The sequence below is a fragment of the Nuphar pumila genome, chromosome 1 (assembly GCF_984573655.1).
Source record: "Nuphar pumila chromosome 1, dmNupPumi1.hap1.1, whole genome shotgun sequence".
NCBI classification, from domain to species: domain Eukaryota; kingdom Viridiplantae; phylum Streptophyta; class Magnoliopsida; order Nymphaeales; family Nymphaeaceae; genus Nuphar; species Nuphar pumila.
In genome coordinates, this window is record NC_143249.1 from 7,024,522 (window position 1) to 7,096,610 (window position 72,089).

Sequence of the window (72,089 nt, forward strand, 5' to 3'; positions counted from 1 at the left end):
TCAAGCCCAGGGCATCTTGACACGAACCACCTTGAATACTCTATTCTAAGAGGGAGAGATTACTATATTAAACTTTACTTAACATGTTTGATTTGTGTGGATTTTTACTCATGTATTCTATATGGGTGTGCACATATACACGACCCTTTCATAGGATGGACTCTTTAATAACTACTTATTACTCTCTATCTCTCTCTTATAAACAGAGTTATTCTCAGGATCATTTTTACCCTTTCGCAAGGTCACACTGTATTTGCAAATGTCCTCTTGCCTGGGTGTTGGTGATATTCACAACCATGAGTTGCGAAGATCGTATTGTATTTATGAATGTCCTACCTATACCATTTTTTTAGTAAAAGAAGGATCACACATTTTGGAGATATTTGCAAGCATGAGTTACGAAGGTCGTGCTATATTTAAGGAGGGTAAAAATGTTTTAAAAAAGCCAGGAATCAAAATTTTGGATATGAGGTGGATTTCAACAAATTGTGAGGTTTTTTCGGAAACATGCTATTTTACAAGAACAATACAATCATTTTCCATTATATATACTTACTTAAAATGTCAAGGTAACCTTGTTTTTTTGTGAAGAAATAATAACATTTTTTGGCAAGTTTCATAATTACATACCCAGAAAACATGACATGACAATCATTTAAAAAAAATTATAAGGAACAAAAAATTATCATGAAATACCCCTGCTTCTGCTTATATATATATATATATATATATATATATATATATATATATATATATATATATATATATATATATATATATATAGGAAAGGGAAAGTATCTATAGAAAATGATCGTATTGTATGAAAAAAATATTGTGTTTCTTAAAATGCCCCATAATTTACCAAATCCATCGAATGAACAATATCGTAGATTCTTAATTTTTTTGTCACTTTTATCCCTCGCAGGTGCGAATTTTTAATTTTCGCACGTCATTACACTAAAATAATACACCCATGAAACTCATCAACAAAATCACATTAGAGGTTACGATATTTCAAAAAGATTGCAAAATTCCAAATAATTTATGAAACTGGTGACGAGTATCTCAAATTCACCATGAAAAATTATAAAATTTGTGAAAGTTTGATAATTGTGAAATTGTTGATGAGTATCACATGAAGTATTATGAAATTACAAAATAGTTGAGAAAGTCTGATATTGCAAAATCTCTTATTTGAATCACACTCGTATTGCAAAATTAATTTTCTTGTAAAATTACTAATTTTGTACATGTTTATTTACTTGGTATATAAATGTTATAGGTATGATTGCAAAATATATGTCATTTTTTATATGTGATGCTTAGGATTAGGTGAACAATTAAATTTCACACAAGTACACCATAGTACATGTTCATGTTTTATTTTTTTTTCTATAATATTTGTCGCATGTTTAATAAGTGACCTTTTTTTGTGCTAATGTAACTACATTTAGGTATCAATTGATTAAGTCTTATAAACATGAAAGGAAGATTGTCTATGAAGAGTGAAAGAAAATGACAGCTAAGCTTGCGACAATAAAAACTGATGAAAAATTGAAGACAGAGGATGTTTTTACCTTTGAGGATGCAGAGATGACATCAAATGATTAGATGTCGGATGGCAATGAGAGGTTACAAGAGCTCTAGGCAGTCATGGGTGACATAACGAAGCAATGAACCAATAAACCTATTTTTTATGTTTTTGTTATGTACATTAATTGATTAATTGAAACTTTATATATTATTGAAGTTGTTTGAATTTTGTTATGTACATTAATTAATGAATGTGTATGTTATCTATATTAATTAATTAAAGTTGTTTATGAATGAAGTTGTTTGAGTCTTATTTTTGGAGGATGATGAATTGTGTATATAACAGAAAATGAAGTTGTTTAAGTGTTGTTTTTGGAGGGAATGCAGTTGTTTGAATGTTGTTTTTGGAGGAGGATGAAGTTGTTTGAGTGTCATTTTTTGTTATGTGTTATTTTTGTATAATGTTTGCAAAAAAACACAGAATGAACTTGTGGTTGTAACTGGCAAATTTTTGCACTAAAAAGGAATTTCGCAAGATGAGCACGAATTTCCTTTTGGTGTTGTTTAAATGAAAAAGAATGAACTAAAATTTGCAAGTACCTTGCGAATTTACTTTCACCAGTTACAAACATATGTTCATTTCATGTTTTTTGCAAATTTGTTTTCTCATTTTAAAATAATGAATGAAAATTCACACGCAACTTGTGAAATTGCTTTCTCATGCAAAAATTCGCTAGTTATAAACACATATTCATTATGTATCTTTTGCAATTTTATTTTATTTTATTTTAAAAAATTGAACAAAAATTTGCACGCACCTTGCAAAATTATTTTATGGTGTAAAAATTCAATAGTTATAAACAAATATTCGTTCTATATTTTTTATGAATTTACTTTCTCATTTTAAAAAAAATGAATGAATTTTTACACGCACCTTGCGAAATTCATTTCTAGTGCAAAAATTGGCCAATTATATGAAATTCATTCTGTATTTTTTCATACATTATACACAAAAAATACATATAAAAAAACAACACTTAAACAACTTCATTCATAAACAACTTCAATAAATTAAAGTACATAACAAAATTCAAACAACTTCATTTATAAATAAGTTCAAAAACAATACTCAAACAACTTCATTCCTTCCAAAAAGAATACTCCCACAACTTCAATTAATTAAAGTATATAACAAAATTTAAACAACTTCATTAAGTTAAAAAATAACACTCAAACAACTTCATTCCCTCCAAAAACAACACTCAAACAACTTTAAGTAATTAATGTATATAACAAATATACAAAAAATTATAAATAAGTTTAATTAATCAATTAATGTACATAAATTTTTTTAATAATATATAAAGTTTAATTAATGTACATAAAATTCATCATTTTAGATGCTCGTTGATGTAAGTTTACAAATTAGCGATAAGAGCATCTTGAGAGATATGCATATGAACATTTTATTCTCTTAAACGAGTATTTTCTACATCCTCCCCAATATAATAGCACTTGTTGTAGCCTGAACTTCTTATTAGATGTAGACCTTATTTCCTTCTTCATCCCTTTGTACATTTACTATAGATTCTCTGTTGATGTCTTTTCCACCGTCGTACCAGTCTTCCAGTTCATATTCAAACAGACTAGGCTAATCCTTCTTCTTATCCTTCATTGTGTCATGGATTGTTTTATTAACTACTCTAGGGTGAGTGGGTGTTTTTTGAATAAATCTAAATTGCCAGACCACTCGGTTAGCTAGTTGTCACTCAACTCTGTTTATGTTGTTTAACCAAATGTCACTTCTTGCATGGTCTTTCACATGCACATCCACATCCTCATGGTCCATATCTACCACATTTACGTAGGGGTACCATGTTACTTAAAACATAACATACATCATGAATGACCCCAACAACAGAATGAACACTTTCAACAAATTATTTGAAGATAACTTATGCATTTCGGTGATATTATGTAATTATGCTATGCAAGATGCCCTATTGATATTAGGACCCAACCTTCTTCAATCATTTTTATGCTCATTATCACGTGTTTGTCTCCACATTACATCATGTGAAAATTTAGAGAAAGGGTTATGTCTCAAGAGCTTTTTAATGGATATGTACTCTCATATCCAAACTTGTAAGAATCAATATAAGGATTAGTACCACATCAACAATTTATATATAATGAATGCAAAGAAATATTAAATAGAAAACATGAAAGAATGAATACCTATAACAAAATCAAAATGCCTACATTATTTTTTCTGCCAGTTTTGCACTCAGACAAACCTGCCAGTTTTGCACTCAGACAAACCTGCATACATGTGTGCAAGAATGATAGCACTCCATGCATATTCATCGATGAAAGTCAATGGTTGCAACAATTTCAAGTATGATCCATAGATCATCTTCCCACCCAAGTCGATGAATAAATATGTACGTAAAAAGTAGAGCAATAATGCTCTAATGTCGTTCTGTAAATTCTTTCTGTCATTTCCTCCCAAAGTTGGCACCAACTTTTCACTAGAACTTTTTGTCAATGTGAGGTCATAGTGGTTTCTCAACCATGATAACTTGACTCCAACAACGTCCCATGCTTTATCATTCATGTCTATAAGTATATGACCCAAATCCTTGAATGACCCCTAGTGACATCCAGTCACTGACTTCCCATGGCACTTTACTCTGGTGATTTGTGCCATGTCCTTCAATGTAATTTCCATCTCAATGTCTTCGAAGATGAATGTATTTAAAGATGGACTCCAAAACTGCACAATAGAATCTACAAAACTGTAGCCGATGTTCCATGGGTAATCTCTAAAAATTTTCAGAAATGCATCTGATCCAACAAATCCTTATGAGACTCTGTCAGTGCTATAAACTACGAGTATGCTTTGTGTTAGAAGAATCAGTGCACAAGGGTTAGTGGAGGCTGATGTGATTGCAAGTACACATGCACATATTTAGTAGTTATAACATTTTCGTTGATTGAAACACAAATACACAAACACACAAATAAATACATGGTTGCATATATATATATATATATATATATATAAACATAAATACTTTTTTGTTTTTGTTTTTGAAAGACAACTCGAAGATGTTTTAAACCTTATGTTCATGAATTAAGTTTACACACACACAAACATCAAGTAATAGTTATATATAAAATAAATGTAGAAAAGTACTTGTCCCTCAGCACCAGATATTGTTTGCTTATGTGGCCTCCTACTCGAAGCATGTGTTGTCATCGAAGGAGGGGGAGAAGGAACCTCCTGTGCACTAGATAGTATCACATTGCTCTCCTTTCCTTGAGGACCCTCACTTTGTTCTACCTTTGAGCCCATAATCACATCTTCTGCCTGAGGACCCTCCATATTTGCCCTAACCCCAACCTTGCTCTCCTCCACATATGGGCGACTACTACCATTCAATTCAAAGATATCTAGAAGAACTATCTCCATCTCCATCTTTCCACTACCACTAAAAGTGGCAATGTCTTCATCTTGTTCAAGTCAAGTATCGAGGTTGGCAACAACCTCATCTTGAGCTAATGGCTTAAACTGCTTCACCAATGAGTCTCCCTCCCCCTCCTTCGATGCTTCCGGGATGAGAGACAAATATTTGGCCGTAATATCATCAATTGTTTTTGCAGATTCAACAACACTTTTAGGCCAATCTGAAAGTTTTAGCAGCTCATTTGTTGGAATTGCATACAATGAATTGGATGAGTGCAAATCGTTGAGGCTGTATTTTTTGTGGACAAGATCTGACAACTAGATTTCTGGTGTTGGAGCAGGATCCCTATCTATCAGAGTGACAAACTTATTGTACGTGTCAAAATATGTGTTTTGAAACACCATGTAACCATCAAATGCTAAAGGTCCTTCAAGCTCATTTTGTATGTTAGGCTGATTCTGCCTGTTATTTTTCTTCTCTGTGTTGGTAGGTGTAACTTGTATGTTTTTTCTCTTCTTTGGTGTCATCTCGTAATAAAAAACAAAATTCCTATGATAACATCAGCAAACTAGATAATATACATGCAAAAATAGAAACAACAGTAAATTACATATAGATGTAAAAATCGATAACACCTATACATGTAACAAACTTTGGTGCCATCTCGTAATAAAAAACGTTAACAACTGGATAATATACATGCAAAAACTAAAACAAAAAAAAATTGAGGAAACTAACATCCAAAAAAATAAAAAAAATAAAAATAAAAAATAAAAAATCAATAAATTAAACTGGTTAATATACATGCAAAAATAAACCGAAGGATGTCACTAACAAATACAACTAATTTAAAAAGAAATATGTTTTTACTGAAAAAACAACGTGAAAAGCTATTCACCAGAAAACCTAGCCGTTAGTAATTTTATAAAGAAAAAACTTGGTTGAGAGATGCCAATAAAGTCATTGCCGATAGTTTTATCGAAATATTCAAAGGAGAATCACCAGAAAACTTGCTGGAGGAAGGACAAAATTCAAGGTTTTCAACCACCAGTGAACCGCTGTTGATGAACCATCGTCGATAAGAGATTTTTGCAAAGTCGCCACCTACCGAAATATTTGCCAGAATGTCACCAGAATGTCGTCAAAAGATCGCCAGCAAGATTGGGGACCACTGGTTAAAAACTACAAGAACACTAGGTGTTTTAAAAATAGGCCATTCAGATGAAAAAAATGGGCTACGAAATGAAGCACCATTTATATGAGATAAAATTTTATAAGAAAAAATAAATTTGCAATACGAGTGCAATTCGAATAAGAGATTTCGCAATATCGGACTTTCGCAACTATTTTATAATTTCACAATACTGCATGTGATACTCATCAACAATTTTACAATTATCAGACTTTCACAACTTTTATGATTTTCACTGGTGATTGCATGAAACTCGTCACGAGTTTCGCAAATTGTTTAGAATTTTGCAATCTTTTTTGTAATATCGCAACCTCCAATAAGATTTTGTTGACGAGTTCCAATAAAAATAAAAAATTTGCACCTATGAGCGGTAAAAGCAACAAAAAAATTGGAAACTTGTGTTGTTGTCCTTTTGGCAAATTTGGTAAATTGTGGGGCATTTTAGAAAACACATCATTTTCACCATACAATATAGTCATTTTCCAAACTATCTAACTAAAGGATGGTCCAAAATCTACAACCAACCATATTGGCAAACATTTTTATCGGTAATTTCTCATTTTTCAAAAACTCACAAGAAATTGAAAAAATTCCATAAATCTTGCATTTTTTGGGTAAAATCTCGGCAATAAAAAATTTAATTAAAAAAATATAAAAATTACTCTTTTATAAGAAAATATTAATAAAAATTATTTAAAAATAAAAATACATGATTTGTTTTTGTGATAAATAGTCGTTTAAAATGTAAATATCGTGTTTAAATCACTATATTTATGTTTTTTTCATAAATATCACGATATTTTGAAAATCTTGCAAGAAATTGCTGTTTTAAACTTTCATGCGATATTATTGCGAGATTTTCATAAATCTCGCGATATTTGTCACTATGCAACCGACAACAATTGGATAGCTCCCCTTCTCTAGTGCTTGAGCAGCTCATATATTGGACACCATATATTTGACCTTTATAATTTATTTAGTAAAAAATATGCTTTGAAGACATATAGGCATGTTTTTTGAAACGTGAAAAATTGATGGCTCACAATGCATTTATAAAATTACAATACAAAGTATTGTGGGCCATTGATTTTTAGCACTTTCAAAAACTCATCTAAACATTAGAAATTCATAATCCAAAACATGTCGCTCACTAAATGAATGAAAAAAAATCCAATATGTAAAGTAGGATAGATGAAAAACTTGATTGTTAGATAAGGAACATCGTCGATTATCATCGGTTGTAGATTTTGGATCTTTCTTTTGTTGGACGGTCCCTTCTATATATACATATTATTTTCTTCATATTTTTCATAAAAACTACCTATCTTAATATCACAAGATTTTTCCTGGCCGAGATATTCCCATGAACAATATTTTTTGACATTGCTTCCAAACGCTTCCTTGCCGTAATGTGTCCCCTTTTTTAATCCTTTTATTTATGATTGAATTGCTACAGAACATATTACAAAGGTTTTTTATTTCGCCAGGGTATGACTTTCTTTAGATTTTTGCAACCGAAACCAATTTGCTATTTGATACAGCCGTGGAACATAAAAACTGAACGGTAAATTGAAGGGCAGGACGAGATTCATTAAATATCCCTTGAAAGTATTTTATTTTACTAATACGCTTCTCTATTCCATTACTTATTACTTGAAACGTGATCAAGTTTGTGAAATCTCTGGTTTAAAAATCAATTATGAGAAGTTCCGTGCCTATATTAAAAAATGTGGAGTTCAGTTTCCTAACCGTTGTTTGTAAGACCAGACTTGGAGACTGTTGTGCACTTGTTCTGTTCTTGTCCCTTCTTTCAATCAATTTTCATTTTGAGAGATTTTGAGCTTAAAGGTTTTTTCATGCTCAATTGGGCCCTCATTTTGTCAAGTTTTCCCAAAAATGTCCATCATTTTGTCAAGTTTTCCCAAAAATATCTGAGTTTTGGAAATGGTGGCTTGTTTCAGTTAGGTAGCAGATTTAGAAAGAGAAATGGCAGGATTTTTGAAGGAGTGAGTCATGTTGTGGGCTGTGTTATACTAACCATTCAATCGGAATTGGTGCACTCGGCCTAAGCAGCATAGCCGAACCAGGATTTTTCATGGATAGGGCCCGTCTTCTGGGACTTTTTACTGTTAAGAAGTCCCTCTACAACTTTCTTTTTGTAAATATATTGATATTTTCTTGATTTCTTCCGTGCCTGGCACGTGGTGTCAGATGCATGTCCATCATTTGTTGATTGGTTCTCGCTGGTGCATGGGGGCTGCTATTGCTTTATCATGGTTGGCGCATGTAAGGCTGGGTGGTTGTATCCTCAGCCCAGAGTTTTACCTCTCAGGGTGGTGGGCCCATCAAATGATCTGGTTCTCGGTGAGGGTTTTCCTTCATCATAATATATATATATATATATATATATATATATATATATATATATATATATATATATATATATATATATATATATGAAAGTATCAATGAAAATAGTGTCTTTATAAAATGAAATTGTTGTTTGTATACAGACATGTTAACGGACACCATGTTGATAGTCATTCGTAATGTAGCAGAAACGAGTTTCTAACCACCGGCGCTTGTCTGGTAGGAGCAGCTAGTGCACGTCACCTTGTGTTGGGACATTGCAGGTTCAAAACCCAACGGTATAGTTGTATAACTGGTAGGGGTCAGCTTGCCTTTCCAAAAAGAAAAGAAGAAGAAGCAAGTTTCTACATTTTATGTAGGCATTTCTCAAATCAACGAGGTAAAGAAGCCTTGGGGTTTTGCACGCTCATAATATGCAAGACCATTTACATTTAGCAGCCTAGGCAAATCAAACTAGCAAATTTTCACGTTTACATAGGAAATTCATCGATACTGGCTCGATATAGTGAATATGGAATTTGCAACATGGAACCAAATTCATGTCGAATTCATAAAAAAACATCTACAGTGAGGTCCAACTGATACTTTCTTGTTGACTCCAAAAACTCCAGTTTTCATCTTCTATGCCTTATTCTTCTTCCAAGGATTTCATTACCTTGCTTGTTATCGTGACAATTCAAAGCAGGTAATAAACATTTTTTTAGAGAGTACTTTCACTGCAAGCAACGTAGTTTTTTTTTTTATGAACAATTAACATACTTATACAGAACAATAAAGTCCACATAAAAGAACAAACTCTGTTTATAAGAACAGATTTTGAACAATCATTAACACCAAAAGAACACTCATGAGAAATGAGAACCATCTCTTTCCCTTTCTCCTCAAAAAATTGAAAGAAAAAGAGAGAGAGAGAGAGAGAGAGAGAGAGAGAGAGAGAGAGAGAGAGAGAGAGAGAGAGAGAGAGAGAGAGAGAGAGCACAAAACTTTAGCTGCACAAAAGCTTCCAAATCATGACCAAGAATCTACCTTTCCATCAACGGGCTTGGGGCATCATCACCACTGTACATAGATGCTTTCAGTGCCATTACTCTTCAATAAGTGGAAAAAATAACCCAACAAAATATCATCAAACAGTTTTTTCTCCATTAAGACATCCAACTTCTGTCAAAACCAGCCAATCCTGCAAGTCGAATGCCATTCATTAAACACGTGCCAGAACTTATATAAGATGAATGGAAGTTTTTTTTGCTAAGAAAAACCAAATAGTATGGTAGTGCATGTTGTATAAAAACAGCAAGCCAAAAGTCTAACAATGATCTTCAAAGCGAAGTAGCTACCCAAGAAACATAGAAAATTAGAACTTATTTTGATTACTAGTTTCAAACTTTTTGCATGTGTCAGGCAGATTAATTTATCTTTCATGGTTCTGGTAGGTAAGGAATTGAACAAAGGAAAATTCCTTACACTTTTATCTACACCGTGGCTGTATGTTGCAGATGTACGGTTGCAGGTTCAATGAAAAAACAGTACGGCATCATATCACATTGGTGAAAATTTGTGGTCGTGGTCTAGCTCTCATGATAGTCTCATCATTATGCCTGATCCACTCTGATAGTCGCCAAGGTTTCTGCCATTTCCACTTGAACTGAAGAAGCCACTGGTTGTGACTCCTCTTCCATCTCCATATCTTCCCTCCCTGTCCAGCCACTGCCAGCTTCTTCCCAACAGTTAATTGCCCGAACATGGTTGTCTGCAACACTAAATCCAAGTTAGCTAAAAATTCTTGTGACAAAATATTAAAAGAATTACAATGGGTTGACGTGCCTTCCTTGTCTGACTGGAAAGCAACACATTTCTTGAACTCGGGCTATTTGCTATTCCGGCTGTATATTTAAGTTGTTTTGGTGCTGGTACTCCCGTAGGAGAGGACGAACCATTGCTGTCATCTGCAGAGTGCTTTGTAGATCCATTTGGACTTGCCTGTGGTTCAGATTCTTACAATTTTCAGTCAAAGTTTTGGCCTTGGAGCAATTGTGCATGCACGTATGCATGTGCATGTTAATGCTAACAAAAACAAATTAACACACCATAAATTAAACCAGTGGACCAGTTGCAGTATAACAGACGAGTGACAACCACAGCTTACAATTAACACTTGAACCAACTCAAAAGATGGAGCAACATAATCTGCATGAGAGAACTGGATTCCAAAGAGTACTAGAATCAATATGACACTAAATAAGATGGTTGGCATCATAGCAAGCTCCAGCGGTTGCAAAAGTCATTTGGTATGGTTACCAAAGCTTTATTTCATTAAAGAAACTAAAAGCAAAGAAAACTTCAACTTGAGAGCTTCACTCTCCTTCCTGCACCATATCTAGGCTATTGAAAGATGCCTAAAACATAACAGCAAATTTGTGTAACCTAGTGCAAGGAGTCAGCCAAATCCTTGTCATACAATCTGGACCGTAAGTTAGGTAGGTGTTCCACTCTGCAACCTGTACCGTTTCTACAGAATCTTGAAAGAACTAAGAAGTCAAACTTGTGATGGTAATATTGTGTAGCCAACTTAGTAAATTGGGTTGATCAAGTCCCTCTGACCAAATTTGGACTCAATCGAGCAGGCCTGGGTAAGACAGTTCCAACTTTCAACTCGTGGCCACCAAACATATTTCCCCTTCATGGCAGAAACAAATGAAGGGCTGTAGTGGTACTTCAATCCTATGAATAGATAGATTCAAAACCAAAAGGCCAGAAGGGGATAGAAAGTATGCATTATCATAAAGATAGTCTCACCAATGATGATGGGATCAAAGAAGCTGCAATAGCATGCTCTCTCAACCTAAGCTGCTTCTCAGTTTCCTTTCTTCGTGCTTCACTCTGTCTTAGCAAACCAATAAGTTCGTTCATCTGCTCCTTGATCTCCTTGTTCTCAATTTCTTTATCTCGTAATCGGTATCTGTAAATAAATTTTGGTATATACTTAACAACATAGGCTATGCAAAATTGGTAAATCAGCCAGAGAAGTAATTGCACAAACAAATGTGAGAACAGAACAAGTTATTCAGGATCACAACTTGCTTCTAGTATCCCTTAAAAACTTGACATAAGATTTGCAAAATAGACCAAATAAAATGAGTTTCACATTCAAACTTGTTCAAGGTACCTGGCATCAGCAGCAGCGTCAAACATGTATTGAAGCAAGCTCTTTGCATTGCCCATTGTACGCAGTTGATTCCATCGACTGCGCCCTGTAAATGCACGTTCTTGTTCTTCTGCTTCAGAGAGTTGTGATGCCATTGATACAAGTGTATTTGAAGATATGTTTAACATATTTTCCAGTGATGTGATTCTTGACAACCTTGCATCTGGTGACATTGCAGATATCCTGATGGGAAAAGGAACCAAAATAGTAGCTTTTTTATTAAAAAATCAGTCTGTAACATGCTTGTCATCTTATATGCTGCAACTTTGTTCATTGCATCCCTATGCCCAGCATGCATGATCAACCATATTTCAAAAAGAAAATATGAATGGAAGGACATACCTAGCAGATGCTCCATTCTCTCCTTTACGTGGGCTAAAACCTTTAGATATGTTTTCATTCACTTGTTTCAATATAGATAATTCTTCTGCCATTGCAGCTCGTCTAGATCCAAAAACAGTGACATCATTTTTTTGAATATAATGATGATTCTCTTTTCTTAAGGAAAAAAAGGGAGAAAACTTTGAGCTGCATTATGAAGCCACCTTTCTTCCAATTCAAGCATTGAAGAGAGAGAGAGAGAGAGAGAGAGAGAGAGAGAGAGAGAGAGAGAGAGAGAGAGAGAGAGAGAGAGAGAGAGAGAGTACATACATTTGGCTTTGCTTCTCATATTCAGAACAGACCTCATGAACATTCACCATCACTTCCAACTCATGATCAAGCCACCGTTGCAGTGATTTTTCATTACTCTGAGGCTGCAGCAAATGAATCAGCATATTTTTTCAGGTAAATGAATGTAATTCTAAATGTTAACTTTCCCTCCAGAAAAAAGCGAATGTTAACTTCCAGACGGGAGTCCTCTGATGCATAGAGGCCCAATAATTTGTATTCCAATCAAGCAGCCTGAACAGTTTGGGTGACGGATTTTATCAGATCACATGAAGTACATGTGGCACCCATCCAACCCAAGCACTATTCAAGTTGCAAGTGAGGACCATGATTTCTAGATTTGGAATATTCTCCATGGGTCAAACTGTCAAAGTGTTCAATAAAATGCATGAAACATGTAGGTTCAAATCTTATTCCATACACTACCTGGGCAGCTGGAGTATTTCCACTTGTGCAGACTGGAAAAAAAGGAAGATATTAGAATATAACTGATGAACAAAATATGTATCTTTCATGGGCTAACAATCACCTGCATTATCACGTATTGAAGATTTGCGAGTTTCTAGCAACTCTTTCAGCCTCCTTGTCGCCATTGCAGATTCTTCTGTCTTCCTTTGCAGAACCTAGATAGAAGAGCTTTTTGTTATATTTAAGAAGGACGCCTCTTAATATGAAGAAAAGACTACAGTCCTAATTAACAAAAGAAATACAAAACATTATGAAAGTTTTTTCCTGTCAATTGCAGAAAAAATCTATAATTTTCTACAGAAAAGAATTTTATGCATGAATAACATATGTATATACATTCATAGTAACTAGGTGTGAAATTGTCTATGAAGAGACAATACGCATACAAGCATAAATACTTTATAAAAGAAGTGCATGAAGACACTCTCACAACACTTGAACAAAATACGCAAAAAGCGTAAAAGTAATAAACATGCAATAATGCATGTATTTCATAAAAAGGAGCAAATGCTTGAGACTCTCAAGCTTGAAGAATTACAAGGGGGAACACCCCTATTTATACAAAAGCAAAGAGGTGCAAAGGGAGGGCTCCCAAAGGAGTCGTTGGGGAGCCCCCAACGGTCATATTTGTGACTGTTGGGGGCCCCCCAACGACTCTATTGGGGGAACACCCCTATTTATACAAAAGCAAAGAGGTGCAAAGGGAGGGCTCCCAAAGGAGTCGTTGGGGATCCCCCAACGGTCATATTTGTGACCGTTGGGGGCCCCCCAATGACTCCTTTGGGGGACCCCCAATGCACTTTTATGAAAAACAAAAACAAAAAATAAAAAATAAAAAATAAAAAGAATACAAAATACAAAAAATAAATTACAACATATTCCCAATTGGAATATGCGCAAGATATGATTTACAAGAATACCCTTTTCGGGTAAGAAAATAAAAATATGCATAAATATATATATTTATATATGTAGAGATACATATACATATAATATAGCATGACTTCCTATATTATATGTATATGTATCTCTATGTATATAAGTATATATATTTATACTTACAACAAGGTTTTGGAGATACATTTTAACACTAGGATGATGTACACATCCGCTCTTAAGCATGATATAAAAATTAATCCACTTGAACAGTTGAGGGTTTTTTGTTCTTGTCGGAAAGTTATCAGTTAGAAACAATAGGCATTTGAGATCTAGAAAGTAGATAACTTACCTGGCTACCTACTTTAAGTCATACAGTGAGTTGATTCTTTGATATTCTTCAGCCCATTAATATATCTTAATGCCTAATTGGTTATATGAAATGCACGAATTAGAATCACTATCAAAGGCATAAATGCCTTAAATATTGTACATGAAAAGTGTTAAAACAGTCTTGCATTATCAACCCTCTTTAGCTCTTGCTAGCATATTCAACAGCCAGAACTTGCACAAGGTGATGAACAAACACATAAAGCATGAGTTTAATATTATGAATGCAGCTGAATCACACCCTTGTCATAGGTACAAGAGAAATGTTAAAAAGGACCCCTCGTGAACTGATTTGAGTTAATAAATTATGTACGAGTGCTGCATATTTTGATAGAGTAACGCATATCAGTATATTATTGTCATGAATAAAGGAAGTCATGCTAGTTAGGTAATTAAATTCATATGCCATTTAAAGCAATAAGAGGATGCATTGTAGGCAGTAGTTATGGATAAGCAATTCTTAAAGCCATACAAACTAATTGAATGAGATTAGACATTGTAGTTACTAAAATAAAAAGTTATCCTTATATCCCGTGAAAATTTCTCCCCTTCAACTTCTTTCCCTTTTGTTGATTTCTGCAGTGATTACTGTGACATAGCATCCAGTTGGAACAATCCATTCCTAAATTTTGAAATTATGGAACTGGAACCTCTCATGCAAGTTATTTCTACTTTCATATCTCTAAAGCAACATTATTTCAAGAATCAGTCTGAAATAGTACCATTTTCTGACGTTGATTCAGTGTTTGTAGTTTATGCCGCTCATACTCATTTCGCCGTCCCTCCTTCTTCAGCTAATCAAGACCATGGAGATCATTAAAATCATGAAGTCAGTAAAGAGACATCATCTAACTGCATACAATTCCACAATAATAAAGCCAATAAGAATTAGAGGCAAACATCCAATAACAATAGAGGTTGGCATCCAATTTTTCAAAATATATACCTTAAGCATATCTTTCTACATCAGTCAGTTACTGAAGTCATGAATTAAACAAATACAAAGATTATAATTTGAAAAAAGCTTTACGGCTTACAATAACATACACATTAGAATTATTGAAGGCATAATTGTAATTTAATTCATATCTAACGAGGCTTTCCTTATATAATATCAGTATAAATGAAAAACACATGCACTCACACACACTTGTGCACATATATGAGCGGGAGAGAGGGGTAAATGCAAACCCTGATTGTGGCTTGCTTTCTTGTGATCCAATAACCTCTCCAAGTAGGATTTTGTGTCAAGTTTGATGATCAGTTGATGACATACATATATAACCTTTTCGAGTGCTCCTATAATCAACATCAACCATTCTCTAGTAATAGTCCCAAAGGCTAATGCCTTAGCTGATAGTGGCCTGAATCAATAGGCTTTTCACAACATTCTATTTGGTCCATGGTGACTTAAGATGCTATAAAGCACTTTATCAGAGAAGACTGCCTCTTTGGTGGAGGCAAATGACCAAGACACTGCGACCAACATCCCACATATCAAAGGTGTGAAGTGTGTATAGAAGCCACAATGAATCTATGACTCCTGGAACTTCTCATGGACAGTATGCCAATCCAATGGAGTGGAATTTGATGGGCAATTTTTGCTAAATTTGACTTCAACATGATCCTTTATCCTTTATCATGCACATATTAAAAGGGAAGTGACAGAGAAATAGCTTACCTAGAAAAGTTCAAGCATGATAAACCTATGATACCATGAAAAGACCACCAGAAATTTACCTGCAACAGTTCCTTCTCACGAGAGGCCTTCCACATACGAAATTGTTCAGCCTCTTGCTTTATTTTGTTTTGCAGTTGGACCTATTTATTGAAAGAATAGATTAGCATTGTAGAAATTCTTCCATGGTGTAATAGATAAAAGCCTGAAAGGATAGATCCATCAGAACAAATATGATTGAATAATGAATATTAAAGGCCAAAAAGAATGCACAAAACCTTCTGAGCCTTTATAGATTGTGTTTCCTCTTGTAGCCGTCTTGCTGCTTCATCACTTCTTTGCTTCTGCTTTAAAAGATGAACATGGCTTTCTTGTTTCTTCTTCAGATCTGAAATCTGCACAAGGAGTGTAACCCACTCTAGTTGATAATAGGAACCAAGTCACATACTTTGTACCGACCAATACAGACAAAATGAGAAGACTAGAACCTGTGCCTCAAGAGATTTCAGATTTTGCAAATGAATATCCTGCAATTTTTGAGCTTGACCATCTGAATTAGCAGAAAGGTTTTCAACTTCAGCCAACAGTCGGTCCCTCTCTTGCTGTTGCAAACAAAGAATACACACGTAATTAGATCTGAAAAAACTTACAAGGAATCTTGTGTAGCTGAAGGTCTACAATCTACCTCTATGGCCCTTTTCTCATCCTCGAGCTCCATTAGTTTCTTTCCAAAGTGCTGCTTAAGCGACTCAGTGTCAAACTCACCAATCATTTTCATCTCTGACTGCATAAGGAAAATCAAATTTGAATAAATAGAATACCTGATGCCAAAATATCCAAAGGGAACAGTTCAAACATTTAGTTCCAGTGATATTCTATTTCTATGCATCAGAAATGCCAAAATATCTAAATGGAATAGTTCAAACATTTAGTTTCAGAGATATTCTATTGCTATGCATCAAAGATTTAGGTTATCAATATACTGGAACATTTCAAAGTGGATTTTCTCAAATTATAAATTCTAAAAAATAGCACAGCACAATCTTTGACATCAGCGTATAAAAAAGCTAACGTTATGGATAGAATACACCCGACTGGATACAGATAACTAGTACAATGGTCAATGAAAATATGGCATTTTCTAGTATAGAAGTAAATTTGTGCCAAGAAATGTTCATGTTACAATCAATTACTAACGTAAGCTCCTATAGCATGGAAAAGAATGATGGAATATGTGAGGCTTCTTTGATATATACTGCTAAATGATAAGGCCTGTAATGATTTAGAGGATAGAATGGATAGAGCAGGAAAGTACCAGAAGAATCTGAGAACACAAGCAGAAGTCTACAGAAGCTGGAATCATGTAAAAACTAGCCTTATCTAAAGAAACAGATATTTAGATAAGCCAGTGCTAACAGAAAAAATGGAATAGTAATAATGGGGAGACATCTGTATTACTCCAAAAAGGCTTTTAGAGTTGGTCCATGAGTAGACAAAGACCAATATATAAATTAGGATAAGGTACCAGAGATCCTAGAAAATGTGCGAAATCAGCTAAAAGAAAGGGAAAAGAACAAAAATCTTCCATCAAAATCATTGGAGAAAAGAAGTAAAGATAATTTAAGGATTTCTTTGAAGTGGTCATGCCTATACATTAGGACCCCTTTTTCCAAGTCTGGGGATGGAGAGCTAATATGAATTGTATGAAGTATGTGCATCCTGACTTGGAGAAGAGAGTTGTTCACCATAGTCTCAATGAATAAATTTCTAGGTTATTGGACATTTTAGCAGTGTCTGCATTAATAGAAAATGAACAATCTTTACAGGGTTTAAGTTGGAAACTTACAACTTTGCATTTACATGAGATTAAATAGTCAATGATTAGAAAAAGTATGGTGAAGAATATGCAAGACCCGACCTGCAACATTTGATGCAATATAATAGTACAGATCTCTTTGTCTCACGGCTCACAAGATTCTATTAACAGAATTTGATAGAGGTCAATTACTATAAATGTGTAATTTACTTGTTTCTGTTCCAAACGTTTGTTCAGTTCATTCAACTCTTTGTCCATGGTATGCTGCACAAGAGTATGCTCCCATTCTTTTTCGGCTTCTTCATCTACCTCTTTGGAATTATCACCTGCTGAAGGTATTATCACAGGCAAAAAACAACTACATTAATTAGGAACTTCAGGAGGCATTTTGATGAAAAATAGAATTTAACACAAGGGTGAGTAGATGAAATCACCAGGAGTAAGGGCTGTCCTTCGTATTTCCATTGGCATCAAATTGTTAGAATAAGTGGTGTTGGATGATTGAAATGTCTTTGAGGGTGTATCATGAAATGCATGATGAGACCCAATAGCAATAGGCTCTGCCATATAGCGATATGACTCCATTCCTTGCAATCCGCTCTTCAAACATTCTCCCATTTCAAAACAGCCACCAGTTTTCTGCACAGCAAGATAAAAGTGATGCAGATACAATGCCATGTGACACTAAAAAGAGGAAAAGAAAAGAGATCATTTAATCAAAAGCATGTTCAAATCACAGAAGGTGCATACTTTGCATGCATATTCTGCTGTAATTTACATTTTGAGGTGTCAAAATTCTTATCTATTGAATTTGCTTTGATACTCGGAGCCTCGAGTGATAAGAAAAACACATCATGAAGCCAAAGAAATGCGAACCTGCATATTTGTTGCACCCTGATCTATGGGCAGGTGTCTGCTCCGATATTCATTTAGTTTCTGACAAAGTTCCACATTGGTTGCCTCAAGCCAAGAAATCTTTGCTTTGAGAGCCTAATTAAAACAATTCATAATAAAAAAATATAGTAATTACATCAAGAATTTTCCATAAAAACATGCTAAGCTGAAAAAAAAGTGTTATAAGTACACATCATACTTGCACTTCATCTAATGAAGCACCTGCACGAGCAGAAAGTAGCTCTGCCTGCAAATATTCCAGCTGCTGGCGCATCCTTAGCATTTCATTTGATATTGGGTCTCTATTTACCTGCATAATTAAAAAATTCACATGACTCAAGATTTAAAGATCCAAAAGAAGAAGGCAGTCTATGATCACAACGTTTAAATGGGTCTTGGTCTATAAATGTAGAGAAAATCCCACGAAAAAGATAGAATTCAAGTCTTACAATGGGCTTATTTTGAATGTTCCGAGCACGATTTGCATATTTGAGAGTGTTCAGACTTTCCTCTGCGTTAATATCAGCAGGACTAATACAAGCTGCGAAGGCATGCAATTCAATGTAAAAAGCACAAGAGAAAAGTATGTGAAACACTACAGAAAAAGTGCATGGTAAACAAAATAATGAACTATATCCATGGGCTTGACAGATTACACAACTAAGAAAAGGTCAAAGTCTCAAGACTTCCATAAAACAGATCATGGCCATATAACATGCCACAGATTGAAGTGCCTCTTGCACACATGCAAATGTCAAAGCAGCGATAGACAGATAATACAAATGAATTTTACGAAAGCTTTTTGAAGTGGACAATGTAGATTTCATTACATCGGATCAGCATTTATTGTCATTTCTTCAGTTCTCTCTCTCTCTCTCTCATTTTGTCATGGCAAGCATGACTTGAGGCAATCTCCCATGGCTACAAAAAGCATAAGAAGGTTGAAACAAAAATAACTAGTACACTTTGAGCAATTGCATGGAACTTCAACATACTACAATGGAATTTAATATGCATCATTACTTCACTTTTTATCTAATAGTTATCTACATGCAGCATGATAGGCAAGCTGAATGAAGCTCAGGCTGTAGAAGAGCAGGAGACCAGACACCATTTCTTTCAAGGTTCGGCACAGGAAAAAATTTAAATCATTCTTAAAAAAGGCTAGGTTTGCCAGGCTTTACCTATCATAACAGTTCTGCTGTTTCCACCAAGGGAATCCTGCGAGGACGTCAAAAATGAATATGAGGTTGAGAAAGAAAAAGAAAATGATGTTTTCTTTTGTGCCAGTACAACTATAAACAACTGCAGCAAGATAACCTTAATCCATATAAAACATGGTATGAAAATTGAATAACTTGAATTTGTTGATGCTGGACTACAGTTAAGCAAAACTTATCTACTAAGTGAAATCCGATCAAACCTGCAAGAGACGAGTAAGTTTGCTGTCCCTGTAAGGAACATGTGCACCTTCTTTCCGCTTTTTCTCATCTCCAAGTGCACTTATGACATTTCCAAGTGCAAGAAGCCCTCTATTGATGTGAACACCTGAAATAAAAAAAAGTAAAAAAAAGGAAAAAGGAACTTTGTGAAGCTTCTGATCCTACAAGGCTGCATGAGTCCTTGCATGCCTAAGTTTTAATTGAGCAGAGGTTTACCCTCCTTGAAACGAAGGCCATCAGACCCTGTCCTTTTAGCACGTTCTGAGCCAGCAAGATCCACCAAGTGAAACTTTGCGCAAAGATAATCTTCACAACTATGATCTCCTGGCTGGTTTTCCCCAGAAATAGGAAGATTTACTCTAGAAAACAGCTCCATTGTGATTGTGAAAATGGCATGTGAACGACTGTACAAGCAGGACAGCAAAATAACAGAAAAAAACATAAACATAGGCAAAAAATTGAAAGGACAGAATAGCACTTCTCCGACTTAAAATTCAAGCATTGCTGCCTTATGAGAATTAGGAAACTCAGACATCAGTGGCATCATTGAAGATAAGTGCAAAGATGTCCATCTCTGCGCTTATTGCCATTACAGCATGTTTATATCTCCAGCATTTGGGTAACTAAGCCTACTGGAAACAAAAGACCAAAATATGCAGCAAATTAAGTGTATACATAGACAAAAATTATAAAAAATAAATAAAATATTATATTTGAGGAGAGGAGTCTGTTAAAATATGTATATATAAACATATATATTTCTCTTTTCTTTATTGTACATCCCAAAACCTGATAGGGGTATTATGATAATTTTCCTGTACCATTTTATTTTTAGGATTTTCTTTTGTTTCTTTTTTGTTTCTTTTTTTTTCCTTTTTATTTAATATGTAATAGGACCACATGGGGCCCCACCCATCTAGTCGTTGGGGCCCCAACGGTCATTAATGTGACCGTTGGGGCTCCCAACGACTAGAAGGGAGCCCCATGTGGTCCCTCTCTCTCTTTTCCTTTCCAATATAAATTAGAGGGCTCTCCCTCTTGTAAAGTAAGGGTTTTTACCCTCTCCCTTAATAAAGATTAATTCTTTTTAGCCCTTTGGCTTCACCCCTTTGTAGGTTTATGAGTTTACACTTTATGTGCGTATGGTTGCCCCTTAGTGGGTTTGTGTATTTGCACTTTAAGTGCGTGTATTTATGGGTTCATTATTGAACCTCTTGTGTTCAAGCTCATTTTCTAAGATGGTAACAGAGCAAGGTTGTGATCGAGTTGTTCTTTGGTGCATCGGAAAGCGTGTTATTTAAGAAATTTTAAGAAAAAATGGTGAAGTATTCACTTTTCTCTCTTTTCTTTCTTGAAGTTATTCGGTATGTATTCTTTTTTCTTAAGTATCATGCATTATGAAGAAATATCTACTTCCTTGATCATTTATATGTATGTGTTTTCTTTGTCGTTATGTTTTTATTAAAAATTAAATCAAAATGTATTTTGCACATTTAGTGCTTGTGTTATTCGGTTCTTCATTGAACCTTTGTTTTTTCGTATATCACATTACACTTTTTTGTATGTTTTGAAAAGTTTAAATGATAATTTTTAAACCGGTGAACTTGTTTTTTCGAAAAACTAGATATATGATTGCTCAAAACTTGCTTTAATGGGTCGTTAATCATGTTTATCTTTCGAGCATAATTTGATGTCAATCTCACTTGAACTTGTGTGTATGGCTTTAGGAGCTTTGAACTTATATTTTATGCTTAACTTTGTTTGTAAGCATGTCTTTCATATGAATAGTAAGTCTTTAGAGAAAGTTATGTTGAGATTAAAAATTTTGTGATATATGTAGTGTAAAACTATTGATCTGTTAAATTATGTATCGATATTTGTAATCTCATATATATTTATATTCATATATATAGATACATATACATATATACTATGTATATATGTATATATATATATATTTTCTTATCCACCCAAAAGGGTATTTCTGTAAATTCCTGTTTTACGCATATTCCATTTTAGAATATGCTTGTAACTTTGCTTTTTCTTTTCTTTTCTTACCCTTTCTTTTTTTCTTTTTCTTTTTTGCTCTTTTGTTTTTTGTGCCACATAGGGAGGCTCCCCAAAGAGTCGTTGGGGGCTCCCAACGACTCTCTTGGGAGCCCCCTATGTTGTTCCTTTGCTTCCTTATAAATAGGGGCTTCCCCCTCTTGTATTTCTCATGGCTTTGAGTCAAAGCCCAAGTGCTCAATAAAGTGATTCCAATATTTTTATGCCTTTATGCATTTGTGAGTTTTTGTGAGTTGTGCTTTTGTGCACAAGTGTTCTAAAGTGTTCTTATTGTGCATGTGTGCCGGATTTATTATCAAGAATATTAAGGTCTTGATCTTAGTATCTTGTTTGGAGATACTTTTACATGGTATCAGAGCCTTGTTAAAGGAGGATCGTGCATCTCTTCATTTTTGAAGTGTCTCGAAAAACGTGCCTTCAAGTTATTGAAGTTTTGAAGTGGATCATCTCCTTCGGGCAATATTTTATTTAGAAGCATCTTTTGTCAAGAAAGATTTGAAAATCATTTGAGGTACGTGTTATTTTCTATCTTTTTCCCTCTCTAATGGGTGAAAAAGACTCTCACTTCTCCCTTGGTTTTAAACTTAGTGGTTCGAACTATCATGTTTGGGCCGGCAATATGGAAGCCCATATCAAAGGGAAAGGTCTTTGAGGGTACGTTCAAGGTTCAATATCGGAACCCGAACCCAAGCATACAATCATAGAAAAATGGGATATTAAGATTCTTGAAAGTGAAGATAGACAAAAAGCCCTAGAAGATTATTCAAAAAGGCATGATGAGTGGAAAATGAAGAACTTCAAAATCTTGTCTTGGATTTTTTCATCCGTAGAAACCAAGATCAACGCCAACATCATTAAATTCAAAAAGGCCTTTGAAGCTTGGTTGTACCTTGAAAAAATGTATACTTCAAGGGACTTATCTTACAAATATTACCTCCAAAAGAAGGCCTTGACCCTTCAACAAAACGATTTGTCTATTCAGGAATATTTTGCCGAACTATCATCTATTTGGGATGAGCTTGCTATGCTCAAACCAAAATGGAGCGGAGAAGCAATCGAGTTAAGACACAAACAACTAGAGGAAGATCGATTCTTCAATTTTCTAAATGGACTTAGACCCAAATTTGAGCAAATTCGGTCTTCTCTTCTATCCGCCTTCACATCTCCCTCTATTGAAGATGTTATCACTAAGCTAAGTGGTGAGGAAACCCGTATGAGGATTAGTAAAAATAATCCTAGCATCCTTGTTGCACCTTCTCAAAATGATTATGAAGCGATTAATGCTGTGTCAAGACCTGGGAATAATATGAAGGCCTACAAACCTCCTCATTTCAAAAATCAAGGTCAAGGAGGAAATGATCGATATGGCAAAAGAGATTATAGCAAATTAACTTGCCATTTTTGTAAAGAACCCGAGCATATCAAACCCATTTGCCCCAAATGGAAGAAAATTCTTACAACGGCTATGGCATCCCAACCAGAGGAACGACCTTCTTCATCAAATGAGCCTTTTTCCCTTCAACAAATTGTGGATGCTCTTCAACCTCTTCTCAAAGGAGGCATTTCCGGAGCCGCTATGTCATCCTCCTCTTCTCTCGGTAAGACATCTTGGCTCCTAGATTCCGGTGCATCATTTCACATGACTCCAAGTTCTTGTTTTCTTTTTAATTTTTCTAAAAATTCTCTTCCATCTTTTGTCTCAACGGCGAATGGAACACCTATTGAAATTAAAGGAATGAGCAGTTTTGAAAAACAAGACTTCTTTATTCCAAAAATTTGTCTTATACCAAAACTAAACTTAAATTTACTCTCAGTTTCTCAACTCTCGGACTATGGTTGCGATATAAAATTCTCTTCTAATAAATGTTGGATACAGGATCGCCAGTCCGAGAAGTTGATTGAGGAAGGCTCTAGGAGAGGAGACCTCTACTATGTTGATTTTCTCAAAATTCCCAAAAACCAATTTTGTAATGTTGCTCAAAACAAAGATATTCATGTATGGCATAAGAGATTGGGTCATCCCAACATTGTTAAAATCTCTTATTTGCCTTTTATTAAGCATCTTTGTAATGAAAATTTTGTATGTAATGAATGTATTCTTGGGAAAATGAAAAGTCTTCCTTTTTCTCAAAGATCCATGTTTACAACAAAATCTTTTGAAATTATTCACTCCGATGTATGGGGTCCGGCTCCGGTGATATCTAAAGGAGGTTTCTCATACTATGTTATCTTTGTGGACGATTACACTAGATTTAGTTGGATATATTTTCTTAAACATAAACATGAAGTTTTCTCGATTTTTAAAACATTTCATATGATGATTTTAAATCAATTTAATGGAAGTTTAAAAATTCTTAGAACCGATTCGGGTGGCGAATATCTTTCCAATGAATTCAAAAGTTATCTTGAAAATCATGGTATTCTCCATCAAAAATCTTGTCCTAAAACCTCACAACAAAATGAGTTGGCTGAACGAAAACATAGGCATATTATTGAAACAACACGAACTTTGCTCATTTCACAAAATATTCCGAAAAGACTCTAGGCTGAGGCAGCCCTTACATCAGTCTATCTCATAAATAGACTCCCATCAAAAACCTTGAACAAGGTTTCCCCTTTTGAAAAATTATACGAAAAAGAACCTGATTATAGCAGGTTAAGGGTTTTTGGATGTAAATGTTTTGTCCTTACTGATAAAAATGACAAACTCTCCCCCAAGGTCATTCCTTGTGCCTTTCTTTGTTATTCCGAAACTCAAAAAGGTTTTCGTTGTTATGATATTAAAAATGATAAACTATATGTTTCCAGAAATGTAAGCTTTTTGGAAAATATCAGTGGTTTTGAAAAAATTGAATCTAATGACGAGAATATAGACTATTCTTTTCTGTTTGACCTGTTGACTGAAGATGATGATACTAGTGATGATGAGTCAAATCAGAATGACTCAAATAATACTGAAACCAATTTTGTGCCCCCAACGTTTCATCAACATGTCAATGAGGAACCGCATAGAGATCTCATAACCTACACTCATAGAGATAGAAATACTTTCAGAAGTGCCCTCGAAAGATATGATGATGCTAGTGGGACTACTCCTCAAAGTGAGGAAAACCTTCGTAGGACCGAAAGACAGAGAAAACCCCCCTCTAGGTTCATCTCATATGAGTCTTTTTCACCTAAATATAGAGCTTATCTAAGTGCCATTCACTCCTACATAGAACCTAGAAACTTCAAGAAAGCACGAAAATGTCCTGAATGGATAGTCGCTATGGATAATGAACTTGAAGCTCTAAGGAGAGCAAAGACATGGGAATTTCAAGACCTTCCTAAAGATAAGAAAGCAATAGGGTGTTTAAGGTTAAGACTAAGAGTGATGGGTCCCTCGAGAGATACAAGGCCCGTTTAGTTGCAAAAGGATATAGTCAAGAATATGGGATTGATTATGAAGAGACCTTTGCCCCGGTAGCTCGAATGGTCACCGTCCGATGTCTTATAACCATTGCCTCAATCAACAAGTGGAACATATATCAAATGGATGTTAAGAATGCATTTTTAAACGGAGATCTAAACGAACAAGTGTATATAGATGCTCCTCCTGGAATGGAGTCTCCTAAAGGAAAAGTGCTTTGCCTTCGAAAAGCACTTTATGGTTTGAAACAAGCCCCCAAGGCTTGGTATGATAGGTTTAACTCCGTAATGTTAGAAAATGGTTTTTCATCCTGTTTTACTGATACTGCTTTATTTGTTAGAAAATCTAATGCAGGGATTGTTATTTTGCTTCTATATGTGGATGACATGCTTATAACTGGAAGCGATTCTAGAGGGATTAAAAGCATAAAATCAATTTTAAAGGATAAGTTTGAAATGTCTGACTTGGGATTTTTAACTTATTTTTTGGGTATTGAGGTAGCATACTCTCATAGAAGATATTTTTTGTCTCAAACTAAGCTTGCATCTGATATTATTAACAGGTCAGGTATTACAGATGATAAAGTTTGTGAAACTCCTGCTATAGTAGGAGCTAAAATGAAGATTGATAATGGTGTTCTTCTCTCCGATCCTACTCCCTACAGACAACTTATAGGATCGTTGATGTACCTAAGTATTACCAGACCAGATATCTCACATGCAGTGCATACAACAAGTCAATTTCAGCATGCACCAACTTCCATTCACATGAGTGTCGTCTTACGTGTCGTAAGATACCTAAAGCATACTCTTAATAAGGGAGTTTTTCTGTCATCCTCTTCTGAGTTAAAATTAATTGCTTATACTGACTCTAATTGGGGAGGTGACCCAAATAACCGTCACTCCACCACTGGTTTTGTGTATTCTTAGGTGATTCTTTAATCTCATGGAGATGTAAGAAGCAACAAAAAGTTTCTCTATCTTCGACTGAAGCTAAATATCGTGTCATGGCAACTACTACCATGGAAATTGTATGGATTCATCAGTTGCTTGAAGACATGGGGATCACTATTGAATGACTCACTAAGTTATGCTGTGATAACAAGAGTGCAATATACATTGCCAAAAATCATATTTTCCATGAGCGGACTAAGCACATTGAAATGGATTGTCACTATGTTCGTGAAGCCTACTTAAAAGGAGTCATTGATCTACCTTATGTTACTTCAGAATATCAGTTGGCAGATTTTTTCACCAAAGCCTTATGTGCCCCAAGATTCAACTTTCTCCTTGGCAAACTCTCGGTCATCTTGCCCTAAGTTTGAGGGGGGGTGTTAAATTATGTATCGATATTTGTAATCTCATATATATTTATATTCATATATATATAGATACATATACATATATACTATGTATATATATATATATATATATATATTCTTATCCACCCAAAAGGGTATTTCTGTAAATTCCTATTTTACGCATATTCCATTTTGGAATATGCTTATAACTTTGCTTTTTCTTTTCTTTTCTTACCTTTTCTTTTTTGCTCTTTTGTTTTTTGTGCCACATAGGGAGGCTCCACAAAGAGTCGTTGGGAGCAGGGCTCCCAACGACTCTCTTGGGAGCCCCCTATGTTGCTCCTTTGCTTCCTTATAAATAGGGGCTTCCCCCTCTTGTATTTCTCATGGCTTTGAGTCAAAGCCCAAGTGCTCAATAAAGTGATTCCAATATTTTTATGCCTTTGTGAGTTTTTGTGAGTTGTGCTTTTGTGCAGAAGTGTTCTAAAGTGTTCTTATTGTGCATGTGTGCCAAATTTATTATCAAGAATATTAAGGTCTTGATCTTAGTATCTTGTTTGGAGATACTTTGATTATGTACTCTTCTACACTCTCATCATATTTGTTGTTTCAAATTAAAGGTATGTGCTTATCCACTAAAAAGTCTTATATGTGGCTTCTTATAATATTGTGTGTTTTTCGGAAAAATTCTTGACATATATCATCTATGAAAAATTTCTTATTAAGTTTTAATTCTTTTAACAAGGCTTACCTAATGTGTCATTTCATATGAGCAATATTTGTTTGGAAAAGTTTTTTTTTTATGACGCATGTTGAATTAAAATTAGTTTTTATTAAAAGGAGTAGTCTTGTATTATTGTCATATGAAATATAGTTATTTTTGCATCTTAAAGATTTTTCAATTTGATTGTCTTCAAGTGTTTGTCTCATTGTAAAATTTATGGTTTTTATTAATGCTTGTTGCATAATTGTTGAATTATGAGTTGGTTCTACTTCTAACCTCTTAAGTCATACATTTTTGATAAACTTATGAGTTTTGAATTTTTCCTCCTCAACAAATATTTGATTTTCTAGATTTGTGTCTTAGTGCATTTTTATGTTGTTGTGCGGTTTTAACAAGTTCATAAACTTATTATCCTTTTTGAGTGTGGGTTTCTCCCACCCAAATGAAAGTTATTATTCTTGTATACTCTTTTTGAGTATTTTTGTTAAACCCTAGTGGTTCTTGTGAGTATATGCTCCTTAAGAGCTTTCGTGGTTGTTGTGAGAAGATTGTTTGTGAGTATCTTTTATAGATACATTTGTGGAGTTCCTTTTTTCTTACATGGTATCTTTCAAAGATTCAATTAAGAAATTAATATTTGTGAACTTTTGTGGTTCTTTTAAGATTGGTTGTGAGCATCATTTGAGGTTCTAATTGTGGAATTCATTTTCTTTCATGGTTTTTCACATGAGATTTTCAAGCTTCATAATCTTACCACCTTTATTAAGAATGCCTATATTGGTCTAAATTTGTTATTTGCTCATTCAAAATTATTGTCATTCGACATCTTGTATTACATAAAATTGCATCTATTATCATCTATGTCACAGGGACTCAACAAACTGGGTGTCGCACCATCGTCGATGCGACGTGGGTGTGGGTGCGGCACCCAGTGCGGTCAACCTGACTCTGGGTACAGTCAACGCACCCAAGGTCATTATTTGTGTCTAATTTTTTGACTTAAAAAAAAAGTACGTCCGATGAAATATGATGTTGAGGGAGGATTAGGGCAATTTTTTTTGCCCTAATCCTCCCTTCCTCTCCTCCTGAAGCCTCCGCCGGACCCCGACGCTGCCGTCGACCGCTCCGCCTCTGCTCTCCTCTTTAGGTACACTCTGTCCTCTCCGACTCCCTCTACTCTCATCTTCGACCCCTCCCTTGCACAAAGAGGGTGCAGGGAGGGGGCTCAGCCCCTCCCCTGCACAATATATATATATATATATTTGCCGCACCCCTGCACCCAAGTTTTTTGAAAGTGTTGCACCCTCGCACCCGCACTTGTACCCATGTGACATAGATTATCATTTGGTGTGCATATAATTGCACTTTATATCTATCATAGCTAAGGCTTGATTTGATTCTAGGATTATTCCAAATCAGTTCTTACGCATGATATTGCTTATTTGAAAGGTTATCTTTTTATGAGTATTCTTTGCCTTTTATGACACTTTTGTTGTCCATCACAAGTTGTTATATAATGCACTATGTCACAGGGATTCGGCTAGCAGGGTGCCGCACCCGCATCGACGCGACTCGACGCGGATGCGGGTGCGGGTGCGGCACCGGGTGCGGTCAACCCAATCCTGGGTGCGTTGACCGCACCCAGGATCATTTCGGTCCATTTTTGTTTGGATTTTTTAAAAAAAAAAAAATTTGCCCTACGAAATGGGCTGCGAAATTTTTTTAAAAAAAAAATTCTGCTGACAGTTGCTGCTGATAGCAACTGCCTTTTCAATTTCGTAAAAGATTTTCTCTCTCCACAATAAATGACAGCAGCGGCTGCTCCTGCCTTTTCAATTTCGTAAAGGATTTTCTCTCTCCACAATAAATGACAGCAGCTGCTGCTCCTGCCTTTTCAATTCCGTAAAGGATTTTCTCTCTCCACAATAAATGACAGCTGACAGCAGCTGCCTTTTCAATCCTTTTTCGTAAAGGATTTTCTCTCTCCATAATAAATGATAATGATGGTTTTTTTAGTAAAGGATTTCTACTGTTCTCCTATTCTCCTGACGAAATGGGTGCGTGCAGCTGTATATAAAATGAAATTTGAAAAAACCCGCATCGCATATATATATATATATATATATATATATATATATATATATATATATATTATATTTTTGCCCCTGTCGCACCCCCGCACCCGGGTTTTTTAAAAGTGTCGAATCCCCGCACCCGCACCCGCACCCGCACCCGCACCCGCACCCATGTGACATAGATAATGCATCAATCTTCTTGGCCTTGGTATTGAATCAGAGATGTTTGTTGAGGTAAGTTATGTGCACCTCGTGTTATGTCTTTTTAGATTGTCAACTTGTAGTTTGACTCTAAATGACTTGTTATGTGATCTCTGATTTTGAGTGTGTGGTATCACTCATTTTTCTTTTGGCCATTGATTTTATTATGGATGTTCTTAATTATGTGTACCTGTGATGGATGTCTAACTTTTAAAACCATAGTGTTTCTAGATATATTGAAAAATTGATATTTTTTTAATTGCATTTCCATTACAAGCATTCTTGCCTCAATTGTCTTCTCCTTTTGTGCCTCCTATCTAAGTGTCATCATATGTAGATAAGAATTGTTTGTTCACACCTTTGTGTGTGCTTTTAGCTCATTGTTGGTTGTTTGCTCTTGCTCTAGTAGTCGATACACTTGTTTTAATTGTCATTATATGTAGACAAGAGATGTTTAGTCACGCCTTCGTGTGCTTTTAGCCCATTGTCGGCTTTATACTCTTGTTTTAGCCGCTGAACATACTTGATTTTGAGTGTCTAGACAAGAGATGTTTATTCACACTTTCATGTGTGATTTTTAGCCCATGGTTGAATTTTGTACTCTTGTTCTAGTCGTTGATACACTCATTTCAAGTATCATTATATGTAGACAAGAGGTATTTATCCACACCTTCATGTGTGCCTTTGACCCTTTAGTGGCATTATATTTATATTCTTATTCTAGTCGCTTCTGCACTTGATTTGTGGGTTTTGGAGGTCTAATGAAGTGATTGCTTGTAGTAGGATGAACTATTGTTGAGATTTGCAAAATTCCATATTTATGAGAATTCTTAACCTAGTTTTGACTTGCATGTATCATTCCATTTATCATATGGGATTTCTTTCTAAAATTTTTAATCCTTACTACTTGTTTCTTCCTTGCATAGAAAAATATTTATCGATAAAAGTTCATATCATTAATATGCATATTTGGAAATCACTTTTACATTTTGAAATTTACCCTATAGGGAATTTGGGTATTTTGCATATTAAGTGCTTGTGGTTCTTCGGCTTTCTAGTGGGCTCTTGTATTTTTCTAATATTTCATTCTTAGATATGTGAGAAATTATTAACTCATATTTTGTTGATAAAATTAATTCTCTTCAGTATTGATTTATGTGTATTGAACATGCTTTCTTTTGTGCGCCATTGTACACATCCCTTTGAGGAATTAGTTCTTGTATGAACAATGTCTCTTTGAAGACATTTCTAATGCATAAGGCTTTTTATAAAGTTCTTTGACATTCAATAAAGAAGTTCTTTATTTTTTTTCATGCCTTTGTGCATGTGTATCCGTGCCTTTGTGCACACTTCTTGTCTTAAGTATTAGTGTTGATTCAATAAGAAGAAATATCTTTTATGCCTTTGTGCATATTGAACTCCTTTGTGAGTATTTCTTGTGCATTTGGGCACATATCTTTCCTTAAGAATATAGTGAGTTTCTCAAAGCATATTTAAGTTTAATTCTCTTAATGATATTTTCACATAGTACTCGATTAAAATACATATAATATCTTTTGCATAATTGTTTTGATGAATCATATGTTCCTCTTGATCAATGTTATGGTTTCTTGACTCATCTTGTTTGAAATTTCTATTTGATTGAAATGCAAATATATTTTTTACCTGGAGCTCTTTGGTTTGTGCCACAGAATCTTAAAGATAAGATGAAAGAAGTACCTATGATACATCATGGAAGGTGCTTGGGGATGATCATTAAAAACAGTTGAAGGCTGACATTTGCAAAATTCTTTCATGTGCTCTAAAGATGATGACTTCCATTGAAGATTCTTGAAGACTTGGAATCCTTCCTTTATATCTTCTAACTTTTCGTTATCCCCACGTAAAGTTTGAGGGAGAGTATTAAAATATGTATATATATAAGCAGTGTTGTGAAAAGCATTGAGGCGTAGCGAGGAGCTCCACGAAAAACCGAGATGAGGCGTAAGCCTCAAGGCGTAAAGCGTAAGCCTCAATTTTTTTTTAAAAAACTTTAAAAAAATTCTAAAAAATATCTAAAAATACAAATAAATAAAGAAATACTTTATTAATGAAATAACAACCAATAAGAAATAGAAAATCTCAAATAAGTACTAAAAATATGAGATTAACATATAAAAGTAACTAAAAACTGATTATATAACTAGAAAATATATGAGATTAACCAAAAAAAGTTAAAATTTACTAAGAAACTGATTACATAACTGAAATAACTGAAAAATATATGAGATTATTCTAAAAAATATGAGATTAACATATAAAAGTAACTAAAAAATGATTACATAATTGAAAAATATATGAGGTTAACCAATAAAAGATAAAATATACTAAGAAACCGATTAACTGGAAAATATATGAGATTAACCAACAAAAGTTAAAATATATGAGATTATTCTAAAAAATATGAGATTAACATATAAAAGTAACTAAAAAACTGATTACATAACTGGAAAATATATGAGATTAACCAAAAAAAAGTTAAAATATACTAAGAAACTGATTACATAACTGAAATAACTGGAAAATATATAAGATTAACCTACAAAAGTTAAAATATATGAGATTATTCTAAAAAATGTGAGATTAACATATAAAAGTAACTAAAAACTGATTACATAACTGGAAAATATATGAGATTAACCAACAAAAGTTAAAATATACTAAGAAACTGATTACATAACTGAAAAATATATGAGATTAACCTACAAAAGTTAAAATATATGAGATTATTCTAAAAAATCTGAGATTAACATATAAAATTAACTAAAAAACTGATTACATAACTGAAAAATATATGAGATTAACCAAAAAAAGTTAAAATATATTAAGAAACTAATTACATGATTGAAATAACTGAAAAATATACGAGATTAGCCAACATAAGTTAAAATATAGTAATATACTAATAAACTTATTACATAACTGAAATAACTGGAAAATATATGAGATTAACCTACAAAAACTTTGTTGATTATGTCTCTGAAATCTTATTGTAAAAATAAAAAGTTTTGCTCCTTGAGGCACATAGGGCCGCGCCTCAAGGCGAGGCGCACCTTTTGAGCCTCAAGGCGCGTTTTTGATAACATTGTATATAAGTATATATATATACATATATTACATATATATTCTCTTTTTTTTATTGTACATCCAAAAACCCGACAGGGGTATTTTGGTAATTTCCTGTACCATTTTATTTCCATTCTATTTTTAGGTTTTCTTTTGTTTCTTTTTTTTTCCTTTTTTTTCCTTTTTATTTAATATGTAATAGGACCACATGGGGCTCCACCCATCTAGTCGTTGGGGCCCCAACGGTCATTAATGTGACCGTTGGGGCTCCCAATGACTAGAAGGGAGCCCCATGTGGTCTCTCTCGCTCTTTTCCTTTCCTCTATAAATTAGAGGGCTCTCCCTTTTGTAAAGTAAGGGTTTTTACTCTCTCCCTTAATAAAGATTAATTCTTTTTAGCCCTTTGGCTTCATCCCTTTGTGAGTTTATGAGTTTGTACTTTATGTGTATGGTTGCCCCTTAGTGGGTTTGTGTATTTGCACTTTAAGTGCGTGTATTTATGGGTTCATTATCGAACCTCTTGTGTTCAAGCTCATTTTCTAACAGAGTCGGGCAGGAAAATGAAAAGAAAAAGAAGAAAAATGAGCAGTTGAATGCATAGAAAAGGTTGACTACTGCATATAAACAAGTAGACAGGAGATACAGATGCGCATGACAAAACACATGGGAGAAACATCAAAGATAATTTGGTGTCATCATGAAATATATGATAACACAATAGGCAAGCTATATTTGATGCATCTCCTTAAACCTAATGTGTTCCAGATTTTCAGTCTGAAATTGGACAGGCCAGAGAAGGAACATCAACATGCATTTTATGAGAATATTCAACACTAGAATGGATAAGGCAAGCTGTGGTTAATTTGAATGAATGATGCCATGATGGATATGCACAAGAAGCCAGATTTGTATTAGTATGTTGGATGTGTGTGTTTGTGTATGTGTCGTGAGTGCATGCATGAGAGACTATGCAATTTTGACTATAGTGGTTTTTCCTCCCACTAAGATAGTCATCTTTAAATAAGTAGGAAACAAAAAAGATTAGAGATGCAGCCATACCTTGATTGATTGTTCATATTTGTGCTCCCAGTTGCTCGGCTCAATGAACCTTGCTCAAGACATGCAGCCATTTCCCTTTTTGTACTAACAACAATTTCTGTTGATCCTGAAAGAGTTATCACTCCACTGGAGTTTTCACGTATCTGTATAGGCGGTTTCCCAGGAACCGTTGTCTTCCCCACCACTCCATTAGATGCATCTGATTTCTCCAAGGGAGTAAGTTCAAGCAAGTCACACACTTCCTCTTTTAGGATCTGCGCATACAAAAATACTTATCAAGTTCATGCCATTACAGAAACATATAAGATAATGGAAAACATTGAAACAGGCAAAATATGATAAATACAAATATACAAATTGACAAGTGGAAGAACAATAGCTAAAACTTCACATTGGACACAACAGCAACAATATACTTCTGCTTAAACAATAAGCAAGTGAGAAGCCATAAGAATGTTGAGGTAGGAATTATCACAGCTCAAGGAAAGTATGCCAAAGACAAGCAATAAATTGCTGAAAGAAATCATATGGAATGTTCTGACATGCAAAGAACTGTATGAAATTTGTTCCTGTACAAAAATGACCCATTTTCTCATGGAGAATCAATACTTAAGAGAATGTGGCCCAGTCAACAAGATTCAACTTTCTCATTGACCGTCCCTTGGTTATGACAATTGGATCACATCTCATCGCACTGCCACATGGGAAGCATTTTCCATCACTTTTTCTCATCAGAGCCCATTCATAAATGTAAGAAAAGGAGCCTTTTATTGGGACCCATTAGGTGATTTTCACACCTATCTTGAAACAAGCACCAAAGTCTGCTTTCACATGAAAACATTTCATATGAAGAACAAATCACCACGTTTGAAACAAATTGGCCCTCAATGCATGAAACCAACAAAAGAATGACAATAATCACATCCTATCAATAAATAAAAGGCACACAAGGAACTTACTTTCCAGTGGAAAATACAATCTTACAGGATTAAAAAAGTGAAAATGACGGCATCATCCTATCAAGTTCAGAAGTTACAGATGAATATGAAACTCTATAACAGTGAATAAATAGGCACAACATTTCCAAGTAGTTGTTGTCATCGGAATGATGTAGAAAATATTCTCCTACTTTGAAGAAGAGCTAGGGGAAATACTTAGGAGGTTGTCACATGAAAAAGGACAAGAACAAGAGGGCATAGACAAAGATTCACTAAATTTAAATATTAGACATGTTAATGGGTCTATACAGCATAGGCAGAGTTAGTGGTTTGAAGCCAAAAATCCTTTAATAGTGTGGTACAGGTGCCTAAAACAGTGCGCTTATATGGGGTTCTTTATCCTCGTTTAGAAATCCTGCAGCAAATGCATATAACTATGTGAATATCACAAAGTAAAACAGAACAAGTTTCCTCTGGTTCTGCCATGCAATGGACTATTTTAGTTTATTTTATTGCTATTAATTACAGAATACAGTTTCTTGATCTATTTTCAATTTATCCACACACTAAAAGTTTAAAGAGTTTTTCATGGTTCCTATATAAAACATCTTGGCTATTTTTAGACTACAGGACTACTATTTTACTTGATTATATCAGACATTGACACAACATACATATACTTTCTATTTATTGGATATTCTATCATATTTCCTCATCCATGGGAGCCATGCTATACTGTTTCATATTTTTATCAACTTAGAACTTCACGCCATCTACAATTTACTGCTAAATAGGATGATATTTAAAATTACCTAGAATTTCACCTATTTTCGCTGTGTTCTTGAGAATCTGCTGTTATGCAAGTAAAACAGAGCCCAAAACATAGCACCAATGATCTGACGCACGAGCAAAAGAAGCAATCAAGGACAGACCAACGAACCTCAATAAATGAAACACGTAATTGGAATTCAATTTTATGCGTGAGGGCTTGGATCCTATTAAACAATGCATCCATGACTTGAGGTATGATCCCAATTTGGCCATCGTCCCAATAACCAGTTCCCATCGTGTACGTCTTGCCAGAGCCCGTCTGCATCAAAATTTTTAGTCACCAATCTAGAATAGAACAACAGCCTACTAACCAACGTTCAAACTACACAAGCGTACTGCTAAAAATCAAACAGAAACAGCACCAACGCAATCAAATGCAGAAAGAACCCACCTGCCCATAAGCGAGAACCGTTGCATTGTACCCTTGGAACAAACCGTCGACAAGCGGGGAGATGCATTCTTCAAAAATAGAGGATGATGGGGAACCTGTGCTTCTATAAATATGATCAAAGGTAAAAGAATGCGCCCCAATTTGAACCTGAATCAGTAAAACATCAGAAGTCGATAAAATTAGCCCAAATTATCCCAGGATCAAAACCAACAATAAAAAGAACATTGTACAAAAAGGCGACAATCCAAAAATAGAATATATGAGACAATACGACCTAAATACAATCCAAATTCACAGTCCCCCTACCATAATTATCATAAACTATCAGTTATAAGATACCTCCCCAACCCCCATATCCCAAACGAGTAGGCAATACAAAAAACAGAGTTAAACCGCAAGTTGGGGAGCGAAAAAAGATTAAAAAATTGAGATTCCACAGACCACGAAATTGACAAAACCAACCAAATCAAGCAAAAAAAACAAAAGATGACAAAATTCAGAAGGACGGAGGGGAGAGCAGGGAATGCCTGAGGCGTGTTGGGGACGACGGTGACGCAATCCTTGCACCCCTGAGCTCGCTCCTCTGCAATGAGAGGTCGGATGTGCACGGCGACCTTCACACAGCAATCCTCCCCACCAGACTCCATCGGTAACAACACCAAGAAACTCCAATTCTATGCCACCATTCCCCTTCCTCAACCTCACCTCAGATCAGACCCACCATACAGAGAGAGAGAGAGTGGAAGAGGATAAGGGGTAAAAAGGAGGGAGAAGGCGTCTCAAAGAAGGGAGGAAGGCGAATGGCGAGAGAGACAGTGTGTGGAAAAGGATAGGGAGTAAAAAGGACGGAAAAAGCGTCTCAAAGAAGGGAGGAAGGCGAATGGCGAGAGAGAGCGAGAGAGTGTGTGTGGAAGAGGATAGGGGTAAAAAGGAGGGAGAAGGCGTCTCAAAGAAGGGAGGAAGGCGAATGGCAGTATATATATATATATATATATATATATATATATATATATATATAGAGAGAGAGAGAGAGAGAGAGAGAGAGAGAGAGAGAGAGAGACCCCAACAACGGAACCACCACCACTCTTGGAACAATTTGATTTGTGATAATGATATGATTTTGTTTACTATTCTGTGTACGCACTACGCACCACCAGCCTTGGAAGCTTAATACCTCATTGCTGCTGCTGCTATAAGAGAGAGAGAGAGAGAGACTCGCTCTCCAAGTAACAGTTACAAGCCAGTAAACGGGCCCCACTGCCACATGGTCCAGTCAGCCTTCTCGTCCCTCACCGGGTCCTCTCTCTCTCGCTTCTGGTTCGGGAGGTAGCGGGAAGAAGGGAATGGTGATATTACCCTTTTGGTCATTTATTTCTTTTAAATGCCATACTAGTCCCCCTCGATTTCCATGCAATTGAGTTTACTCCCTCACAGTCACAGTATCTGATTCTTTTCGTTTTCAGCGAACAATTGCACGTAAAAAACAGGAAAAATAATTAAAAACACACAAAAAAGGGAAACTGAATAGGTGAAAGTGAAGCGTTAGAATCGAACCTGATGAGAGCGACCGACTCCACTGGCTCAATCAATAAGACGCCAATCTTTTAATTTTTCTTTGTCCCTCTCTCGGCCCTTGTTTTCTGCCTTGGTCCTTGTTGTACGATTTGCCTTGTTGATTATTCGGTCAAGTTAAAATGACCAAGATGCCTTTTCGCAAAAGGACATGAATTCCCACACGTTTGCAATGTCTTCTTTGTGATTCTTGGATTTTCTCGGCTTCCAATCACAAGATTTCTCATGTTGTGGATTGCCATTCTTGTCCGAAAAATGCTTCTTTGTGACCAAAACAGCAAACAAAACATCTTCATGGATATCGACATTGATTAGATTGATAGTAAGTATATCTATTAAGTTTAGGAAGAATCGCTTCCAACCGTATATTGAAGAATCAACGTTTAGATCGGTCACGATCAAAATGAAATAATAGTACAAGGGTTTTATTTCCAAAATTTCTTTAAAAAGAAAATGATATATAGGATACAAATGTCAAATCTGATATCAACAGGGGCAAAAAAAAACAATTCTTCCATCAACCCCCACGCGGCCACTTAACCTCACGCTTGTGCGTAAACTGCCATCCAAAGTCGGTGGTTAAGGGCATTTTCGTCATTTACGGTTTTGGGTTCAGATTTTTCTCTCCGTCTTCCTTCGAACTTTCACCTTATATTCCCCTTACTAAATACACGCTTTCCGTTTTCTTAATTTTTTTTTATTTGATTTTCGACCGTTAGGCATAAGGCGGCAAAGTTTCTCCGTCTCTCCCTTTGGATAGGACTGTTCTACCCTCCATAATAGTATAAATGACGACGGCTCCCTTGGCTGTTCCGTCACGCATCCTTTTTTCCGAAAAACCGTTTCGGCTGTAGTCAACGTGCCATGGGAAATGGACAGTCCATACGGTACTGGTTCCAACAAGTTAAAGGTTGGACTGGACCATCACCTACAGCTTTGCTCAACGGTGACGTGTCATGATCTAAGGGCTTCTAAGTTGGCAACCGTGCAAGGGAGATCAGGTGCAATCACATTGCACACAAAATGTGTTCCCCTGCACTTTTGCGGCCTTCCGTTGATCAGGCTGTATCCCAATGATGTGTTGGGATCAGGTGCAATCACATTGCACCATTGCAATGTGATTGCTGCACCTGATCGCCATCTATATGCTGACAGGCCTCAGTCTGTACAACAGAAGATGGAGGGTGATCAGGTGCAGCAGCACATTGCATTGTGCAATATGATTGAACCTGATCCTGCCTCCCCAAAGATGGAGCGTGGCCGTGTGCAGCAGCACACATTTTGTGTGCAATGTGATTGCACCCGATCTGCCCTCTGCATCAACTGAATCAAGCAGCTTTAGTGCACCTTGCTGATGGCTGACAGTGCTTTTGATTGTTTGGATTTTATATTTGGATTGGAGAACCAAAAGTTTTTATTTTTTATTTTTGAAAGTCTAGCTGGGGTTAGGGAGACTCCTACAAGTTATACAACTATACAATTGAGTTTTGAACCTACAACGTCCCAACACCAGGTGACGTGCACTAGCTGCTCCTACCAAACAAGCGGAGCCCCCGTTGGTAAAAGTTTTTTATTTTTTTCCTACACAGTATAAAAACAATTATTGTTTTTTTACTCATCGAAAGTATAATCAGTTGGCTCGTGCCTTGTTTGCGTAGAACTCAGGTACACTTAGTTTCAGCCTTATATCAACGAATGTGTATAAGTTCGAACTTGTGATATCCTTCAACTTGGTGACTTTATATGTATCTTAGATCCTCTCCATTTTTTAAGGGATTTGAAATTCTGGAGGCTTATGAATTATTAGATCCCTAGCGCATGCATTGCATTTGTCAAACGCTTTGATTTCATATCCACCATAAAATTATAATCCAAGATTCATGTTTGGAAGGGCTCCGCTTGTCTGGTAGGGGCAGCTAGTGCACGTGACCTTGTGTTGGACGTTGCAGGTTCAAAACCCAATGATATAGTTGTATAACTGGCAGGGGTCTGCCTAACCCCAGCTCTCCTTTCAAAAAAAAAAAAAGATTAATTCATGTTTGGATAGAGATTCAAGAATATCTAATGCACATTCTCAAGCTCTAGCCACAGTGACAAAAGTTTTAAAACAACAAAATATCAGCAGTTAAAAACTCTAGATTTTGAATTTTTTCATAAATTTCTTTTTTTTTGGTAAAATCTCGGCAATAAAAATAAATAAAAATTATAAAAAAATATTTTTTACAAGAAAATATAAATAAAACACATTTAAAAATAAAAATCTCAGAGCTTTTCATGATAAATAGCTGCTAAAAACGTAAATGTCTTGATATTTGTCACGGTTTGAAAATCTTGCAAGAAATTGCTGTTTTAAACTTTCAGACAATTTCTCGCGATATTATCACGAGATTTTCATAAATCTCAGGGTACGCGGGCATTTAGGCAGACTGTATCCTAGCATGCAAATGACCCCTAAAGTGACAACTGACAACTCTAGATAGGAAGGAATGGAGAAACATGACTCGTAAAGCTGATCCCATGTAGTTTTGATGTTGGGCACTTTTGACTTAGGCAAAGCTTAACAAATTCAAATTTGCATATATGCATGGAATTGTATTCTTCTTAGCTGTGCATTTTAATTATCATAAGAATAAATTAGATCTTGGGAGTCCGTTTTTGCCTGTCCAAGAACATTTTAATTTAGTGTACCTTTTTCCTTATTTTCAAGGCTTCATGCCCCTTTTCCTAAATGGTGCCTTGAAATCATGTGGCCCTTTAGCTCACATGCTACCACATGCCTTTGGCTTCCACTTTATTCTATTCTTCTTTCCGGACAATGCCTTTTTCTAGTATCTCCTTTCATTATGTGTAATATTATATAGTTGGATCATTGACTAATCCCCAGATTCCTCGACCCACCAAAAAGAATGTCACATCTTTTTTTGGGGATGAAGTAGTGTTGGGTCAGTATCGCACGGGCCCTTGGCCCGGCATGGAATATGGATTTGGACCCATGTCAGTGTGGTTGGGGTCTCTCTCTCTCTCTCTCTCTCTCTCTCTCTCTCTCTCTCTCTCTCTCTCTCTGTGCATGCCTCCGCACCTGTGTGTGAATTAATTAGGTGTGCAAATGGAATGGATACGAGCATGATCTTGTTAGATCCAAATTCAAATAATCTGGATGAGAATCAGGATAAAGATCACAACTAATGTGGAAGAGTTAAACCTGGATCTTAAATATATGTAGCACTTCTGGGCAAAAAACGAAAAAGAAAAAAGCTCTTCACATGTGAAAATACAATTGAAATATTGGATTTTAGTTGAAATCCAAACTAAAATAACTTATATCCTATCAAATCTGAAATAAATCCAATTTAGCATGACCAAATCCAATCCAAACCCACATCGAATCTCACTATAAGGAGCCATGTTTGCAAATTCCATCCTAGATTAGGATCAGGTATACGATCCATTTGCAGAACTGGAATTAATGCAAGTTTTATCGGTCAATGGTTGAAAGAGCCCCATATGTTCATGTTACTTTTTTTTAGATTTTTTTTTGAGAGAATACGTTCATTGCTTCTTAGATGAACACTAATTGTTTTGTTTTATATCACTTTTGTTGGTGACATAAATGTGGGTCCGATCATGGGGGCTGATGCAGTCATCTGTCTTCCACTTCTCTTCTCTAGAAAAGACTGTTAGTGCTCACATCTCATGCTGATTTGATGCAACTTATGCAAAAGAACAAAAAATGTTGCTTTTTTAGAGAGAGAGAGAGAGAGAGAGAGAGAGAGAGAGAGAGAGAGAGAGAGAGAGAGAGAGAGATTCCCCGTGTTCATGCACTCGCAACTAAGAGGACCACATGCACCTTTATTTATTTATTATTATTTTGAAGACCTTAGGTATAGATTGGTAATGTGCAATAGATTGATGCAATCCTCCTAACTAAAATTCTATAAACTGCCATATGAATTGGCATTTTCAGGGGTTTTTAATTTCTTTTCAAGATTTGAGCGTACGGATATGCTGCACATGTTTGATTTTGTAGAAATCAGCTCTTAGATCATACCATTATGAGTCCACATGAGTAGGTTTCTTAGGGCTTCAAAATCAATGGCTTAAAATTTTTGAAAATATTAAAACCTCAAGAAATTATATTCTTTTATCAAAAAACATGATCCAAACCACAATTTCTAGCAAGTAGATCATGCCAAACACATTTTGTTGGAAAATACTTAACTTAGTGAGTAAGGAAACTGAGCTTGAACCAGTTGCGCTAAGAGGCACACTATCTTTCAAGTGATAGTTGCCCAACTTAGGACCACGTCCTTGGTGCAATGGGTGTTCGTGCAGCTTTCGTTCTCAGGGTACAACTAAGATTTTGCCTTCTTGCTAAGATCAGACCAGGCCCTGCCCAGGGTGATACTGAGTATCTCGATAGCCTCTTGAAAAGGTAAGGTTGATCTAGATTCGACTTTAGGCTCAACTTGAGTAGGGACCTTAGATTGAGCATAAGTATGGACCCTAGGCTTAGCTTAAGCAAAGCCTTGACTAAATTAAAGACTAAGCTAGGGACTTCAAGAGAGCAAGGAAAGCAAACTTGTGAGAAAGGAAAGATGAGTGATGCGAGAATGGGAAGAGGGCTAGGTTTATATAAGCCTCAGCCCAATAACTACCAATAAAAGCCCATAAAAGGCATTCTAAGGGCTCAAATGGGTAGCCATAATGGGTCACGACAAGCCAAATGGTCAATCATAATGATACAAACATCTGGCTAAAGAGAGGCACATTCAAAGGACAAAAATGATATAACCTTGATCCAAATCAACCCTCTCATGTCAAGACTGTCTATAATTGGGGTCGAGGTCAACAATCAACATGAAGAGGCGGCGTAATCACTGTTTGACCATTTATGACCCCATTCAAGGACGTTGGGCAGGTTTAGTCAAAGTCCAAATGATTCATGAGAGAATTAAGACTCGGTCAAAGTTCATAAATGAGTTTATCAAGGGCCAGTCTTGGACTCAAGGATTAAAATCATCTTAAGTTATAAAAAAAAGACAAAGACCAAACCAAACCAAAACCCAAGGTTCAAATCCAAATTCAAGTTCAAAGTTTAATTACAAGCCCAAAATCCAAGCCCCTTGAGGGCCTTGCCCTTAATGGTTGAGTCAAAGTCCATAAATGGATTGGTCTTAGATTAAAGGATTAAATTCGTTTCAAGTTCTTAAAAAAGGTCAAAGACCAAACAAAACCAAAACCCAAGGTTCAAAGTTTAAATCCAAATTCAAAATTTAATTGCAAGCCCAAGATTCAAGCCCCTTAAGGGCCTTTCACTTAAAGGCAAGGTTCAATGTGATAGAAATAAATGAACTCCCATTAACTTAAGTAAACGTAGAGTAATGTATAAAAAAACTAGATAATTTAGAGCCAAAACCCCAATACATTTGCAGGTAGAATTTGGAAAAAAAATTTAATGAAAATACTGACTCTTATACCGTTGAATATTTGCCCTAATCTCAGCTTGCCTATCGAAAAAGAAAAAACATGTACAATAGATCCTACTTCTATTAGGGAATCATCAAATCTAAGCTTGCAGATGCAAAATCTTATGGTTTCCCAAATGTACATCTCACATGCGGCAAAATCCACCCTTTTAATTCATAAAAATTTTAATGGAAAACACAATAGTTACTGCGAAATGATAGGTGGATTAGGATGATTGATCTAGGATCAAGGTGTGCACAGGGAAGTCTAAGGGAGAAGAAAAGAATGGTTGATATTAATGGTCTTCTTTAGGAGGAATCCTTGATATGACTATCGAGATCTCTGTGTGTATTCTGCAGAGGCAGGAGTTGAGATATTTATCCTCTTCTGGGTAACCGTTACTCAGCTAAACCAATCTTCAAGGAGTGGAACCACCACTATCCTGGTGGTTCTTATTTCAATGACCCACTACTCAAGTGGGTCATTGCATTTCACGTGAGACTAATTTGGTCACACTGGATCCGTACTAGGACCCACCATCTTTCACTTGTCCATATGACACAAATATCCACATTTATCATAACCAATGCATTATGTATTGCACTCATGACATTATGAGTTTTTTCATATGTTAGTTGAATTTCTCCTTCATGATATATCTCTATCATGAGGCTATTCACAAACCAGGTTATTTTTTATCATGTCATAGATTTCAAGTATTCACCATTCACTGCATATTAAGTCATGCAGTCCATAGATCAAAATGAATACATCATAATGTGCTCTTACATAGTCACGAGGTTCTTGTGGCTCTTCCATGACTATACCATAGGCATGCATATTAGTGGAGTACTATGAAAAATTCATAATTTACCAAATATAACAAATATTCTTACATTTCAAAATTTTCACCACAACTTCTACTCACTTTTTATGTGCATTATCACATGTTGATCACTACTTGATCATTTTAGATCAATATATCAAGATCCAAATAGCCATAAATGTGACTGACCAATACTATTTAACATTTCATGCATGAAAACAAAATATCCTTTCATGTATTTATAGAAGCATATCATAGAGAGCATTAGTTATAATGATTTATTTATCATCATATAAATATCTCCATATGCATGTGTAAAATTATAATTCAACTCTCACTTTTTAATGCATTGTATTTAAACAATATTTGCATTGAGCCATGATATCATGAGATTTTACATACACTAGTTGGACTTTTTCTTCATGATATATCACCATCATGAAGACACTCACAGACTATGTTAATTTTTTATCATGAATTAAGTCATAAATCTCTATATCCAAATCTAATTTGGATATACACCAGATTCATATCCAATAAGAATTATCTCATTGTCATTTGAATATGCAAAAATATGATAAGTCAATTCTAAGGCTTTAATCAAACCACAAGTTTGAACATTTAAGTTCAAATCCTTTATCGGATCCACACACACACACAAACACACACACACACACACACACACACACACACACACACACACACACACATATATATATATATATATATATATATATATATTGGATTTTTAGGAGTCCATATCCAAATCTAACTTGAGATGTTATCTGTCAAGTCCAACCCGATCCATATTAAAATAGATTTCCAAACAGACTTAAATAAAACCATAGATCTCACAAGATTTGACTATAATCTAAAGCCATATCCAAAATCGTATATTTCAAATGCAAATGGATCCATATAACACATCCAAGATTTTACTTATCTAGATTTAACTGTGTCAAACCAAGATCCATACAAAACATATATCATTATTAGATCCAAATATCATGCCTGATACTATCCAGATTTAGCATAAAACTAGGATCAAATCTAGATCCATAAAATATATCTCACAATATATATATATATATATATATATATATATATATATATATATATATATATATATATATTTGTCTTTGAATCAATTTTGTATTCATATCTCATATCTGAGCATAACACTAATCTGAATTCAATCACAAAACTGGATCAAAATATATCCATATTTCATATCTAGGCATAATACTCAATTGAATCCAATTATAAATCTGGGTCAAACTAGATCTATATCCCATATCCGAGCATAACACTCAACTGGATCCAACCATAAATATAAATCAAACTAGATCCATATTTCATATTCGGTCATTCGAACACATCACTAGATCTGTTCAATAAGAAAATCCAAGAGCATAGCTTGGATATGAACTTATTCAATCTATACTCAATCAACTTGATCTTATTCTCATTTTGATATATCCAGATTCATACAAATTTAAACATATCCATAATATTTTACTAGATCAAATTAAGATCTATGTTACCTTACTAGATCTAAACATCTGGTCTAATACCGATCAAATCTAATCTTGACCCAAACATTATATTTAGTAGATCTTACAATTAAACTTGATTTATATAAAAAAATGGATCAAACCATACTGGATATAGATATTAACATGAAAAGAATATTAATGTAAATAATAAAAAATATATGCAGATACAATATTTTTAGATAAAAAAATATCAATGTAAAAATATAAACCAAATCATAACTAGGTCCAGAAAGGTTTTACTAGATCCGACCAAGGTCTATAAGAAGCTACCTGAACAACTTGACCCAATACAGATCCAAACCTGTCTAAGATATTCCGCTAACTAGAACCACTTTTATGCAAAATTAGAAAAAGTTAGAACAGTTCTAGGTAAAATCTATAAACCAGAGTATTTTTTAGTTGAATAGAAGAACTCAGAAGGCTTTCTGAATTTTTTCAAAAAGTCCAACACCGGTTATGAACACAACAAAAAAAGGAACTCTGTGTTTTGGATAATATCCATAGAGAGGGCCTCTTTCTAGAATTTTTAGTAATAATAGCCCTTGTTATGTAAAACATAGGGCTCAAAAAAGGGAATTATGCAAAATAAAAAATTGATAAGGGATTCTTGATTTTTTGAGAAGCCCTAATTACCATTCTTTCCATTTTTTTTTGTTTATGCTCTGGTGGCTCTGTCAGACTTAGTCGATAGACAAAGCTCGCGTCAGGCAGACTATGCAGCTCACACCAGTGGCAAGAACCTCATTCAACGGGGAAGCAGCCGAAAAAAATTTACATATGTCTGTGCACCATTGCGCACACCAAAACTTGGCTTTGGGAATCCAATGAGGAGTGAAACCACCACTATCCTAGTGGTTCTTATCTCAATGACCCACTACTCAAGTGGGTCATTGGATTCCATGTGAGACCCATTTGGCCACACTGGATTCGTACCATGATCCAACATAGGAGTGATGTAGAGTTTTTTTCATTATTAAAAACTCTTTCAGCCATGGATTTAACAAATTGCTCATAAAAATTTCACCACATTGACCAACATCACTAGATGATGGCAAAGCGCACCTTCTATTGGTCAGATTCAAATCTGATAAGTGTACCCGTGTTGGGTATAATTTGGTTGGATTCAGATCCTAGGATTCAGATCCTATAAAGTGTTATCCACAAAACCTTTAGAGAGAGAGATCAATGAATAACTCCTAATCAGTTTATATTGTAAACCATCCTAAACACTACTAAAAAATATTGTTGCAAGTGTATTTTTGCTTAATAATAGCCTGGAGCTGTGTTTATCATTGTTTATTCACTAAAAGCTATGTTTTGAATCGAATTGATTCAATGAGAAACCTTGATTTCTATTTGAATAAGTTTTGTTGCAATATCAGCCATTGATTTTTAATTGTTCTAAATATGTATTTAAACATGCCTAATGTCTAATCTAATACATGTTTTCTGCAACTGAATTATAGAGAATACATATTTGAGTTTGGATTAAGCAAACACCTTAAACTTTATTCTTTTGAAGTAGTTTAAGGTTGTTTAATAGAGAAGACTGTTTAAGAGCTACTATATATATATATGAAGGTGAATCCCTGCCAATACTCCTCTTGTTAACAAATGGCATAGATGCATAACTTAAACCATCCAGGAAGAGGAGGTGCCCAGGTTTGAAAGTCAAGCCATTTAAGATAGGTCGGATCCTACTAGAAAAGTGACATTTAAGCAAGAGAATTTGTTCCCGAACAGCCCACAAGATAGCCTCCACAAAACTCTCCACCTGAATCACCTTATTTGAAAAGATGGTTGTGTTTCGATGTTCCCACAACTTTCAAATGGAGACTTGGGAAGCAAACGTCCAACCTTTAGATCTCCAAGCTGAGTTAGAACATATACGAATCCCATTCTGGAAGGTGGCAAAGATTCTATCAAATCTATAGAAAGGTCTTGCCAAGCACCTTTCGGTATCGGTAGAGGAACCAAATTATCGGGGGTTTTTATGTCTCATATTTATTCGCTTGACACTCTTTGCACTTGAGGATATAGTTGGGTGATCAACCACATTTGTTCCAATTCTATCGGCTTTCTCTGATCGAAGTAAGATCAAATGCTTTTATTTGATGGAAGAGGAATCAAATCGTTTTTTTGGGAACAAAGGGTTGTAAGGCGATGGTTCAAAGATTTTGATGCCTTCTATGGATGTCAATGAATCGATATTGAGAGAGAGCAGCTAACCAATCTCATTTCTCATATAAGTTCATTGGTTTAGAAATTAGTTCATGCTCTTTCATCCCCTCCTTCAATGTATGCTATAAAAAATTTTGATAGCAAGATTGGCTTAAGTTAAGCTATCATGTTAGTTTTGATGCCATCTTCTTTGTTTCCTTAAGTCTGTCTAAATGTCTTTCATTCGGATTTTTTCAATTTGTCAAAAGTGGAATCAGTGAGCACAGGTACCCTAAGAAGCAAGCAAGGTAGTAGAGGATCCGCAGATTTGCTCAAGCAATATATCTTGTTTTTAGGTTAAAAAACAAAACATAAACTTGATATCTTGTGCATTTCGGAAACAAAAATGAAGGCCGTTGGGGCTGGTCTCCTAAATCATATTTAAAGGGTGTGTGCTTTTGATTATCTCTTGTTTGTGGGGGTGGTTGAGAGGTATTTGGTAGCTTGAAAGTTTGGCATGCAGGGCAGTGTTAGATTTTCGCAGACCATAGTATTTATTGAGCCAATTATGCAAGAGAGTTTCACTTTCAGCGCAGTGTATAGTCCTACTACTTCTCTCTTAAAAAGGATGTTTCGGGAGATGTCGTGCCTCATCTCATCGATTTGTTGTTTTACATACAACCCATACGTGCTTCAATGGTTTCTCTCCATTCGCTTCTCGAACTGCACAATATTGCAAACATGCGATTGTAGTGTGACTGATACCAAATTGATGCAAATCGATTTTCTTATTCGTGAAAGTCTACCAAACTACAACTACGAACTGCGATTAAACTACCATTCAATGAGGGAGAAGCAAGGGAATAGAGTTTAGAGGGAGCTAAAGGAATTGAGGGAATAAAGTTTGGAATAAATTTTTTTTCTTCATTAAATCTCTAACTCAGAAATCTCTATAATGAGTTTTTATAGGGAAACACGATAAACCATAGGTCTACTTTGGATCCAATATGGATCCATTACATAAAAAAATCTAATTCTAAATAAAAAATTCAAATAAAAATCTTATACTAAATTAGATCCAAATGAATCTTTATGAACCGGATCTTCTGCTCCACTCCTTCATCACATAGGTAGATCATCATTCATAGGCAAGCAAGTGAATTGTCTCATGTCTAGTCGAGCGTACAAATATATGTTAAATGAATAGTGTGGATGAGTGGATAAGGGGACTGTTCTAGTTGATCATGTGAGTGGAATAGACCAAGTAGAATATGTCTAGGCAAGCGGGATAGTACTCCAGACTTATATATATTCAACCATGACAGGAGAACAAAAACTCTGACTTCAAATCTCCCATGCCATACTCTCAAAAGACTTCTAAAAACATTTATGTAGAGTCTATGCTACAACTGTAAGTAGAAAAGAAACAAAAAAGGGAAATGCTACCTAAATGGTTGGTACTTAATATTGGTGCCTGCATTTACTTTTTGTTTTTCACCATTTACAGTGCAATTACTTGGAGAGCTTGGTTGTTTTCTTTTATTAGAGATCTAATGAAATACAGCTGCAATATTGAGTATCTACAAGGGATCATAAGTCTCAATAATGCTCCGAACAGATCCTTGCCTGAAGCTTCTTGTGAGATTTGGTGTTATAGTTTTAATTAAGGTTGCATATGTGGGATATTTTGATCATCCTCAGTGGTTCACAGCTCGGGGATTGTCTCATCTGCCATGAAATCTGACAGAAAAAGTTCCTACATTACTCTTCCCCTCTTGATGCATTCCATTTCCATCCACAAACTCGAAAGTTTATGGCTGACCCATATTGTCCATTTAATATCCCATCACGTGACATATGGTGGGGATTCATCCTAGATTCAATCCTAGCTGTCCAACCAATGGCTACTAGTAGTTCACATTCTTACCTGGATATCGACTAATCCTAGCTATCCAGATGCATCACTTGGACGGTTAATATAAATATAGATTCTTTGACATCATTTGTAAGAGAATAAGATCTTTTCACATTTTAATTAGTCCAGTGCAGTAAAATAAGTTCATTTATACTTAAATCTGTAAACGTTTCAAAAGTCAAGAGAAAAGTACTCTTATGTCCTTTCACTGCCTTAATTTATAGATTGCATGCACTTGTGCACCAGCGGCTCTTGTTCTCAAATTCTGTAATCATCAAGGCACTTTTGATACATGCTGGTTGGTGGGAAACGGGTTTCGTGCGAAACAGGGTCCTCCGTGTGTGTGTGGCCCTGTTTTGGTATGAAAATGGGGTGCACGCAATTAATATGTGGGCCCTGCACCCACTTTCCCTGCAGGGGCATTGGTTTCAGCCCCCATGGGAAATGGCCCTCCTTTCATACAAAAGTGGGACTCTTTCACAGGAAAGGGAGTGAAACAATTGCGCTGTTTCCTGATTTAATTTTTTATGTTAGTTTTCCTTCTTTTCCTGGCTTTTTGTTGGAGCAAGTAGTTGATGGGTAGTGGGAATTGTTATGCAGATTTCCCAACCTAACATTGGTGTAGCATTTTCTCTAAGTACTTTTGGAATCCATCCCTGCCTAAGACTGCTTACCGGTTATTGTTCTTGTTTGGTACTCTTCACTTTGAAGCCATAGTGGGAGATTCAAGGATATTATGTACATTAGATTGATCCAACTAACTCATCCATGTGCACCTCAGATGTAATGTTAATGTCTCAAACGGCATTAGTTACTAGTCTATTCACTTGATGAGGTTTAGAGTGCTGTTATACTGTTCGATATTAAAAAATGACATGGTGTTAGATGGTAATAATCAAATAATTATTGTGTTAGTTAAGGAGATGAGAATCATATCGATTGCAACCGCAAGGATCTACGCTTCCATACAGCATGATTAATTTCAGCATGAACTTAACTATGATGCAGAAATCAACCACATTCCATTTATTTTGAATGGGCTTCAGTATCATTTGGATTTTGCAAGGTGTGTGTCATTTATTATGAGAAAATTAAAAAGATGCAACAAGGTTGGCAGCAGTTGGCCTTCAAGGGCACATAAACCCTTATCTTGCTAGGTTGGCTGTAAAAATTTCAGGCATCAAATGGAAATATTTTTTTTTTATAGGGATAGACATGTACCCTTCTATCTAAGAAGATCATACTTTAGAACAGCCATCCTGCTAGTGCTAGGACTATTCACCTACTATAGTTCTAAGGAAACTAACGTGCCAGTTGCCACAACTGCCAATTGAGTTGCTTGGCAATAAAATACATGCTTGAATTGAAGTTTTGTACTCTAAATATATCTTAATTGTGCTTTGACAAAGAAGGACCTCAACTACTTCTGTGTGCCATAAAATCCTTCAATAATTTCTTGGTTATTTCTTTCTTGTTATGAAATCGCAAATCAGTCTTACCATTAATGCTAAACCATTGATTTTCCTGCTTGGCATGATACCTGAAGCACCAATTTAAATCCAAGATAGGTCTGATACAAATTTAATTGTCATTATATCAGAATTTGGAATTGGGAATCAACTCCATGTGCATGCATGTGCACACACTGCACACACACACAATCTGCCACAGATTAAAGAAAGAATGTTAGGCACATGTATTCTTTCAATATCAGTGGCACATGTACTATTTGAATTATGCAGTGTTGGAATAAGCAATATGAGCTCAAGATATTTAGGGAGTAAAGTGACCTAACTTTTGGCATCTTGATTTCACAGACCAACTACTTAAAAGACCTGTCTGCTGTAAAAAGCCAACTACCCTATTGAATCCTATATCAGGCACCCACTCATTCTAGGTCAGATACATGACACATCTGTTGATTGGGTTCAGTCTCTTCTCGGCAATCAATATGCATTGCAATCCGTTTTCACTGACTTCTTGTTCATAGACTTGAAATTATAATGCACTGAATTTAAACAGCAGCACAGACCAGGTCCTGAACTTCATCTGGATCCCTAAAAGATTAAGCCTAAAGGAGGTCAGTGGACCTACATCCAACATTGATCCGACTGATCATTTGAGCCCTGTTGGTGGATGCTTTCATGATTTACCAATATTAATGGGCCAGATGTTAGGCTAATCGAAGCTTGCATATTCCAGTCCATGCAAATGTGATAAAGTGCTTAGACCAGAGACGGGTTTTATTCTTTACCTGCTAATGTTCAAATCATCTCCACATCCTTGCATTTACATAAGAAATATAGGAACATATATGCATGTATCTACTATATACAAATGATCATGATTAACTGTTTATGCATGTATTCTCTAAAAAAAAAAACTGTTTATGCATGTCGCCCTAAGGGGTTTGGTGCAGTGAAAGGGTTCTTGGCAACTAGGCAGGTGATCAGGGTTTCATTCCCAAGCGCATCAGCCCCTTACTTTAATGAGGGCAGGGGATAAGCCCTTGCTCAGCTGAAGCTTGTCGACTTCCTGGGGGCAAGGGGTGCACCACGGATTTACACCGTCAAGACGACGACCATAAGTACGGCAGGCTTAGCCAAAGCGACTAGGTCGCTGTGTGGTTTGTCCATGGAAAAAAACTGTTTATGCATGTAAATTGGCATTTTCAGCTTGAATGAATGCCAATTTCTTTTCTTCCATCAATCCAACGGTGCTCTTGCAGACATTAAAGCCTTCCTAATAAACGAAAAAATACTAGGTGCAATGAGGGATTCAGTCATTATGAGTTATGACATCTCTAGAATCTATATTATATCTTCTGATCAATTATTTTGGTAGTTTAGGTATTCCACGCTTGCTTGGTTCCAAACCAACCTAGCTAAAAGATCGTCAATCATATTCCTTGTATGGAGGCAGCCGCTTCTAGCCAACAAGGGTTATGCTGATCTGGTAGGTAAACGATTTGGAATCGTTGTGAGTAGAAGGAAAACAGGCAGAGAGAGAGAGAGATGAAACTTAGGGTTTACGTGGTTCGGCCAATATATGCCTACGAAAAACAAGTCTTTTCTTTTATTACTGATGCAGGGTTCACGTAGTTCGGCCAATGTATGCTTACGTCCACAAAAAACAAGCAGGTCTTTTCTTTCTTAACTGATGCAGGGTTTACGTGGTTCGGCCAATATATGCCTACGTCCACCAAAAACAAGCAGGTCTTTCCTTTCTTAACTGATGCAAGCCTCAGCCTGTTTACAATTTATATTAGATTCATTGGCCCTATTTTTTTTCTTTTTCTTTATTTTCTTTATTATCAAAAGAAGAAGTCGATCTCTTCTTGATGGAACGTCTATCTTCAGTAGCCTTGAGCATCAGAACTTCTTCAATTAACTCTTTCTAGGACTCTGTTAAGGCTGGACGTCCAACTTGAGATAATGTACATGCAGTAACCAGGTTCCTTGTGTGGACTCTGGTTATTATCTCTTCGAGTATCTTGAGGGCAGAAGTCTTTAGTAGGGGCCACTTGTGAAGGTCACCAAGTTGATGAGACGTTACAAGTTCAAAAGCTATAGAAGACATCCCTTGCCGCAAGGTTAAAGCTGGTTGAGTTGATCTGACTTGTTAGGAGGGTGGTTTTGACCAGCAAGAACTAGTGGTGCCAACGGGTCGGGTTTGGTTTGGACCCAGGTGAAATCAGACTTGGATCATATTTTTGGGTATGGTATTTGGTCCAGACTCGGGTACAATCGGATCCACTATAAGAAAAAATATACCTGAAACAGATAAGAACTACATGAAGCAAACCCGGTAAAACCATATTTTTTATCATTTTTACATTGAAAATTTGTGGGTCTTAATCAAAACTCGGGTCAGGTCTGGGTCTGGTATAAAATTTCACAAACTATACGCGTGTCTAAGAATTAATCGGACTGCAGCAAATAGTTTGATTTGTCCATATGAAATAGATTTTTATTAATAATTGTAGTCCGGTCGAAGACTTACATATTATTTCCTTAAATATATATTTGAGATCTACAAATTTTCTTCCAAATTGAAGATCTGAACTACATTGTTTAAATGCTTCGGATTTAAGCATGGTCACCCGCACCAATTGCTTTCCATGCACATTAAATTTAATCCTATGCATCTCATAGACACTGTTTCATTACCATGCAAGAAACCTGAAAAGATCAGGTGCAATATGATTGCAAAAATATTTGTGCATTAAGCACCTGATCACCTCCATCTTGGGGATAGGGCCTGTAGGTTGCGGTGCCAAGGCCTGATCAGGTGCTTCATGAACAAATTTTGTGCCATGTGATTGCACCTAATCCCGACTAGAAGGAAACACCCTTTCAAGAGAAATGGTGCAATTTTATAGAAGCTATGTCACAGGGATACGCCATTTTGGCTGTGTGCCCTTTCTGACAGGCCGACTCGAACACACGGACACATATGGCATTATTTTAATATTTTGAATAATACTTTATTATATTTTAATAAAAACTAATTTTAATATTAAAATATTCAAAAATAATTTGTATTGATTAAAAATTTTAAAAATTCTGTGTCCTCGATCATGTCCTATCTTTTGAAAAAATGTTCGAATCTGAATCTTGCATCTTGGACTCCACGAATCATTATGACATAGAAGTTCTGCAAACATGGTCTTTCCATAAAAATTCTTTCAAATGAATGGAGGGATGAATGACTTCATGTGAAAAATAAGAAGGTAGTGGAAAAAAATAAGGCCCATATTTAGGAGCATAACACTTTTCCATCATGATGCAATTTTATAAGAGAAGAGGAAATGGGATGCAAACTTAACACCTTCGCATAAGAACTACATGAAACAAAAAGGAGCATGTGGTTTTCCAAATCAAATTCGTTCTTATTTGTATTTAGATAGACATTTTCTGTCAGATCCATATCTGGATCAGCTCGAATCAAACCTGTTTGGGCTTTTCTTTTAATGTAAAACGCATGTTTTCAAGTTTTTCCCTGGATCCGCCTAACCCCAGCTTGCCTTTAGAAAACACATAAAATACATTTTTACATGATTCACTAATGCCATATAAAACTAGGGGTGTCAACGGGTTGGGTTTACTCGGACCTGAACCATACCAAACCCTACAGGGAAATTGAATACCAGACCCAGTCCCGACCCAAGTTTCGATTAAGACCCACAAATTTTCAATATGAAAATGATAAAAAAATAGTATTTTACTGAGTATGATCTGGGTCTGATTCATGTAGTTCTTATCAGGTCTGGGTATGATTTCTTTTATGGTAGGTCCAATTAGATCAGGTTCAGACCCGATACCATACCCAAAAATCAGAGCCAGGTCTGGTTCTACCTGGGTCCGAACCGAACATGACCCGTTGACACCCCTATATAAAACTCCCCACCTGAACCAAACCCTACAGGGTCTGGTTATGGTGATAAATAAAAAGACCCGATTAAGACCCATGTCTGGACCCAAAGGTCTGATTAATACATGGACCCGGGTATAGTTTGTGAAATTTTATACCAGACCCAGACCCGACTCGAGTTCTGATTAAGATCCACAATTTTCAATGTAAAAATGAAAAAAAAAATGGTTTTATGGGTATGATTCGGGTTTGGTTCATGTAATTCTTATCGGATTCAAGTATAGTTTTTTTTATAGTGGATCCGATTAGATCCAAGTCTGGACCTGATACCATACCCAAAAATCTAGTCCAAGTCTGATTTCACCTGGGTCAGGACCAAAAACCCGACCCGTTGACACCCCTAATCTCAACCATAATCGTACGGCTGATGATGATGCGGAAACGACAGAGGGATGGAAGCTTGCAATTGCTAAGATATTATTCCTATTAAAATTATGGCGTAATTTTCACGCCATGCGTGCCAGCGGTGCAATTTTTTACAAATATTTGCATAGGCCCGCACGAAATTGTGACATATTACAGATGACCTTTACGGAGCCCACAAGTTAAAAGGCGTCGTCACACCTGGCTGGTGAGAGTCGAACCATGGACGAAAGAACCTTGTGTTTTGTAATAATGATATCTTTTACCAAAAGTAATTGAACATACCAATGAAGTTTTAATGCAAAAGTAAATTTTAAAGTACTAAACATGATATCGATTTTCTTTTAATCATTGAACTATCAAGTGATTTTTGCAAGAAATCTAAAGCGAAAAGAAAATCATTGGCATGTTTAGTGTTTTTTGTAAAAGATGTCATTAAAATAAAATGCATACATGTGTTTTGGGACAGTCGAGTACCTTAGAACGTACTTGGTCAGATTATTGGATCTGCTCCTATAAGTTGATGTTAGACTCAATATTTTTGCACGAAAAAACTTAATCAATAATTTATTTATTATTATTTTTTCTTTCACTAAGATAAGACGAGTCTAAGCATAGAAACAAAGGAGGAGAGTAATACAATATGATCACCGGGCAGGGATTTTGGAATGACAGTCTATCTGTAAATATTTCATTGAAAGCCGCGTGGATGAAATTTCTCATGTTTCATAACGATACCTGTGAACATTTAAGGGCAGGGCTCTAGTCGTCTTCCCCGTCGGGTTTTGAATAAAAAAAAGGAAGACTGAAAGGTCTCTCTCTCTCTCTCTCTCTCTTGCTTGCAGACGTAGAAGCGAAGGAGATGTCGGGGGGAATAGCTCGTGGCCGACTCGCAGAGGAGAGGAAGGCGTGGCGTAAGAACCACCCCCATGTTCGTCCCTCTCTCTCTTTCTCTATCTCTCTTTCTCTCTATCTATCTGTGTTCTTGAGACGATGTATTGTTTTCTACAGGGTTTCGTGGCGAAGCCGGAGACGCAGCAAGATGGCACCGTGAATTTGATGGTGTGGCACTGCATCATCCCGGGGAAAGCTGGGGTAAGTCATTCTCTCCGAGCCCCATCGGGGTCGTTCTATTCGTTTTCCATTCTATTAATTTGTGGGTGTTATTCCTTCGATTGGTGTTGAGATTTTTGTGATCTAATTCTGTGTATTCGAGGAGAGATGATGCCATCCGTGGGGTTAGGGCCCATCATATCTGGGACTTCTATCTTTTTGGGGGTTCTGTTTTAGTTTAGTAATTTAAAATTGGTTTTCGATTTAGTAATTTTTAGTGATTACAGACTATGGATGCATATGCTGGGGGTTTCAGTTGCACCCACATGATTTTTGCATGTGTTTTATTTGTAGTTTGGTGTCTGCGTACTACTCTGTATGCTTCCTTTGTGTATTCGGACTGCACTTAATTCTTTGATTCAGTTTTAGCCTCGGTGATAAATGATTCACTTTTCTTGGTTGCATTGATGGACTTTATGTAAATTGATTGGTGATGGTGAACACATATTCTTTGATGCCTCCAACAAAAGAAACTGTTCAACATGTCACCTAACCAGTGCAAAATGGGTGGTGGCTAACGCATGATTGTTGAATTTGCAATATCCTGCAGTAAGAGTGATCCATCGGTCAGATGGATGATGAATGAGTGCAATAGAGTATTCAATAAGAGACGCAATGTTATCATCTATGCTTTTGAGAAGAGTTGAGGAACAACCAATGTACTTGCCAGCCCTATTATTTCTGGTTTGAGTTGTGGTGAATGGGAATTGAACGTGTGCGTTGCATGTGATTTTAAGCCAATCCATCTTGGTCGGGTACACTCATCGCTGTCTCGATGTCCTTCAACTTGAACACCTTAAGCCACCCCCTAGCTAGATGCGTGGAGCACTTGTGGGCTGCCACTAGTTGTTGCTTATTGTATGAACGAACACAGTTGGCGGGTGTTGAGTAAGAGTTACAGAAGGCTGCTGTTCTTACCAATAAAGATAAGCCAGCAAGTGTTCATTAGCAAATACTTAAGTGCAGTTCTACTTGTGCATTTATAGCCTATACAACAGTAGGTTATGACTAAGAATATAATTTTTTCAAGTGAAGAAAAGGACCATTTTATTATTAATATAGAAACATGCAAATGAAGGCATGAGTATATGGTGAAGGAGGTAAAGGAGTTCATATGGCATTGTGATATTACATGAGATGAGATTTCAGACTATCCAGCTTACTACCCAACAATAGGTCTTCATGAAGCAGTTTTGCTTATGTCTTGATGTTTCTGCCAACCACTGTCAAGTACCAATATAGTTGCTCATTTTTCCTTAACTATTTTATCATGGGTTTTGCTTTATTTTTTTCTTTTTCAAAAAAATTCTCTCATAGTTGAAATAAAACCTTTAGTAGTCTTCATTTTCTTATTCTATATCAGGTTGTTTCTGGTTTTTCCCTTGTAATATTTCTGTCATAACCCCAAGAAAATGTAAAAGTTTAGTTCTTCTTTGTGAATCATTACATTGTTGTTTGACAATATAGTGACTGTGTTCAGTGTGTTGTTAGCTGATATAAAATGCAATGTGCTAAAAGCGATTCAAGGGATAATTATGTTATTCAGAAGATAGGATAACATTGTAAACCCACTGACATTTATCACACTGGAATTTGAAGAGAGGAAAATCCATCTTATTTTCGTGTTCACCCAGAGAGAAAAAAATATTTTGGTCAGCTTGGAGTAAAGATATTAAAGCTATGGCAACCATGACAACCCCTGCCCTTGCCTAGCAGGGTTAGCAAGATTATATCCTTAACTTCCTGTAAAGGACTCTATGGGTCTGATGAACCTTTGGACAATGGAACATAATTCCCAGACGGTGTAGCAGATTATTGGTAGACTGCAGACCCACATCCTATTTCTTGACAAATTTGCATTCATATGTTTGAAATTATTAGAGGGAAACAACTCCAACTGATGGCATTGATTTACTTTTGATGTTAAGCGAAGTACATTCAAATATCGACGAAGGATTAATGTGGGACCATGTTAGCTTGCTTGCTTGTGCATGCATACAGGACAAGTAACAACTTTCACAACAAAAAATTAACATACACACACTCAAGCATGTTCGGCAGAAGCTGCAGAACATGCTTTATTTGGTGGTTAGCCACTTGCAAGTGCACTTGATTCTTCCAACATTCCTTGCAAAATATAAGCTATTATTGATTCGGTTTTAGCTGATTTTAGAATCGCTGATATTTTTTTGCTAAAGATTATCACATTTATGTTAAATGTTTATATATGTTCAGAACCAGTTTACATTGATATGCATAAAATTTCAAAATCATCCTGTAGATGCTTCTGGTTCTGTGATCCTGGTACTCTCTTGATCCTTCCACTTTGAAGCCCATGTGACAACTGATAGTGGTAATTGACCCTGTCTTGCCCTCTTGTTCTGCAACTGATAGTGGTAAGCCTCCTAGAATTCTTCAATTACATCAGGTCTTTTGGAATTTCAGCACCCACCACCAACTGAAAATCTCTTAATCCCTGCTGCTTCATCATAAGAGATACATGGTGATCGGACTGACCATATTGCTGTTGTCAGTACAAGACTGGAAACTACTAAGGTTCTGCAATTACTTTTGAATAAGATTGTCCATTTTCTAAGATGTCAAAGCCCCAGTGCTTCCTTAGACACTTGAGCACACACAAATACCATCACCGACAAGCAGACGGCATTTATTACTTTGTTTTACTGGATGAATTGTTGATTACTCTCTCTCTCTCTGAAAAGTTGGCCTTTTTCCTGATATCCGGAATTTTATGCATGGATTAGAACAAAAAAAAGGCATTTCTTATGACAGATGTTGCTTGATGTTACAGACTGATTGGGAGGGAGGTTACTTCCCTATAACGCTCCACTTCAGCGAAGACTATCCAAGCAAACCACCAAAATGCAAGTTTCCCCCAGGTTTCTTCCACCCCAATGTGTACCCATCTGGAACTGTGTGCCTCTCTATTCTTAATGAGGACAGTGTAAGTAGAATCATTTCATGTGATCATTGTGCCTCAAATTTAGGATTTTATCCATCATTTTTCAGAAACAGTTTCTTGGGAACTGGGGACTCTAGGACCTGAATTGGGGCTCAGGTGTGTCAGTTTAACGATCATGATCCTGAGCATAGAATCATTTGACTGAGTGATGTGGATCTGATGTAATCAATCTGATTTCTGCAGTTCGCTAACTACTCAGAGTGACCAGAGCTCTGGTCTTAACTTGTATCCACTTTGGACGAGTGGTAGACTAGGCTCCATAAATCCACTGACAAGCGTCTTCTTAACAGGGATGGAGGCCGGCCATCACAGTCAAGCAAATACTTATAGGAATACATGATTTACTTGATCAGCCAAATCCAGCAGATCCTGCTCAGACAGATGGCTATCATCTCTTTATCCAGGTTTGTGTTTGGTCTTTTTGTATCACACTCATGTTCATTGTTTAACACACACGGTTTCATGATTCTTAGATATCTCTGACATGGAGCTTTTTACACAACTGCAGGAGCCGGTGGAGTACAAAAGACGAGTTAGGCAGCAGGCCAAGCAATACCCACCCCTCCTATAATTATTCATTTATGAATCTTGTCATTCTGGTGCTCTTAACATGGATATTGACCAAACAGTTTATAATGTGCGAACAGTAGATTCTGTCCATGCCATCTTCTACCTTTGATGGAGTGGATTACCTTGTGAAATTTGAACAGTTCTTCTGTTTAAACTTGGACCAATGTGGTTTGCCTGACGTCTTTGTATTGTGCTTTGCCTCATTTCCATGAACCCTGTTCTAGTTGAAGGCCATTATGGTGTGCATTTTACATGCATAATTATTGGGCAGCATCAACATCTCCAGTTTTGGATTTGCATAATTTTCAGATTTGCTTTTTAGCATCTTTTCTGTATCCAGCTTCTGTATCTGTGGGAGGATACACTGGTTCTATTCTGGTGCGTTTGGGCATGAGCTTTTCCCACAATGACTTTGGCCATAAGAGATGGTATTTTCAAAAATATTGCGGGTGTCCCGGGCCGATCTTTCGGAATGGGGTATGTGCAGTGCGGAGCTCTACTGAGTGAAAAATGCATTGAGTGTAGGAACGTGCGGTATGCATTCGCTTGATCGGTGACGTGCGGTAATAGCACATTATGCGATAAGCATTGGTATCGTCGTTAGTACATCGTTGTGTGGCGACATAAATGTGAAGCGTTATTCAGTTAAGCAGTGTCAACAGATCAAAGAATGTTGCTTTTGGAGATTTGGTTGAGGACCTCTCAGCTTGCAAGAGATTTTTCACGCGTAGCGGTTGGATGCACGGGGGTGCGTGTGGGTTAGTGCTAATTTCTTCAGGAATCACCTTGTCAGAAAAGAACCTTCACGTTGTTTTCTGCAAAAGAGAGAAAAGAAAAGATGGGCGAAGAGTCTGTAGGAAAAAAAAAGACGTCAGACACACTGCATCTCCCATTCAATATAATATATATTTAATGTACAATTCTAGGGTACGAAAATACCCTTTAATAAACTTTTAAAATACACTATACAGAGATTGGATCTTGACCCGATCCGATACATGAATCGGGTTTGGGTCCAAGACCCAACGACGACTTCTTTTCAGCCTCCCTCAAGTTGTGCATGGTCCTGGACCATGAACAACTTGTCTTTCAGAAACCAAAATTTGTCCTTTGTCAACCCTTTTGTGAAAATGTCAGCAACTTGTTCTTCAGTTCGTACAAACATGGGCTCAATCTCCTTTTCTTCAACCTTTTTCCTAATAAAGTGTTGATCTATCTCAATATGCTTTGCTCGACTATGATGGATAGGATTGAAGGACATATTGATGGCACTTTGATTGTCACATAGTAACAGTGACCGAGCAATCGGTTCTCCTATTTCTGTTAAAAGATGTCTTATCCATGTAGCCTCAGCAGTGACAGCAACCATCGATCTGTATTCAGCCTCAGTGCTTGACCTAGCAACCACCTTTTGTTTTCTACTGCTCCAAGATACCAGGTTCGGTCCAATGAAGCTACAATAACCAGATACTGATCGTCGTTCATCTGGATCACCCGCCCAATCTGCATCAGCATAAATGATGATCTCATAACCCCCGCCTGGATCTAATTCTCTTTTCTTATATACCAGGCCATCACCAACTGTACCTTTCAGGTAACGAAGTATCCTTTTGACTGCCTCCATATGTGATGTATGAGGTTCATGCATAAACTGAGACACCTGATTAACCGAATACACTATGTCAGGTCTAGTAAAGTCAGATATTGCAGCATGCCAACTATGCTACGATATTTAGTGGAATCTCCATATATATCCCCTTCTCTAGAACTCAGTTTTTGATGAATGATACTTGGAGTTGCTAATGGCTTACAATCTGTCATGCCTGCCCTGCTGAGAATGTCCAACGTGTATTTGTGTTGAGTAAGCGTAAGTGTATCACATCTTTTATCAACTTCCACCCCAAGGAAATACCGCAACTCTCCCAAATCTTTCATTTTGAATCTCTGATTTAGTAGCTTCTTCACCTTCTCAATGTGATCTTTGCAGTTTCCTGTGATGATGATGTCATCTACATATATCAATAAAAGAGTAGTGACGTCTTGTTCATTGTGAATGAATAACGAGTGATCAAGAAAGAATCGAGAGAAGTCATGCTTTTGTATTTCTAGGGAAAAACTGTCGAACCAGGAACGAGAAGCTTGTTTTAATCCATATAGTGCCCTCTTCAACTTGCATACATATTGCTTGGCGTCTCGTTCTGCATACCCAGTGGGTTGTTCCATGTAGACTTCCTCTTTTAAGTCCCCATGTAAAAAGGCATTTTTAACATCCAACTGGCTTAATGTCCATCCATGTTCATTTGCTAGACTTAACACAATGCGAATAGTTCCCATCTTCACTACAGGACTGAAGGTTTCATCAAAGTCTTGTCCTTGTTCTTGTGTGAATCCCTTGGCTACTAATCTGGCTTTGTATCTTTCGATGCTCCCGTCTGGTTTATATTTTATCTTGTATACCCATTTTGACCCAACAACATTTCTGTTTGGTGGTCTAGGCACAATCTCCCATGTCCCACATTCATGTAAGGCTTTCATTTCTTCATTTATTGCTTCAACCCATCTTTTAGAACTTGCAGCTTGATAGAACATGAGAGGCTCATCCTCTTTACTTATGGTTGTCAAAAATAACTGAAAGTCTAATGATTTTTTTTTTAAAACTTACCCACCTGTCGAGCAAATGTCGAATCCGTGAGGATCTTCTGATATTCATCATCTGAGAAGCAGGATCAGGAGGATCCAAACTTGTACAAGGGATGGATGAGGGCTCTTTCTCTCGCCGGGTGTATACAATGCCCTTATACCTTGTTGGCTCCAAGTCTTAAGTAACAGTCTCTTCCGTTTGAACTTCACTTGTTGATTCTTCATGTATCTCCTTCCGACTGCAGTTTACTAGGCAGTCTTCTTTAGCACTGGAGAAGAGTTCTGAATTTAACCATGGATGGTATACCTCAATGCTAGGACTAGAATGAGCTACATGGAGGTTTGAATTAGGCGGTTGATCATCAAAAACTACATTTCTCGATATTTTGATGCGCTTAGTCAAAGGATCATAGCACTTATATCCTTTGTAGTCTTCAGCATATCCCACAAACCTGCACTTTAAGGCTTTATCTTGAAACTTATGTCTCAACGAGCTATCAATGTGAACATAGCAAATAGATCCAAACACACTTAATTCATGATAATCAGGTTGTATGCCAAATAGAGAGAAATATGGTGACTTATTTTCTAAAATGGTTATTGGCAGTCGATTTATCACATGAATTGTGGAATGAAAAGCTTCAGTCCATAATGCTACAGGAAGATTGCTCCCGTGCATCATGCTCATTGCACTCTCAACAATATGTCGATGCTTTCTCTCAGCAATCCCATTTTGTTGAGGTGTATGTGGGCAAGACACTCTTCTCTTTATCCCATTATGTTGAAAATTAACGAAGTCACTAGAGGAGAATTCTCCTCCTCCATCACATTGGAAATTGAGAATGTTTGTAGAGAAATGATTCTGAACAAATGAATAAAATTTCTTAAACAATCCAAAAACTTCTGATTTGTGTTTCATGAAAAATATCCAAGTATAGCGAGAGTAACTATCAATGAAAATAAGATAATATTTACTGCCAGAAAGTGAAGTAATTGGGGCAGGACCCCAGACATCAGAACATATGACCTCAAAGGGCCTTGAAGCTCTCTTATTAATAGAATTGAATGACAAAACACGACTCTTACATAAATGGCAACTCGAACACTTCATATCAATGACTTTCGAACTCAGACTGGACTTAGAAATGAGATTATTCGAGACAAGTTTTTCAATAAAATAACGACTACAATGGCCGAGACGACTATGCCAAAGTCTTGGCTTATTACATTCAGAAATGGCAAACACAGACTCAGAAGAAACAAGAAGTTGATGTTGGTGAGGCTTCAAGGATGAATAGTCAGACCGAATGAAGGAAAGATCTTCTTGAAAAATATACATGTTGCCCCCATCTTTTTTCTTCAGCGAATGTCCTACTCGTGCGAAGATCCTTAACATAGACAGAAGAGAGAGTAAATTCAAATAAAGCATTAACATCATCAACAAGTTTTGAGACAGAAACAATGTTCTTCTGAATATTAGGAGCATGAATAACATTTGGAAGATTAAGAAGAGACTTTGACATGGATATAATGACATTTCTAATATGTGAGATAGAATGATGAGAGCCATCTTCCGTGACTATGCTATTCTTACCAACATAAGGAATAAGAGTCAAGAGTTTACTCGCATCACCTGTGACATGGGTAGCTGCTCCGGAGTCGACGTACCAAATGCCTTTATCATTTTGCTTTATGTTCAAGCCTGCCAATGCTGCCAACAACAACTCTTTTACTTCTCCATCCTTTCTAGCTTCTGTTTGTGGACCTTTTTCTTTGTTTTGAGGGTTGAACCAGCAGTTTGCTTTAATATGCCCTTTCTTATTGCATAGAAAACAGGTGGGAATGGGCCTTTGTCCTTGTATATTGGGCGTTGAAAGTATACCACGTCCTCCAAAAGTATTTCTTGCTTGGCCTCCCTTTCCTTGAAATGAACTTCCTTGACCTCTACCATAAGTCATTCCCGTGGCGAGCACATCTTGGGTTCCTAGATGTCCATGAAGATCTTCAGAAGATCCTTTCAGAGTCATTTCATATTGCAGCAATTTTACGCAAAGATCTTCAAACTTTGAAAGTTCTAGTAACATAGTAACGTCGTCGTCATGACATGATATTCTGGTCCCAGCCCACTCAAGGTTTGTTGCACCTTATCTTTTCCACTGACGAGACACCCCACAATAGCCAGCTGATCTGTGATACCTTTCATTTTGTTCAGATATTCCATAATAGACATGGAGTCTTTCTTCAGCATTTGAAATTCTCGCTTGAGAAACATGATTCTCGCCTCAGATATCTGCGAATATGTTTGAACTAGCTTATCCCACAACTCTTTGGCCGAACAGTCATCAGGAATGGCTACAAGAACCTCCTGTGAGAGAGTTGAAGTGATATATGCCACTAACGATTGATCCCTTTTCATCCAAGTGACATATTCGGGATTCTTGAGAAGAACAATAGATTGCGCCCCTTTATCGTCTGTTCTTTCCTGTGAAGTGAATTCTGGAGGAGGTGTGACTGATCCATCTAGATGACCGGAGAGATCCTGACTCTTTATAAATGGAATAATCTATCGCTTCTAGGTTAAAAAGTTGGTATTATTCAATTTTCAGAGACTAATTGACCAAGGAAATTGGAAGAAAGTCCTAACTGTGGATGCTGTGAATCCATTTGAATGCTTGGAAGAAGATTTGGACAGAAACAGGAATGAGCCAAGAGCTTAAAGGTATGACTTCAGAACTGTGTATAGGAAAAGATAAATCTGAAACGATGTTCAGATATGGAAGGTGAATGGGTATGCAGATCACGTGATACCAGAAAATAATTTAAAACACAGAATGTATAAACTAACAACAGTAATTTAATCAGAAACAAAACAAGAAATTAAAGATGACAGTAGGATGAGTTTCAGATTTACGTTAGAGTAACTTGACAGAAATAAGAGACTGTGTTGACAAATGGCCACAATGGGAGGTATTAGAATAACTTGGAAGAGACAAAAGGAGTAGAGGGACAAGTAGAGGGACATGTCGCCAAAGGTGGGTCCTGCAGATTTCACGTTGTCCAGAGAAGGGTTCGAGCACTTCACGATGCAGACTGTTGACGATGGTTGTAAACGAGGAGAGGAGAGGGGTTTCACGCTGACGGCGAGGAGAGGAGTTCACGCTGTCCAGAGAAGGGTTTGAGCACTTCACGATGCAGACTGTCGACGATGGCTAGAAATGAGGAGAGGAGAGGGGTTTCATGCTGTCAGCGAGGAGAGGGGTTCACGCTGTCCAGAGAAGGGTTCAAACACTTCACGATGACAGAAACAAGGAGAGGACAGGGGTTCGAGCACTTGACACTGCAGACTTCACGTTGTCCAGAGACTGGTTCGAGCACTTCACGATGGTCGAGCACCTCACGAAGATGGCGCAGACTGTCGACAAGGACTGGAAACGAGGAATAGAACCTGGCTCTGATACCATGTCAGAAAAGAACCTTCACGCTGTCTTCTGCAAAAGAGAGAAAAGAAAAGATGGGCGAAGAGTCTGTAGGAAAAAAAAAAGACGGCAGACACACTGCGTCTCCCATTCAATGTAATATATATTTAATGTACAATTCTAGGGTACGAAAATACCCTCTAATAAACTTTTAAAATACACTATACAAAGATTGGATCTTGACCCGATCTGATACATGAATCGGGTCGGGTTTGGGTCCAAGACCCAACGACGATTTCTTTTCACACCTTAGGTGATTCCAACCGAGTATGGTGACTCGGGGCTAGGCAAGTGAATGCCTAGGCACTAGCGAATGAGTCTGGGTGATGCTCTTCGTTATGGTATTCAATCATCAATTGATCTAATAACTGGGGGCCGCAAGGTCTTGTTCTTTCAGTGGTGAGGTTTTGCTATGTCGTGCGTATGGAACTTCAAGATGCTTCATGACACGCAAGACTAAGGCAAAGTTTGTGCCTATTTTGGAAGTGCTAGTTGGTGTGGGGCAGTTATGTACTAAGCGGCATGGATTACATGGAATGCACATTTGAAAATGCGTTTGATAAGCTTTCGCTAGGTAGCTACGCACGGGGGTGGTGTGCAAGGCCAATGAATATGATTCAACACATGAAAATGTGTTGTTACGTGGCCTTTGGTCGTTAGGCTGTTCAACTTGGACAGCTTGGCACGTCGTGAGTTTGTGAGGCATTCTATGCCCATGACAGAGCGATAAGTAGCTTGTGGTGGTAAGGAAGGACCATCGCGCCACATTGGCTTATTGAAAAAAGTAAGCTCGTGACAAATTGCTATCAGAGCAGAAAAATTCATGGAGACCTTGTTCTTTATTATGTGCGACACTGAAGAGGACAACGATAGTTTATCTTGGTTACGTAATTTTGCGCAGCTGAAATGTGGTTGGCCGAGCATAGAAGCAAGATGTTGGCAAGATGGTATGAAACATCTTGTCGATAAAAAGTAGAAGTGTAAGGTTGTTGTTCAGTTGGCTAAGAGAACATAGATAAGGTAAATATTTCTACCAGTTGTGCGTTAGACTCATAGGTGGAGAGTGATGTTTGCCTTGTGCATGCAGAGAATGCACGTTGGATTCAGCTGGATGGATTTGTATATTTGTGTACGGAAGACTCAATCAAACTTCTAGATTTTCTTTCAAGATTGTGCGTTATCGGAGTGCCCAGGCTGAACAGAAGGCTCATTGCTTTGGTCCCTTGAGTTGGCAGATCTTCAATGGATTGCGCGTGTAGAAAAAGTTGTTCGTGGCTCGTTGATTCCTGCAAGAACGTTTTGTTGACTCTGAGAGAGAGTACAACGAGCTGACTTCAGGAGGAGAGTGCAGCATTGGGGCAAAGTACCCTTGTGATGACGAGTGCCTAGTAAGACACTTTGGAGGACCGCATTTGAGTGATATGCAAGAAGGCGTCCTCCACTTGAGGACTAGTTTGGACCAGTGAAAAATCGCAAGTTGGTGCTTAAGGGAGCTGATATCCCTGCGACACACATTGGTGGTCATCTTTTTCTATGAGGACCACGAAGGGCTTGGACTTGCTCTTGCTGGGGTTGAAAGACACCCCAGTCATGAGCATCAAGACGATAAGTATGTCGTGCTGGCAAGGATGACCCGCTTGTGTTTGAGACTGCACTGGGGTTTCACGAGCAAAGAATGCTTGATGTTGATAAAACAAAAGATCATTGTCTAAGTGATCAGAGATGCGTTAAAGGTATGCGACTTGGCATGTTAAAGGTTGCGATGATGGTGGATATAATCCAGAACAAGTTGAGTAAGTTGAAGAAAAAGAGTAAACCAAAGATAAATACAAAGGAAACCTGACATATCAGTGAAGATTGTGTTCTTACCTGCACCAACATTGTCGATGACGACAATGGTTTTGGGTGGGGGAGAATGTCCCGGGCCGATCTTTCGGAATAAGGCATGTGCAGTGCAGAGCTCTACTGAGTGGAAAATGCATCGAGTATAGGAACCCGCGGTATGCATTCGCTTGATCGGTGACGTACGATGATAGCATGACATGCGATAGGCATCAGTATCGTTGTTAGTGCATCGCTGTGTGGCGGCACAGACGTGGAGCGTTATTCGGTTAAGCAGTGCCAGCGGATCAGAAGATGTTGCCTTTGGAGATTTGGTTCAGGACCTCTCGGCTTGAATTTTTTTTTTACGCGTAGCAGTTGGACGCATGGGGGTGCGTGTGAGTTAGGGTTAATTTTTTCAGGAATCACCTTAGGTGATTCCAACCGAGTATGGTGATTCGGGGCTAGGCAAGTGAATGCCTAGACGCCGACGAATGAGTCTGGGTGATGTTCAATCATCAACTGGTCTAAGGACTGAGGGCCGCAATGTCTTATTCCTTTAGTGGTGAGGTTTTGTTATGTCGTGTGCATAAAACTGCAAGATGCTTTATGGCACGCAAGGCTAAGACAAAGTTTGTGTCTCTTTCGAAAGTGATAGTTGGTATGAGACGGCTATGCACTAAGCGGCATGGACTACATGGAATGCGCATCTGAAAATGCACTTGATGAGCTTTTGCTAGGCAGCTGCCCACGGGGTAGTGCACCGGGCCAATGAATATGATTCAACACATGAAAACATGTTGTTATGTGGCCTTTGGTCGTTAGGCTGTTCAACTTGGGCAGCTTGACGCATCGCAGGTTTGCGAAGCATTCTATACCTGTGAGAGAGCGATAAGTAGCTTGCCGTTGTAAGAAAGGACCGTCGCCCTGCATTGGCTTATTGAAAAAAGTCAATCCGTGACAGCAGGAAAACATGATATTTTGCTGGATGTTTAAACTCTCGTAAAACTGTCCGGATGCTGAAAGTGTTTTTATATCTAAAATGAATACACTGTGAAAAAAAAAAGGATGTGTGAGTTTTCTCTGGGGTAAGACTTGCTTGGTATTTTCCTTGTTTTTATCAGTACTCGCTCTTTTTTCTTGTATTTTCAATTCACTTGATTAGTTTGTTTTCGTGAGATTTTATCAATAGGAACATGAGAAAAATGGAAAATTTTGAAAATCCTTTTAAAGCTTTGCTGCAGTCAAAATGATGGTTTTAACTTTTGTTGCTATTGCCCACGAGTGCTCTGCACACCTGGTAGGGGTGACTTGTGAATTTCTCCAAGTTGACGGGATGTCACAAGTTTCAAAGCTCACTGGTGAGATCCCTTGAAACTAGGTGTACTTCCCTGGTGGGCAGGGGGACCTCAAGAGTGGTCTCTGACGGGTTACTGTTAGAGCTCACCCTGATGCCGTTCATCCCGGATGAACCTTTTCATGCTTTCAGCAGTTAATTTTGCAAACTCTAGATGCTTTTCATCTAAGGCATCAATGACTGAAAAAAAAAATTTGTGGAACCTAACTATGTGATGATGGCATCAAAGATGCTGTGAATGAACGGCATCAGGGCGGTGATCCATCCGAGCCCACTCTGACTTGGTACTCACTCAATTTAAAATTGGTTTATTTTGAGAATCATACAAATGGTTAGTAGGGGTGCCAACGGGTCGGGTTTACCCAGACCCGATCCATACCAAACCCTATAGGATCCAGGTATGGTGATAAATAAGAAAACCCGATTAAGACTCGGGTATGGACCTGAAGGTCCGATTATTAATACATGGAGCTGGGTATAGTTTAAGAAATTTTATACCAGACTTGGGTCCGACCTGAGTTTCGATTAAGACCCACAATTTTTCAATGTAAACTTGATAAAAAATATTATTTTATCGGGTATGACTCGGGTGTGGTTCATGTAGTTCTTATTGGGTCTGAGTATAGTTTTTCTTATGGTGAGTTCGATTAGACTTGGTCTGGACCTGATACCATACCCAAAAATCGGGTCAGATCTGATTACAACTAGGTCCGAACCAAACCTGACCCGTTGACACCCTAATGGTTAGTACATTTGGTACAGTCATCATTGATACAGTTACCGTCATTACTCATTAGTATTGATATTATCACTATAATTATCGTTATCTCAAGAAGATAAATTTTATTGTCATTTAGGATTTTGTTCAAAAGTACCATAATAAAAAAACATAGGAGGGTGTCACTTAGCATTTGACAAACCATGATCGTTTGGCTATTATATAACCTATCGTGGAGAGAAAAAAAGTAATTGTAGGATAATAAACATGGAATAATCCGTCGACTTAATAACCATCCTGATAGCTGCAGAATTTTTCAATTTAGGCTCCTACCTATTATCTGGATATGCTAAGAGAAATAAATGGTTTAATGAGGCTACCAAAAATAGTTATTTATGATCAGAGTAAGCTCTTTTATTTTGGTGTATGGTTCTACTTGGTCATATGTTTCATATGGGGGAGAGATGGAGCTTAAAAAAATAGTAAGTGGTCTTATCAATACACAAATGTACAGCTCTTTATGAAATTTCTTGATATTTCAAAGATATCAAGATTTTACAACGATATTTTTTGAAGTGTAATCATGCTAAAAAAAGGTATCTAAAAGTATCACTTGTTTTCTAAATACTGTGATATTAATTATAAAACATGCATTTACTCAGTTTCTATGTTTAGTAATTTATTTTTATATATATTTAAAATGTTAAATAATATTTTGGGCTGATATTTTATTTTTAAAAAATCCTATAATTTTAATTTAACATAATAGGGATGAAGAAATACATGCTTAAAATCATCGACAAGAAAATTTCTACCAAAAATTTGTGTGCCTGATCAAAAGATTGTGCAATTTGAAATACCTTGCACTGGTTAGGACCCAGACCTGATCCTGACTTCAAGGTGCTGGTGCTGGTGCTGGTGCTGGTGCTGGTGCTGGTGCTGGTACTGGGTCTGGGTTCCAATGTAACGGAACCTAGCTGAGGTTGGGCAAGATCCTGGGTTTGGATAATAATCCCCAGACAGTAAAACCTCTTTTCTTTTTAATGTTTCATGTATTGTATTCTGAATCTTAACCGGATCTCAAGTTGGCTTCTCTGGTTTATGATCTTTCAAACAAGACCTGAGTCTGTCTACTACTTGAATTATGTGGGTCCGACCTGGTTAACTAATGGGACCTATTTTAAATTAGTAGGTCCATGTTGCATCATTACTGGGTCCAATTGGGTAAAATCCAACCCATTGATATATAATTCCGAAAAAAGCAATGTTTTCAAAATATTACCCTTTTTTAAAATATCATGTTTTTTATTGCGATGTTATTATTTATGAAAAAATTATATTTTTATATTTAAATATATCAATACTTCTCTTGATTTTTTTTTAATTTATCATTGAAATTTTCTTTTGCCGAGAGAAGAACCTGGGATTTGACTGCTTGAATGACAATGGGATCAGGATTTATGCTGATTTTGGTTACGAAAACCCCAAACTAGATCTCTCTCTCTCTCTCTCTCTTTAATAACGAGGAACCCTTACCGATAACTGGGCCACTTAATGGACTCATCTTCCAGTGAGGCAAACCCTGGGCCTAGCCCATGACCACCTTGCATCAGCGGGCTTTGATCTGGTTCCTTCCTCAATGCCTTCACAACCACCTTACTGACCACGTGAGTGATCCCCACAGGCGCCCAGTGGTCAAACCAGATCTCTGTCATTAGCTAATTGGGTCGGTAGACCCCAACCCAACCCAATTAAGACTCCCACGCACCCCTCCAATTCCCTTAAACCAAACACCGCCTTCAAGGAAAAAGGAAAAATCTCCAAGCTCTCGCCCTCTTTTCTGTGTGTGTGTGTGAGAGAGAGAGAGAGAGATGGACGGCATGGCAGCTGCTTATGGAGGAGGAGGGACGACGGCGACCAACCTTCAGAACCCTCACCACTACCCATATCCTCCCCAGCCCAACGCAGCCACCCCCTACCACCACCTTCACTACCCTCCTCAGCACCACCACCTCCA

General features: G+C 36.7%; 3 protein-coding genes across 3 annotated transcripts in view; 2 read left to right on the forward strand and 1 right to left on the reverse strand.

Moving 5' to 3' along the window:
• Nucleotides 1-10,099: 10,099 nt before the first annotated feature.
• Nucleotides 10,100-36,750, reverse strand: LOC149847831 (kinesin-like protein KIN-4A). The gene is made up of 25 exons (XM_090002386.1): nt 36,631-36,750; nt 36,104-36,250; nt 35,822-35,971; nt 33,944-34,197; nt 20,220-20,407; nt 19,985-20,109; nt 19,746-19,782; nt 19,011-19,102; nt 18,761-18,871; nt 18,544-18,657; nt 18,212-18,351; nt 17,878-18,025; nt 16,537-16,635; nt 16,340-16,453; nt 16,130-16,246; nt 15,914-15,994; nt 14,896-14,967; nt 12,969-13,062; nt 12,866-12,897; nt 12,422-12,525; nt 12,113-12,214; nt 11,732-11,953; nt 11,362-11,524; nt 10,390-10,545; nt 10,100-10,315 (listed from the first exon to the last, which is right to left on the reverse strand). Exons 1-25 carry the CDS (start codon nt 36,748-36,750, stop codon nt 10,100-10,102), a joined length of 3,198 nt encoding a protein of 1,065 aa, XP_089858512.1.
• Nucleotides 36,751-56,189: 19,439 nt separating this feature from the next.
• Nucleotides 56,190-60,334, forward strand: LOC149847832 (SUMO-conjugating enzyme SCE1-like). The gene is made up of 5 exons (XM_090003431.1): nt 56,190-56,325; nt 56,406-56,489; nt 59,320-59,472; nt 59,781-59,894; nt 59,999-60,334. Exons 1-5 carry the CDS (start codon nt 56,257-56,259, stop codon nt 60,059-60,061), a joined length of 483 nt encoding a protein of 160 aa, XP_089859557.1. The 5' UTR covers nt 56,190-56,256; the 3' UTR covers nt 60,062-60,334.
• An 11,579-nt stretch (nt 60,335-71,913) lies between these two features.
• The window catches only part of LOC149847833 (uncharacterized), a 17,749-nt gene continuing 17,573 nt past the window's right edge, over nt 71,914-72,089 (forward strand). Inside the window, exon 1 of the mRNA XM_090009604.1 lies at nt 71,914-72,089. This exon is cut by the window's right edge and continues 232 nt beyond it. Coding sequence (XP_089865730.1) covers nt 71,944-72,089 — 146 coding nt within the window. The 5' untranslated portion in view covers nt 71,914-71,943.

What these genes read in the sequence shown, in the direction of transcription:
- LOC149847831 (XM_090002386.1), bottom strand. Translation starts at nt 36,750, where the DNA reads ATGGAGTCTGGTGGGGAGGATTGCTGTGTGAAGGTCGCCGTGCACATC. An exon ending in CGGTTCTCGCTTATGGGCAG is followed by an intron (nt 35,972 to 36,103) that starts GTGGGTTCTTTC and finishes ATTTTGATGCAG; the next exon opens with ACGGGCTCTGGCAAGACGTA. An exon ending in AGGGTGCAACAAATATGCAG is followed by an intron (nt 18,352 to 18,543) that starts GTTCGCATTTCT and finishes TCCTCTTTTTAG; the next exon opens with TGTCACATGGCATTGTATCT.
- LOC149847832 (XM_090003431.1), top strand. Translation starts at nt 56,257, where the DNA reads ATGTCGGGGGGAATAGCTCGTGGCCGACTCGCAGAGGAGAGGAAGGCG. An exon ending in GGCGTAAGAACCACCCCCAT is followed by an intron (nt 56,326 to 56,405) that starts GTTCGTCCCTCT and finishes TGTTTTCTACAG; the next exon opens with GGTTTCGTGGCGAAGCCGGA. An exon ending in CTATTCTTAATGAGGACAGT is followed by an intron (nt 59,473 to 59,780) that starts GTAAGTAGAATC and finishes TCTTCTTAACAG; the next exon opens with GGATGGAGGCCGGCCATCAC.